The sequence below is a fragment of the Psittacula echo genome, assembly GCF_963264785.1.
Source record: "Psittacula echo genome assembly, chromosome: 1".
Lineage (NCBI taxonomy): Eukaryota > Metazoa > Chordata > Aves > Psittaciformes > Psittacidae > Psittacula > Psittacula echo.
In genome coordinates this window covers 75,605,618-75,676,957 of record NC_137735.1, presented here as the reverse complement: position 1 = coordinate 75,676,957, position 71,340 = coordinate 75,605,618, and the positions used below count along the sequence as shown (strand labels likewise).

The window sequence follows — 71,340 nt, the reverse complement described above, 5'->3', positions numbered from 1 at the left end:
CTGGAATTTTGGAGACCTCTTCTCATGAGGAGCAGGCCAAAAGCACAACTTGTTGAATTTGCATTAGAGGACCAGTCAAGAAGGACTTGTATGCGTATGTTTAAGTGACTTGGGGTTGTCATACATAAATAATTGATAGAGTCTCTCTGTTTCTCCCATGCATTTAGACCTCTGACAGAGGAAGAAATTGCCGACTTGAAAGACAGACATTATGACTTCATTGCTGAGAAGCAGAGAATTGTTGATATGAAGCTTCAGGCAGAGGTAAGCAGTTGCAGTGACTGGTATGGTGTGGAGATTTTCTCTTTAAAACTACTAAAATCAACCATGAACTCAAGGAGTGTCCATAGGCATGAATGAAAAGATGGGGTTTTGTTCTTAAGTTGGTATTTTGTAGTCTACAAGATGCAAAACTAAGTTTGCATCACAGATTGCTGCTTTTTAATAGCCTCTTGGCTGAAAAATTCAATGGTGCTACAACTGACATCTCTTAAATTTGAGCTTTTTTAGGAAAGAACAAATGGGGAGTATACTTGGTTTAACTTGTGCTCATTTTTTTCCAGAGCATTTCTTAAGGAAAAAACCCCATAATTTGTCATTTTGTTTTAGTGTTGCAGTAATTAATGGAATATAATGTGGAATACAATATAGAAATTTAGAATGACCTTTTAGTAAAGGACCAATGAAATATGCAACTGCAAAAATTTAAGTCTTGCACTACAGTTCCTAGTGAAATGCAGTGTGCATTTCCAACAGTCGCTAGTCATGATGTTTATTCAATAGGGTAATGTTTAGTTATCTGAATTTCTTGGGATGGTTGGTGGGGGGAAAGCTGTTAGATTCAGGTAATGAAGAAAAATGTTTTAGTTATAGTCTATTTTCCTTTATTTTTATTTTCTAGTAGGTCTTTTTTTTTATTGAACTTATGGCTTAATTGATAGGAAGATAGATAGGTTCTGCTTTTGTTAACCATTACTATTTTGTTCATATACAGTTAGCCTTAGAAGAGGAGAAGTTAAGACTAGAAGAGGAGGCTTTATATGCTGCACAACGTGAAGCAGCCAGGGCAGCAAAGCAGAAAAAGCTTTTGGAGGTGAGGGGAAACAGACCCCAATATATACCAGAACTTCTTTTTCTGTTTCTGCATATGCAAACTTTCCTAATACCCTTTACATCTCAGAAATGTAATGGGGAAATTGCTTTGGCTCGTATCTTCCAGTAGAGAAAGAAATGCACTCTTTGAAAGTACAGCTGAAAATTATCACAATTGTTTGAAATGGCTTATGTGGCTGAGTATAGATTTTGAATGAGCTACATGATTTTAATGTATAATTAGCTTAACAGACTTCTTGCATTGTGTAGAAGTTACTAACTTTAATATGATCTGTGATAGATTTCTAGTTAAACACCCTGAAATTAAGCATACATTGTGACATGATTTAGGCAAGTAAAATGTACTTTATATATTTGTGCACTTAATTGTTCCTTTTCTCTGTGCTTTGTGCTAACATGAAGATAAGTGCTTCCAAGGCATCTGTGAATTTACTGCTGGCCCTGCTTGGAGCTTACCTCCTGGGGCCCCTTCCAACCTCAATTCTATCATTTTGTGATTTGCATGCATAGTAGGCAAAGTCTGGTAGTGCCTTCTTAAATAGTCTTTATTTAATGTGTCTGTGCCTACTTTCACATGTCTGGTGTTCCCACTTTTGGAGCTTGGTCAAATAAAATGAAAGCCCGCATTATGTTTTCCTGCTTCTTTGAAAGCATGATGTTCAGATGGTTTTCATGTTGCAGTTCAGAGTTAGGTATTATCAGTGCATTTAATATTTTTGCTGTATTACTAACTTATCAAAGTATGTGTTCTGACACTAATTTCAGATTGCCAGTAATGTGTATGAGAGAGAACGTTTTCACTTTGTCGAGTGTGTTTGGCTGAGTTGTAAGAGACAGCCTGCTACACGTTATGTGTTGAATTAGAAGTGAATTTTCCAAAATTCAGGTTTAGACCAGTCGTAAAAGTCTGTGGTCTACAATAGGTATTGGGGAGATCTGTAACGCTCATGTATTGTCAATATTCAAAAGAGAGTGGATTGAAAATTGTTGTTCTCAGGCTGATAGTGATGACTCAGATTTCATATAATATTTATGTTGCTAAGTATAGGTCCCATTTCACATTTCTCTGTCCAGCCTCTTATTGTTTGGTAGGGGAGGGCTGACTCTTTCTGACCTTTTCCTTGTCTGCCTTTCTTTGTGGTTGTTTTGTGTGTTGGTTGTTTTTTTGTTTTGGTTTGGTTTTTTTGGGGAAGCGGGTGTTGGGTTTTTGGGGGGGTTTTTTTGCTTTGTTGTTTTGTTGGGGTTTGGGGGGAGGGGTTGTTTTTTGTGGGTTTTTTGTTTTGTTTTGTTTTAAAAGAAACCCACTTTTGATCTATATACACCTATTCTAGTCAGGACCTAAGATTAAATGCATTATAGAGATTTTAATTTCCTCCTCTTCTAAAATTAGTACCACTTATTTTCTTTGAAAACAACCCATACAGATTTCCAAGGAAGCATTTTTGTGGAGATTGGCATCAAGCATTTAAGCTTTCTAAATAAACTAGAAACTATTTTTTGAATGCATAACTCCTGCCTTTGCTGTTTGTAGGCAGCAGCCTTTTAAATGAGAGAATGGCTTTTTCATTAGAAATGTGGCAGCCCATTGAAACTAATTTGGCTTGTTGATGTTGCCCTACTAAATGTCAGGGTTTGAAGCAGTGGAGAATTCTAATATGCATGTATCCTGGACCTTACATTGGTAGATATTTATATGTGACCTGGCAGAACAGATAATTGAAATTGGTTATTATGTGGGTATATGAGTCTTAAAAGAAAACTGTTGTGTATGTCAGTAACTGACTTTTACAGCTTGTAACTATGTTGGTGCCAAATTCCTGTCCCTTTCTCCCTGCATACTTAAGTCTTCTCACCTCTAATTACCATTACATGATACTTCTGCTTCTTCTACACTTCCCATTGCTTTACTGGTTTCAATCTGCTTATTCTGATACTTTTTAAATACCCAAGATGGAAAAGTGTTCCGAGAAATGAAGCCATCAGCATTTGGGATTGAAAAGTACTCGATCTAGTGCAGTTATCTTTTAAGACAATTTACCCAATGAAGTTCAAATCAACATTAAACATTCTGGTTTATTTACCCCTGCTTTCCTTTTGCAGGGACAGATCCATTAAATTTGAGAATAGATTTTTCAGAAGGCATAGTAGCTAGATACATCAGACCTGGTGTAAAAGTAGCTTACTCGTTTTTTAGCTTAGTCTTTGACACGATCAATGAACAATTACTGCATCATGACTGATTTACCTTGAATCACAGAGTTGCTGTGCTGAGTTTTTATACTCCCACTTTTCTCAAGGCAAGGGAAAGAAACTTAAGACAACTTGAAATGTTTAAACCCTAAAACTCAAGCAGAACTCCACTTCCATGACATCTGTTGTTTCTCCTGTAACTGCGAAGTAAATGCATTTATGGCTTCTGTCTTGCATTTTTCACTCTGGTTTTGCCTACGGATACTGTGAAAGCTTTCTACCTTAAGAGTGCAGAAGTATTAAAACTTTTGGCTCAGCAAGGAAACAAAGCTTTTATTAATATAGATGAAGTACTTGGTGAGGATACAGGCAACTGGAGGAGCTGGTGGTATTGATTTGTACAGGGATAAAAGGACCTGTAGGAAATCTTTCTTTTAAAATGATAGGCTGACTGTTTGCGGGCACAGAGCAAAAGGAATCAAACATAACCCAGGTGCTGAAAAATACCCATTGGTTAAGAAGAGAAGGCTAGAGAACAGATACAGTCATAAATGAGGTGGTGTTTGCAAGTTGCTAGCCAAATTAACACAGATTTCGGGGGTTTTTTTTATAGTGCATGAAATAGGTAAAACGTTGAGAGCTCTGTTCAGAAAGCTATCTGCTTTTAAATCTGAGATTTAAAAACAATGCTACTTCAGTATCCTAAAATTTGATCTTCACTTGAAAGTCAGTCTTTTCCCGAGTCATACTGAAACTGCTCAAAGGACCAGAGCACTGCTCCCTCTAATGTCTCAGATAAGGCAACACTTAGCGTATTGAGTACATTACTCTGAGTGATTGCGTTCAGCTTTTTCAACTATTTTCTTGTTTTGATAGCAGCGTAGACAGCAAAGGATAACTCAGAGAGCACATGCTATTAATAATGGAGAATATCAGAGGTAAGTTGTAAAGTTTTATTCATGACAATCGAGAGCTGTGACTGTTTTTAGTCCTGTTCCTCATCTCCCCCAACCAAAAAAAGAAAAACTCACCACATTTTTCAAACCTTACACATTTCTAAGTCAGAATTGGTTTCGTTCTTTGCAGTTCTCTTCACACCAAGTAGTTGCCGAATTCAAACTAGTTACCATTAACCTACAAAATTAGAGGGTAGCTTGCATTCAATTCTGGTTTTCACTGTAGTTACTAGACTGATGCATACAAAGTTGAACCTACTCCCAGCTAGTTATACACACACACACACAAAATCAGTGGTTTACAGTAAAAATGTGTTTATATGTGTAATTTTTGGCTAATATAAAAATACCTTTATTATTCAGAACCCTGTTTGAAATGTCCAATAAAAATACACACTAATCAAATAAGGAATTGAATGGTTTATATAGTCTGCCTGGTATTTCATTAATACTATTAATTTAATGCTCTTCACTCCCACCTTCTGTGTTGGGGGAGGGAGGGGGAGGAAGAGAGAGGGGAGAGAAAAGCAAAAGTAATCTGAAGAAATTTACTGTTGCATGATATATGAGTTTAGAAAAGACCCTGAAATCAAACAACTATTTTTGGATGGAAGAGAAGGGGGTAGGAGGGATTTTTGGTTATGGAAGTATGTTTAGAAAATGAGCTGTAAAAACCAAGATTTTATGGTGTGGGAGGAACTATGCAGATTTTAGGAATGAAGGACTACAAGTAGCAGGATTTGAATTCATTAGCTGAAAAAGGGAACTGAAAATTAAGGAGGCATTCTCTAAAGTGACAAAGATTGAGAGGAAGAATAGTTTTGTGACAGAAGTGAATTAATTTTTAACTGAAAATGCTACTGAAAATTGAGCAAAAGCTCAGGAAGGGAGAGGATGTGATAAGTAGGAATGGGAAAAGCATAGAGATTTAGCTAAATGTGTATGTGCTTTGTAGCATAGAGCTGTGAGGGAGGGCGTGTTGATTAATGTATTTTATAGCCTCTCAGGAGGCTATAAAAAAATAAAATATGTGCATTGTTCTTGCAGCTCAGTGGCAGAGGAAGATCTTGATTCTTTCTTAAGAAATACAAAATTCCAGTATGAAGCTTTTCGCAGTAGTAGTAAGTCTTCCTTTTTTTTTTTTACGAGTGTCTTTAAGTGATTGAGGAGCACAGAATACTGTTTCTTTTCCTAGATAAATGTAATAACTTATTTTTATACCACATGTATATAAAATGTGTATACATGTATCTATTAAAAAAAAAAAAAAATAGAACCTTTTCCTCTAATCCCTGGTGCTTCAAGTGTTCGAAACTCGGCATTTATAACTTGTACTACAGCCACTGCCGCTCCCAAAGGCAAGTTAAGTAAGCAAACAAGTCCTGTGCATGGATTTTATTTTACTAAGGTTTTCCAACTGGCTCCATGGAGGCAACATCAATGCAGTGAACTTCTCTTGTAAAGCGCAGCTGTGTATTAAAGATGCCAATGTGTGTGTGTAGCTTTTTTAAAAATCTCTTGGCAAAATAAGTAGAATCATACTAATTGGATTTTTTTTTCCTAATGAAGTGAAAGAGAGGATTCAGCTGCCTATATTTAAAAATTCCACTAACTATTTAGAAGAAAATGACTTTATACACTTAGATCCGTGTCTTGATGACAGTACATGATAGTCACTAAGCAGTTGTAGGAGTGATGTTAATTCTTGGGAAACTGTGTGTGCAGTTTGAGGTTTTTTTTGGAGGGACAGGTTTATTTGTCTGTTTGGTTTTTTTGTTTTGTGGGGTTTTTTTTTGGTTGGTTTGGTTTTTTGGTTTTTTTGCAAGTCTTTACACAAGTCCAATTTACAGCTTACCCAATTTCTCTGTAGTTCTAGTTAGTCTTGCTTAATGTCCTATTGCAATATCTTAGTAATGTTGACTATTAAAAAGTTACTGTAGACACTTTGAAGTGATGAAGTGTTTTTTCAAGTGTTCCTGAGCTTTAAAGGCCGCAAGGCACAAAACCTTCTTTTGAAAGTTGTTTTACATATTGAACCTCAAATTCAAGTATGTATATGAATTAAAAATAGTTTATTTGGTTGTGGTTTTGTTTGGTTTTTTGGTGTTTTTTTTTTTTTTATCTAGGACTTTCATCTGATGCTACAGTGCTTACACCCAACACAGAGAGCAGTTGTGACTTAATGACCAAAACCAAATCAGTGAGTGGAAATGATGACAGCACTTCATTAGATTTAGAGTGGGAAGATGAAGAAGGTATTTCTTCTGCTCTTGAGTTTCATTCTGAACCTCCAAGTTAAAAATGCTAGTGGTGTTAAACTGTGTTGATTGTAAATGTGTTGTTTTTGAAAGGGAAGGTGATTTAAAACTTAATTGTGATGGAACTTGTCAAGTGTGTAATGATTAAACTGTAGATTATTTTTACATAGGAAATATATTATTTTGAAGAATTCCTAATAAATTAATCCCTTTCTTTGGATCCTTCAGTCAATGTCTTTTCCTGCATTTTGTGGAATGGACTTGTAAACTCACATCGGCTGTAATGGTAAAGAAATGGTGCCCTCTTGTGAGCCAGTAGTAGTAGGAACAGCTTGTTCCTTATCTTAAAATGTGTAAGTTGGTCAGAAGTGCCAAAACCTGCCTAAAAACAGAGAACAACATGACTGTATAGTTGCATTTCTGATTCCTAGTAGCTTGTGCTTTACAGAGGGGAGTAATTTTAATAGGTCATTGTGGCAGCAGTGCATCTCCTCACTCTAGTAGCCTCTGATCTTGAGCAGAACAGGGGTAAGAATGTAAGGAAGACTGCTTGAGAACATAACTGGTTTTCATGGTTGCAAAGGAAGGAATATTGTCATTTGAAAGAAGTACAAGCCATTTGAAAGAAATACAAGCCAATGTTGCAAGGGCTTTGTGTAGTTTTTAGGACATTCTTAGTAGATCTGGACCAATTTAAGTGTATTAAAACGATCTCCCTAAAAGGGCTGACTGCTTGCTCAGTTACTGTGTGTGCTGTCAAAATCTACTGTGGAGACTGAACAACTTAAAAAGTAGAGGTGTGTGTGGGGTTTAGTGTGAACTGGGGTATTAATTTATGGTATCATTTTTGCTGTTAGTAGATAAAAGTCATAGGAGGGCTGAATGCAAAGTAGAGAAGGACCAGTGCTTTTCCATAGTATTACCCTTGAAAAACCAAACCATGTCGTGGAAATGGACTCAGTCGGAGATCAATGTGATCAGACAAAGCCATTTATTCTAGAAAACTAACTCTTTATATACTATTTCTTAAAGTTGTTTTCACTAACTTGGCACATTGTGATTGGAGACATACCTGTGAGGCCCTTAACAACTAACATATAATTGTTTAAGCACAGGTGTGAGAACCTGACCTTCAAAGTTTTCCAACAGTCCTCAATTTATCAACTCAGTAAATTCCAGCTCCTTCTTACCTTGCTGGGATTCTCACTCCCAGTGCCTCGCTCCCATCCTCCTTCACCTTTTGTTGTTCCTTGGTTCATGTCGAACTCCACGTAGGCACTTGCTGATCTGGGCACATGGCCGTTCTTTGCCAGAAAATCATCCACAAAACCACTAAGAATAGTACAAAAAGATGACATTGCTTGACAGAAAAATTGCCAAGTTAGGAGCTTTTTAACAGGGAAACAATGTCCTTCATGAATTACACACTTCTGAGACAGGAGTTGTTTTCATTCTCTGGTGTCATGTACTGATACCAAACAACGAACTTGTAATACTGATGTTGTATTGGTATTTTTGGCAGAGTATCTTCAGATAGACAACAGCTTCAGTGAGCCATTGGTACCAGGGGAATAACTAAATTGAAAATAGCTATGTTTTAAGAGAACCATGAAACCGTAACATAAAATCTGTCATTTGGTGTCTGATGAAGGGAAAAATTTTCCTCATACTTTTTCCCTGTGGCTTACCCACTGCAGGAGTTCTGTGTTTCACTTGCAATATGAAGTTTTTAATTATAATTAATTAGTTAGCTAGTTACTCCACATTTAAAGGGGAGTTTACTTAGGAATGTATGAGAACAGCAAATAAGAGAATCATCATAAATCCTTCTCTTTTCCGTTTCCAGTGGTTTGGGTTTTGGTACACCATGACTAAAGTCAATAATTACTGACAAATAGCATCTCTGATGTGCTTGTGCAGTTTTCAGCCAATCTTTTGCGTTATTTTGTGTGAAATTGAATATACTTTTTCAGACAAACTGAAGAGCTTTCCTAGACAAATGTACCCAATATTCCTCTAGAATTTAGTTGCTGTTTAAAATGTTTCATGTGATAATGTTTTATCTGTTTGTCAGTTACAGCAGCATTACAGGTTTCTGCAGACATTAAGCTTTTCTGGAAATGGCATGGTACCAAATATTTACGTACCTATAATATAGGGCAGCAGGTGGTTCAAATAGGAGAGAGAAACACTGCCAATGAGATGTTTTGTTGTGTTGTCTGGGTTCATTAGAACTCTAAAGCAACATCAGTGGCTGTGTTCAATTGGACTGCAAACTCTGGATTTAATATGAACATCACCACCAGAAAAAATATGCTGATGCTCAGGAGTGAAATTATCAGGGGCTGGGTTTCTAAAGGGTTCTTGCTGTTTCTTCTAATGCTCTAAGGCAAACGTAAAGGTACTTCCCTCAAAATGATGTCTTTCTCATAAACACTTCTCAAATCACAGGCATGAACAGGATGATTCCAATGAGAGAACGCTCCAAAACAGAAGAAGATATACTCCGGGCAGCACTGAAATTCAATAACAAGAAGACAGGAAGTAATCCAGCTTCAGCCTCTGACGATTCTAATGGATTAGAGTGGGAGAATGACTTTGTTAGTGCTGAAATGGATGATAATGGCAATTCCGAATACGCCAGATTTGTAAATCCTGTGTTAGAGTTGTCTGTATCAGATGTACGGACATCTGTTTCTGATCGTCAAGACAGGTAGTGAAACTGCATGGCCCTTGTCTGTGACCAAATGCTGGGAAGTGGAATAGAATGTACAAACCCAATTCACTCTTTTGAATGTGGTTCCCTTTTTCTTCACAATTGAGTGGCAAGGAGTGGGAATGACTTGCTATCTGAATTAATTCAGAATTAAGTGCAATTTCATCATCTACCTTCTAAACTTTTATGAAAACTGGGATGATTCTCTTGTGTATATTTCTGGATACCTGGATTTAACATAAAATTGTCTGCACTAATTTAAGCTTCATAGCTTGGCATATCTATATTTTAACTAGCCTTCCCCCCCGCCCCGATGTCATTTCTGCTGATTTTGTTTTTAAAAGTCGTCAGTGGCCTAACATCTAAGGAATGGTCTTATATTAATTTAATGAATACTTGAATATAGAAAAGGAATTTTAAAATTTTATTTCCAACATGTGCTTTTTGACTTGTTGTTTAGCTATTGAGAGAGTGTGCTTAGCCAGCTGCAAAACAAATATCCCTTGGGATAAATGGCAGGTTTTCCCCATTTAGCTTACAGTCTTTCTAGCCTTGTATTGTCCTCCTTCCCATTTATTTCATTTTTATTATTACTTTCAGCACAGTTAACCTCCATAAACATAATATAAGTCATTGGGTTAGGTTAGGTAAGATACTGTCTTGTATAGTATGCCAGAATTAGTGAGTGTGTGCTAGATAGAAAAATTACTATAAAAAAATCTTTATGCATCAAACAGGAAACTTCAAACCATACATAGTGGAGAACTAGGAGGACCAAGTTCTTGATTTCCCCTCTCCCCCCCTGAACAGATCAACATCTGTTCCTACATTGTCCTTAAAATTCTTTAGTGGTGGAAAATTTACTATTCAACTCAACTGGAAGGATTAGTGAAAGACAACATTTTCTGAACAAACTGAGGGAGGGCTGGTTGCTCTGCTGCTGGGGTATGAAGAAGAAGAACCTAAAGGCTGAATTTCTCTATCTGGTTTTTAAAGCAGGGGAATAAAAAGTTCAAGTTACAAACCAGTGTGTTTAAGTGATCAAGCTTTCCTGTGCCTCTGAGCTGAATGAGTAATACTGCTATTACAGACTGAAATTCAAGGAAGTGTTTGGTTATTGCAAATCTGGTGTAATGTATCCCCTGATACTTTTTCAGGTTATACTTTTAAAAAAAAAGCCCACTGAAGAAGGTGCAAAACAGTTGTAGAAGTCAGGCTTTCCCCAGAGTTTCAGTAAAGCCGTTCTACTTTACTGTTGTTTTGTGTGGCTGTCTTCTTTTCCCCTGGAAAAGAGGGGGATGGGTTTAACTTCACCTCTGTTGAGTAAAAGCAGCACACTATAACTAACGTGTCTGCATCACCAGAGAACTGAATTTGTCAGTGACTTTTGTGTCACTGTTTTTGTTGTGTCACTGTTTTAGCCTGCATGTGATATTAGGGTCATTACAGGGTGGTCCTCTTCATAATAGCTTGAACAAAAATACTGTACAGTGGTATGAAATATGTACAAATATCACCGCTAATGAAGAGATGAATCTCACTGATAATATTCCATTTTTTTTTAAATTTAAATTGTAGCTATGTCACAGAAAAATATTTTAATGTCATTATCTACATTTGCAATGCCTGTAATAAGCTTTAAAAATTTGTATGCATCAACTGTATATTTTTGGTTTGGTGTAAGCTACTACTGTGTAACTTTTCCTGAACGTTGATTTGTATAAGAGATTCCTATGGAACTGAAGGCAACTTTCTCAACATGTAAATAACCTGGGTTTTTAACTACTCAAACTGTAACTTACCCTGCAGTGGTAACTACTTGTGACCAGAGAACATGAGCTTATCTTGTTCTGACTATGCTTTGAGGAAAGAAACTGGCCAATACTCCTGTGTGTAGAATGAATGAGTGCTTAGGAAAAAGGAAGCTGATTGCAGCTGAAGGCTTTCACTGTGATGCGTACGTTCTGCCATGGCAAACAGCATTCTGCTTTTCAGGGTTCAGGGCACCAACCACACTGAGTGAGTGTGGTTGATCAATCACTGATTGATATTCTAGTCAATATTTGTGGAAACTGAAGAACTTGAAAGATGATACAAACAGCTTGTGCGAAACAGTTTAATGGTACTGTAAAAGGCATATCTGTACAAATATAAGTCATTAAAATTTTCAGTCAGTCTTATGTTTGGCAATGTTTTATCTGTTGCTAGTTCTGTGCCTGTATGTCATATATAGTGAAAGCAATGTGTGAAGACGAATTGTTCAAATGTTACCTTCAGTTACCTATGCATCACCAAAGGAAGGTTTCAAGAAATCATTAGCTGTATTTTTAACTACTGAATTCTATAGAATCCCTTCTTGAGACCTGTTGCTTTGGAAGGAAAACTGTAAGAAGCTGCAGCAACAGAGGGCTTCAGGAACTTAGAGCCCTTCTTCTATCAGAAGCTGTATGCACAAAGGTAAGATGCCCTTCCTTGTCTAATGCCTTTCCTGTCTTCCTGCCTGTCCAACACCATTGGAGATGACTTAGTTGATTGTGCCTGTATGTAGGAAATAGTGTTTAATAATTAGTGTTTTACTTCAATTCCAATGAAATGTTTTACTAAGTTGTTCAGTGTTCCAGTTGTTCCTTGTCTTTAAATGGGGGAGACATCAATTTGATGGATAGACACCGGCTGGATAAGGAATTGGCTGAATGGCCACATGCAGAGAGTTGCATTCAACAGCCCAATACCCAGCTGGATATGGGTAACAAGTGGTGTCCCTCAGGAGTCGGTGTTGGGACCAATCCTGTTCAATATCTTTGTTGGTGACATGGACAGTGGGATCAAGCGCCTTTAGCAAGTTTGCTGATGACACTAAATTCTGTGGTTCAGTTGATACACTGGAGGGAAAGGAAGGGATCCAGAGGGACCTTAACATGTTTGAGATGTGGCCACTGCCAACCTCATGAAGTTCAAGGTGAAGTGCAAGATCCTGCACCTGGTTTGGGGCAATCCCTGGCACAGCTACAGGTTGGGTGGAGAAGAGATTCAGAGCAGGACTTGGGCGTGTTGATGAGAAACTTAACATGAGCTGGCTTCAGCGTGCACTCGCAGCCCAGCATACGAGTGGTTTCTGGGCTGTGTCAAAAGGAGCGTGACCAGCAGGTTGAAGGAGGTGATCCTGTCCCTCTACTCTGCTCTCATGAGACCCCACTTGGAGCACAGTGCGTAGTTCTGGTGTCCTCAACATAAGCACGTGGAGCTGTTGGAGCAAGTCCAGAGGAGGGTCACAAGGATGATCAGGGACTGGAGCACCTCTCATATGAAGACAGACTGAGCACTTTAGGGCTGTTTAGCCTGGAGAAGAGAAGCTGTGTGGAGACCTCATAGTAGCCTTCCATTATCTGAAGGGGGCCTATAAGGATGCTGGAGAGGGGCTCTTCATCAGGGACTGCAGTGATAGGAGGAGGGGTGATGGGTTCAAACTGAAACAGGAGCAGTTCAGGTTAGATATAAGGAAGAAGCTCTTTACTGTGAGGGTGGTGAGGCTCTGAAATGGGTTGCCTAAAGAAGTTGTGAATGCTCCATCCCCGGCAGTGTTCAAGGCCAGATTGGAAGGGGCGACATGGTCTAATGTGAGGTGTCCCTGCCTATGGCAGGGGGTTGGAATTAGATGATCTTAAGGTCCTTTCCAACACAAACCATTCTGTGATGTACCAGTTATATATATGTTTCTGTGCTAAATTTGAGCCATTGTTGACTATAAAATCATTTGATGTGACTGACTGGGCAATCTGTTCCGAGTTATTAAACATAAAATTGGTGTTTCAGCATTTCTTATAGTGTTCCGTGATACTGAATACTGAACTGAACCAAGCAAAAAAACTACCAAAAATGCTAGCTGCCTTTGTGTGCGTAGTATTTCTCACAATTAAGTTAGCAAGGTAGGACTAATGGCAGTCTTGGGGTGGGGGGAAGCAGAAGTCTTCTGGTGAACAAAGTATGTTCTGGCATTCTTTATGCTGAAACAACTCTTCTTCTCCAGCCAAACCAACTTTCTGTTCAAATCAGCACAGTGATAGGATCCTCCTAGGAGAGAGTTCATTTATTTCAATGTGCCTTTTGGGGTTGATTCTTACCCCAGGTAAATACAGTTGTAGAAAAGATTAGTGCTTTGAAATCATTAAATTACTGGTGTGGTGTTTTGGGTTTTTTTTCCATTCCAAGTTTTGTTCCTGGGTATGTGCCTAAGAAACGTTTCACTCTAGATCTCTAGTTATCCATGAGCCTCTCTGTACAGAGCTAATGCTGTACGTAACACTGAACTCTGTAGACCAGATGGAAGATCTTTCTTAAATAAGTACTGTGTGTAGATGTTTCTTTTGATACATGGAAGTTGAAAGTTTGAGATTGAGGTGTCACTTTTTCTTCAGATAATAGCTCAGAAAGCATAAGCATTTTGTATGACCAGTGCCACAGGTTAATTGCTGTCCTGGGTTCAGCAGTAGCAGTCATTTTTTCTACTTCTTAGTAGCTGATGCAGCGCTGTGTTTTTTACTTTTGGCCTGGGAACAGCGCTGATAACACCAATGTTTTTAGTTACTGCTCAAATGTTTAGTCTGACCAAGGACTTTCTGAGTCTCATGCTCTGCCACGGAGGAGGGGAAGCCGGGAGGAAGCAGAGACAGGACACCTGATCCAAACTAGCCAAAGAGGTATTCCATACCACAGCACTTCATGCCCACTATATAAACTGGGGGCAGTTACCAGAAGGGCTAGATCACTGCTCGGTTGGGCTGGGTATCAGTCGGCAGGTATTTTTGGCAAAGATAAGATGAATAGACAAATGAAATCCTACATAAGCCTGTGTTTGAGCTTCATTGCCTCTCCTCACTTTCTCTCGCTTGGGGTTCTTTGCCTTAATCTCAGGTTATATTGTGCAATTCAGCTGTTCTCCCTCAGTTACAGTTCTGGTTTGCTTGTCATGATTAACGCTGAAATGCAGCCCAATGTTTAGGGATGATCACATGAGTACATATGCTTTGTCCTGACATTTTCTGCCTATGAAAAGCTGAGCCCCTAGCAAAGGAAAACTGAATTGAAACAAACTAAGAAATACTGAAATGAAGATTGTTAAGAGAGCTTGGGGTGGGAGGCAGAGAGGTAGAAAACGTGTTGAAATGTATTTTAGGCAACAATTTAAACCTTAGAGCAATATCATTTGTAGAAAGCCTAGAATAGTGCAGTCAAAATGTCTCATTGGATTGTTCTGGAAATGAGTTTGTTTACGATAAGTGCTTTTAGGTTGGAGTTATAGAAGACAGCAAATCCTTACTAGACAACCAAATGGTTGTATTGCAAAATTTAACTGGATTTTTACATACCACTCACATTGCATTTTTATTGACATTCACAAGCAAAAGTAGTTAATTTGCAAAATGAAAAAAAATCATTTTAAAAACAGAACAAAAATCCTGCTGTAAAGATCATAAAAATATTAACTTAAAAGGACTATGCTGACAAAGTGTTTCTAAGTTGCAGAATCTGGGGAGTTACATCCTAGGCTTGAAAATACTGTTTGGAATTTTCTGTCAAGAGCAAAAGCACAAAGTATAACAAATGCAGTGAGACATTGTGTCCCTATTTAGCTAACCACTGAAACACTGTTCTGCGTGCTTTGTGTTAATGGCTGCTAAATATACCTTCAAGGCATGCCATCACAGTTCTCCAACTGAATCTGCTGTCATGGATTTGAGTGGCCTTCTATGTCTCCCCTACATTTGTGGCAGACAGTGGTGATCAGACAGCAGATACGTTTTGGGGAAGACGGTATGTTCTAGTATGCCTATGCTGAAAGCAGCACACAAGAAGACTGATATGTAGTGGTGAGAACTGTCCTGAACTGACTGAGATGACAGCCTTCAGTTTTGGAAGCTGTGCAGGCTTCAGAGGATGACAATCTGATCCAGCCTCTTTCTCCCCACTAGCATGACTCATTTTCATCAATCTCTATGGGTCTTTTGCTGTGGGAAGGAAACATAGAAGAAGAAATGCCATTCTCTGGTACAGGTTGCAGTGATGGCAGGCATCTTTCTTGTAAGATGGGCACCTGAGCCAAGTGTAAGTGAGTCTCAAAATAATCCACAGACTCCCCTTCCTGAGTCTCTGCTAAAATCTGGTAGTCCCCAAAACAAATGATGCACTTCCATGGCAGGTCGATTTTGTTTAAGTAACCCAGTTCTGTTTGGTCCACGATCAGTTTAGTTTTCTTGCTCATGTTCTTTATCTCAAAACAAAGTTCTGTGCTGTTCAGTTTCCTGTACAACTGCAAGGAGAACTGAATTCGAGAAACACGAGCATCCATGAAGTTATAATGGCAGACATTAGAATCCCGGCCAAACTTGGCCATTTCACCTGCCCTGACCTGTTCTCGCTTACAGAAATTCAAGCAACGAAACATCATTTTGTTCTCTTGACAAGGGTGGTAAAAGGTCATGTGGAGACATGTTACTGTTTCTTCAGTTTCAGCTTCTTCAAAAGAGGTCATGATGAAACAAGTCCTCAAAACAAGAAGAAAAGTAAAATCATAGCATGAAATCACTGCCATACCAAAAGAACTGGCTTCACAGTGGCATTAAAATACTACCGTATAGTGACTATATAAAATTTACTGCTGACACTAAATGTAATGAAACCACTGGAATGAAGAAGTGGGAACTGAGCCTACCCACTCCATGATAACCCTCACTTCCCACCACTTTGCCAGTGACTCCTTTGGTGACCCCAGCTCTGTGCTGAACTCCTCCCAGCAGTTGATTGCACACCTCCTGCAATGGCTGTGTAGCACTTCAGAAACACACTCTGTAAAACACCCACTACTGTCAATTGGTGATGACTACTTTGTCATGAGGCTCGCACAGGTAGGTTTATCTTTGAAAGAAATATGTCACTTGGCAGTGACAGTAGTGCTTACATTACGTACTTAAAATGGAGTACTAAGTAGTATTGTCTGAGCCTGCACCTCTGTTTTATGGTGTAGTCCTTTGACTAGAAGGTATCAGACAAGTGATTTCTACAGACCGAGTCTGGCTGTAGGTAGTAATATTTCAAATTTGTATAAAGCATTCTTTTGGCTCTTTAGTCAGAATTTGCCTCTTGTATGAAACAAAATACAGTGTTTAGAAGTGACTGACGTGATAATATGTAAACTGAAGGCAAAAGCTGGAATTGTCAAGACATAAAGGAGGAATTGTCACCAACTCCAGCTATTTCCCTGTTGCCTATTGTTACATCCCAGCTCTTTGCTACAGAAGTCCTTCGCTAGGCAGTGAAAATAAAAAGTAACTTTTGGGATTTGGTGGTGGTGTTTTTTGTTTTGGATTTGTTTTGTGTTTTTTTTTTCTTGTGTAAGCTTCTCCCATGCAGCACAGAGGTGCTTATGAACTGAATTCTTTTCCAAAGTCTGTGTATTTGCAGTGTATCCTAATAAAATCTGAGAGGACAGATCACAGCGTTTCCTATACAAGCAAGCATTTTTCTGCACTGAAACTTGATCTAAAGAAAAAGCTACGTACTTAAAGTAGGAACGAGGGAAGGAGTTCTCAGTTATCCACCAAAGCAGCATGTCAGCAGCCATTTAACTGGAATAATACAGTGGAAATGTTTGTGTTTCTCCTTCTAGTTTGCATGTTTCTGACATGTGTCACACAGATCCTGAGCTTTCTCACTAGCTCTATTGAGTGAATGATGCTGAACAGTAGCTCTCACTTTAATCTTTTATTTGTGGCTAGGTGAGTCATCACTGCAGTTAAGTCTTCTGACTTGTGGGTTTTTTCAAGGCTAAATTACACCACTGTCCATGAACTCAAAGCACAGCGAATGGTGATATATCAGTGCATCACTTTCTGTGTGAAATCTCAAAATCCTTCTTATACCTTTAGCACAGTAACAGCAACAGTTCTGATGCGGGAATGCAACAGCCTCATCTTGATGACTGAAGTAGGCTACAGCAGTGCTTCTACCCAGCTTAAATGATTAGAGAAATAGAAAACGTCAAGTAGCTCTGGGAGCTTACTTCAAAACAAACTAGGAAACTGTGCTTTTAACAGAAGTATAGAGAGGTTCTCTTATGGCAAGTTATTCCTTTGGCACCTGCCAGACAAGCTGTGGTGGCATCTGTGTCCATCCCGTCTCCTACTAGTATGCCTGCACTCCAGGGAGCTGGAAACAGCTCTGTGAGCAGGAGGATGGCCTAACTTTTTCTGTGCTTAGTTCTGCCCTTCACTGTTTTGTACCAGTGTGAGGATGTCAGATGTTACATGTGGTCAGCATTGGTTAAAGGGAAGAAAACAAGCCATTTCACTTAGTTTGTGGACTGACCTATGGAGACAGTTTTGTCTGGGGCCTTTGATATCAACTTAAAAGCATGTTCTGCTCCCATTAGTGTCTTCCTTAATTGGTTTCTGAAATGCATCAGGACAGAGCAAAACACAGGACTAGAAAGAAAGATATTTTGAGAAATCTGCAATGTGTATCAGCTCATAACAAAATGTTGGATTTATTCAAATGTTTATGGATTTTACAAATGGTTCCTTTATTAATCAGGGAAGTGGAAGAATGGCCACTGATTGCTTAAGCAGCACACAGATAGAATCACAAAACGGTTTGGATAAGAAAGGATCTTAAAGCTCATCCAGTTCCAATCCCCTGCCACCGGCAGGGGTACCTTCCACTAGACCAGGTTGCTCCAAGCCCCATTCAACCTGTCCTTAAACACTTCTAGGGGTGGGGCAGCCACAACGTCTCTGGGCGACCTGTTCCAATACCTCACCACCCTTGTAAGGAAGAATTTTATCTTAATATCTAATCTAAATCTACTTGTGTGCCACCTCAGGCATCCCAAACTCAGCTGCAGAGTTCTACATTAAAGGTTTGAGGTTGGACTGAGCATACTGTCATGTAAATACTTGTAGGAGATTCTATTTACCTAGATTGTATTGAACAAGAAAAAGATTTGAGAACTGCACCTGGAGAAGGCAGTTTTCTATAGTTAAATCCAGACTTCTGCAGCTATAAGGTAACCTGCTACACTGCTGTTGTCTGTACCATAATTTGAGTCAAGCAAATAACACCCAGCCTTTTTCCTGTCTATCAACATCATCTCCTCCAGTGTGCATCGTTATCCCCTCAGCAGCGCCCATTGCAGGGGAATGATCACTGCTTTGGCCTGCTGGCCCCACTGGTGCTGATACGGGCCAGGATGCTGCTGGGTGCCGCGGCTACCTGAACTCCCGAAAGCGCTCCCCGCCGAAGCCGCTGCCTCTGTCAGCACTTCCTGAGGAATTCCCGGTCTCCCCTGTGCCCTTACAGGAAGACCCAGCCCCTCCTCCCCCCCCGGCACGCCCCCTTCCCCCGTACCTCAGCGCAGCCTGGCCTCCTCCTCACCTGCGGACGGGAGCACTCCCAGCTTCCCTGTTTAAAAAGCTCTTTTAAAGCTGAGGGCCCGGCAGGGAATGATTCTCAGGTGGGTATCGGAGGGTCCCCTCGGGCCTGCAGCTGCTCCGTCACAGGCCAGTACCTCAGAGCTCGAAGGTGGAGAAGGTGAGAAGCAGCGTCCGGCAGCGCCCTCCCGGCAGCGGGGCGGGGGCCGGCTGCGAGGGAAGGTGGGAATGACAGGTGTCCAGAGACCGGGAGAGGGCTCGGGGTGGTTTTCCAAGAAGTATTCTGGGCTCGTCTGTGATTATGGTGAGTAAACTGGAAAAATAGTAGTAATTAAAAAAAAAAAAAAAATCCCTTCAGCTCTGCCTGGGGTTTAACACGGGTATCTAGAAACGTCACGCTCATGGGGAACTGAAGTCAAACCAGTGGTGAGAGCGATGTTAAAGATATGACGTCCAGTTTGTGGGCTCAGGTTCCAGGCCAAAACCGTTCAGTTTCACCCCCAAATGAACACTTTGAAGAGTAAAACTCTGTGGTGTTTTGAATACTAAAACATAAGGAGCACATTGTAAGTGTAGCAGTTGACTGGTGATGTTCTTAGATGTATTTTAAAATACTTGGTTATTTGCTCTAAGCATCAGTGGTTCATCTTCATTGCACTGCTTTTGGGAAAGAAAAACGTAAGTGTTCCGTGGCTGGTGATCTAAGCTCAGCTGAAAATTTCCCATTTTATTAGGAATCCTGAGGCAGCCCTTCCATCTTGTTTCCTGTCAGCACCAGTCTGGTAAGAAAACCAGAGTAATTCTCTCTCTTGTCCAGCTGCTTCTTTTTCCTGTTAAGCAAGATTACTCCCAAGCACAGAACAAAAATAGAATGCCAAAAAAACCCTGTTTCATCCTGGTCTGAATCCGAGATATTTGGCATATTCTGAGTCCTCCCTCCCTTGTGCAATGCTGTGACCAGTGAGGTGTTCTGCCTTGATAAAGACCAGAAGTTTGATCGCTTTGATACGGGCAGACACTGCATTAGTTCAGATAAACTATTCTTCATTTGTGGGTTCTTTTTTATTTGTTTAGTAAACAGGTGAATTACTCATGGGATTGTAGGTCTTGTAGAATAGCATTCATCTGCACACACACTAATGGATCTGCTGCCTGTGCTCATCTTCTCTTACACCTGAAAAAAAAAAAAAAAGCTAGACTGTGTTTTGCAAGAAGTCACATGGAAAAACAGAGAAGGGCACAGATTCTTCCAAGTTTCTTCCTTACAGAATGACTTTCCTGTAGCAGGCAGGGCTGGGCATGTGTGCTCACACAGAAGCCTTCTGGAAAAGCCAGTTGTGCAACCCTGCTGTTTATTACATCTCTTGATGACTGTCATTCCTGTCAGCATTTTGGGTCTGGAAACAGCCAGCTTCCCAGGCCACCAGAGTTTACTAGAGTTCATGGCTGTTACTTTTTGAATTGAAATCTCTCTGGTCAAAAGAGAAACTGCAAATGGATGTGTAAGGCTTTGCTGGGCTGAGCTGCCCTGCGTGGTAAGAAAGTTGCTGTGATTTGGGCCAGGGAAGCTGATGTCAACTTTAACCTTGTAACTTGTGCTGCCATCCTATTTTGTGTTGCCCACTTCTTGGGTTGTGATTTTCCCCACATATGAATCTTTCCACAGCATGGATCTATGCTCGTGTCCCTGGAATTATCCACTGGATAATGGACGTGATGGAAATTTGATCCTTTACATGCCTGTGGCACAGGGCATTGCCCTGGATTGCAAAAGACACCATGGAATATGACAATAAAGATGGAGCAGAACCACGGTCCCCTTTCAAGTTGCCTTCCAGCTGGCTGGTTTTCAGACACCTTTACTTGTTACATTGCCAATCCCTAGAGAAGAGGAAGGCCTAGGAAAAGTCATGCTTGTTACTTTAAATGGATGTTTCCATGGTGTGGCTTTTCTGTGTAGTTATCAGTGGCACATTCTTGATGCCATTTGGGCTAATGAAGTATTTGTAGCATGTAGGCTGAAAGACTGAGGTGGTTTTGGCTTGACTGAGGTGGTTTTGGCTTAACTGTGGCGGTGAAGTTTTCCTAACAGCTGATCTGGATAACTCCAGAACCTAAACAGACAAATCTGGAAAATGGAAAAATACTAAGAACTTTAATATTGCTTTTGGTCATGATTAGCTTTGAATATCTGACCGTCAGTGAGGGCAAATATGTTCCTTTCTCTTTCTGGGAAGTTCATGATAGGTTAGAAGAGTTATAGAAAATGTATTCTGCATTATTGAGTGGAAGAGCTGTTTATGGATATCTGTGTTTCAGCTAATTCTTTGCGAATGACCCAGTGTGAAACCTTCCTTCCTGAGGTTTCTCCCTATACTTTAACACACCATAAGAAACTTTACTGAAACATCCGTGGGTTGGCTTTTTTTGAGAGCTCTGAAACATGGTGTGGTTGGCATGGCTGCTAGTGGTCTGCCTGACTGGTCACAAGTTGGGAACCCTGTGACAACATTTCTCAGATGCTTGGGAACCATGTCCTTGATAGTTCTGTTTCTCCTATTCCATAAAAGCCATTCTGTAGATATTTGAGGCAAGATAGGCCAGAAGTAGCCTACACCAGTCTGAAAATTTTCTATTTCTCTCTGCTTTTAAATTAAAATGACAAAAGTGTCTTTATCCTGTTGGTCTTGCCTGATTTCAGTGGTGCTGAGGTTTCACCACTGCTCTATTCTTCCCTCCTAAGGCCAGATACTATTACAGCTGCTGATGTAGTGCTTACATTTGCCAGCTGGGTGATAGGATGCATGCAGATCTGAAGGGTGACTACACGTGTAAATGTGTAAATATGACTTCTGTGGTTTTCTGGCAGCCCTTTTTTTTTTTTTTTTTTCTTTCCCACTCACTGATCCAGCTTATCAGCGGTGTCATCATGTGAATAATGAAGCAGACGCCATGACCTAGGGAGACCTCTGATGCTAAACTTCGCATTAGAAATACGTGCAGTGGATTTGATGGCATTAGGGTTTGCTTTTAAGGTAAATATGTAGAGATGCTGTTTTACTGCAGAGCTGGCCTCTTGCAACAAGGAAACATAAGTGGCGCGCTAGTGTTTCTATTTGATGTCATGCATGTGGAAGATGTGAAGTGCAGCCTGCGAGTTGCCCCACTGAGTTCCTCTCCATATTGCCTTCGTTTGCACAGCCCTGTGGGTATGACTCCCAAGGGATGTTCCTCCATTTGCTGACTTTCCCCAGCATTAAATCGTAGAATCCCAGACTGGTTTGGGTTGGAAGGGATCTTAAAGTTCGTCCAGTTCCTACCCCCTGTCACTGGCAGGGACACCTTCCACTACAGCAGGTTGCTCCAAAGCCAGTCCAACCTGGCCTTGAACACTGCCAGGAATGGGGCAGGCACAGCTTCTCTGGCAACCTGTACCAGATCCTCACCACCCACATCTTCTTCCTAAGATCTCATCTCAATCTCCCTTCTAAATTCTTTCAAATGTTTTGCTCTTGTCCTGCAGTGGCGGGTGCCTGTCTTGTGGTCCTGGGCATGCTGGGTGGCAGGGGCCATGCTGTCATTGTACCTCCCTTGTCCCAGGGCTTGTTCTCCTGGGGTGGCGCAGAGGTGAACTGAAAACATCCTTCACTTGTTTCACTTTGTACACACAGAGAAGAAGGTTGGTAAGAGTTGGCTGCTGCTTTAGAGCCATAAAATCCAGGCTGGTGGATGTGTTTGTGTGTGAGTAGGTGATGCAAGGCTATAAAAATATTCACTGCCTACACTGTAACATGTGTTGAGTTCAAATACCAACCTGCAGACTCCTGTTGCTCTTTAGCTTTGCTTCATAGCCAATATCTTGATCCAAACCACCTTAGTGCTATTGAGGGTGCATGGGGAAGAGCCAGTAGGTGGCAATGTGTGACCAGACATGGGGAGCCACCATTTGATTTGGACTTTTGGGTCTGAGGGTGATTTTTGTGGGGGGGTTTTTTGTGTGTGTGTGTTTGTTTGGGGGTTTTTTTTATGTATGTCAGAAACTTTGTTTTGATATTGCAAGAGCTGTCATAATACTTGTAAGTTAATGGCAATAATGGCAGTGGTAACTTCCAAGAGTTCATTTGGGAAAGGTATAACAGTATGCAATGACCTGTAGCTAGGTTCTGCAATGAATTATTATTACTGTACAGCAATCAAGTGCCTTATGTTCAAACAGAAAAGAAATGGGCCCTTCTTAAAGACATATGTATTCCAAAGATAGCAAGATACTCATCTGGATCTCAGTGTGAAAGGGAGGAGGGGTGCATGGGAAGGAGGTACATTTGAACTTTGAGATCCTAGTGCCAAGAACAGCTCCGCTCCATGAAGCAGAGAGGAGGTCTTCTAAAGGAAGAAGGCAGAGTACAGTTCCTTCTATATTTATTTACTTCTTTGGTCCTTGTTTACTCAGGAAAAATAACATTTCCCATCTGATCTGAATGAACTCATGAGGAAGCTCACTTTGACTACTGAAGATAAATATTTCCAACAAGATGGACTTTCTTCATCCCGCTCTCCAGGTTCTTATTTTCTTTCTCTTTCTACATGGTCTGCCCTTGATCCTCTTTCTGAACTCTTCTGTCTTCTCCCCTTTGTTTCTTTCTTCCCTGTCTGCCATCTCAGTTTCTCTCCTATCTTCCTGCCCCTCTTGTTGTCTGTTGTTCTACCCTCTCACCATCCTCCTGATTGCTTTTCCTATCCCCCCTCTCACTCCCTCCATCCTTTATTTGTTTTTTCTCAGGGACCTTTCTCCCTCCATCTGGATTCTCTTCCTTTCATCCATCCATCCCACAGCCCTTATTTCCTCTTTCTTCCCAGTCTGCTTTTGCTGCTCAGGACTAGGCACCTGTGGAGTGACTTAAGGGGCAAGTGAAACCATGCAGTCACAGGGCAGCAAGGAAACAAAACACAGGGAAGAGAATGGGAGGTGGAACAGACTCATCTCTCTGTTGTCATTGCGCAGCAAGGTCCCATAGTGGGTCCTCAGCATTTCCCTCCTTATTCTGTTGAAAGAATGGCTGCCTTCTCTGTAAGTAACTGATAGAGATCCAGAAAAAGAAAAGCACAGAAAAAGACATTTAGAAAAAGAAAGCACATCGGGGCACTGTGGAAAAAGGTGGAAAAAAGTTGTTCCTTGTGACTTAGAGCCCCTTCCTCCTGACAGCTGTGTCTTTAGAGGAAGGTTCATGGAGCTTGGTGGGATAGAAGCTACTGTAATTCTGGCTTTTGTGGGACAAGAAGCAGAAGAGTGGGGAAAATTCAGTGTCATATAGCAGGTGCTTGCTTCTTGCTCAAAATGGAACATAAATCATCCTTAAGCCCTGATACAAAAGAAAAATTGTCAGCTCTTCCCAGTTGTCTTTTTTCTTTTTTTTTGAAGTTGGAACAAAGCCTAGAGGTTTAAGAGTGTTGAAGCATCATGTTTCTCAGAGAAGAGTGTCATAATCAATTTCAGTACAGCTGAAAATGAACAAATGATTTGTGCAGCTTAGAAACATGCCAGGGATGAGTAGTCTGTGCACAGCTGCTAATGGTAACCGTGCTTGCAGAATTCCCCTGTGTCTTCCTATAATAGTTAGAAAGCTGGAGGGGCGGGGGGGTGTTTGTTGGTGAGCCCTGCTGGAGTTCTCTTTGTTTCCCAATAACCCTGAGCACAGCTTTCAGTTGTTTATTTGGTGGTCATCTCCTGGCTCTGCATGTGGAGATGATTTACCTGATGAAGTTTTTCTCCCTTTTTGTATGTCCCTTTTTGTATGTCGCTACAGCCATAGCTGACGTATACAGCCTTCCATAACTGCTTTCAAAGAAGTATGCAGTTCATGTGTGAAATTTCAGCCCCTGTAGATACCCTCTGAGCTTCCTACGTATGATCTATGGTATCTTCATGATATCTCAGTTTTTGACCTTAGATTCACCAGCTGAGACAGGACCTTATCAAGGTCTTAAAAGAGGTCTGTGTTGCTGTGCGTAGCCCAGCATGCAGAGTGACACCTTCACTTGAGTTCTGTGTGATAGAGTGCATGCCAGGAAGTGGAAGCTCCATCTTTCATATCAAATCTCACACCGTACATCTGCAGAGAGAAGACAGAAGACCTGATCTGGTATATTAAAACCATTGAGTGAGTGTTTATCAATATTTATAATGTCACTGACAGACTGTGACCAGTAAGACACCAACTTAACCCAATTTGCAAGAACTGGAACAGCAGTCCAGGTTTTCTACAGATATTACAGAAGAGGGAAGTGTGTTCTTCCTAAGTCATAACCCTTGCATTTCAGTTTGATGTTCTCTGCTCTTAGCTATTTCCTCTTCTACAGAACCCAACTAAGGAAGTTGCACTTTGAGAAAGTGGCCAGATACTAGCAGTAATCAAAGGCATCACAATACAGTTGGGCTAGCAGCAAGTATTTAAAATGCTCTATTGGGAATTTATAAGGTTGTAACAATGATAAAATCTATTTGCTGCGTTAAAAAAGAAAAGTTTGTTTCTCCTTCCTCTGAGGCAGATCCATTGGAGTGTAAAAACTGTGACAACTGATATAGCCTCCCTGCAATAGTTTGGCTGAAAGCTCCCCGACTTCAGCATGCTGTGGAATAGCCTCCAACACATCATCCCTGTACTTCTTCACATTCGCCACACGAGGGACGATGTGCTCGTCTCCTTGGTATATAGCAGCAATTCTAAATATGTCGGATTAGCAACATTTTGGATGAGATATGGGTTTGATAGCGAGGAGCTTACACATTGCCTTCACCGAGACCAAGGTTTTACTGTAGAGACTGAATTTTCTCACTGTGTGTATTTAGATGGAGATAATTTCATGTGCGCAACACAGAATGTACAGAACCAACCTTTCCAGCTCCCTTCAAAAGCAGAGATTGAACAAAGAAAATTATTTTGAAAAGTTAAAGATAAGCACAAAATAAATGTCTTTTGCTTATACATAGCAGGAAAAGAGAACATAGCAGGTGGTTTTGTGTTGGTTTTTTATTTTCCCTTTGAATATGCATAGATGTTAAGGTGTTAAAGATTCCACATTCTGTGCTGTGTGGCAATAAAAACTCTGTTCCATTATCTGAGTTTATAGCGTTTAAGGGCACCCAGCTGTGAGAGATGCAACCTGCCTTGGAGGTATATGACCTTTTTCTTTTTGTTTTCTTTAAAGATATATGTGATCCTGTCCTGAACTACTCTACCTGCTATGTCTTTATGTCATGGAGCTTGCTGGCACAATACAACACTTTCTCGTTTTCCTCAGATGTAGGCTTTAATTGTAGTTTCTAGTGAATCAGTTAAGAATTTAAAAATTATGAATTCTTGCTTTCTAGCTGCATCCTAAAAACTAAGAGACCAAAAAATAGACCTGACATAGATGTGAACCTTGCTGAAATAAATGTGAGCCTTTCCACAGAAAGGAATCTAAGGTGGAATAGGGGTAGAAACAGAAGACAGAAGGGAGCCACATTTCAATAAGTATTCTCACTTTGGCATCTTCTGTCTCACTCTGGGTTATATTGGCTGTCACCCTTTCAGATTGAGACACTGTAACCTGCTGTATTTCAGAATTGCTGGGCTGTGAGGGAGAGGATCTCTCCAGAGAAGTAGGTGCCTGGTTCATCTTTTATTGTTCTGGTAACCCTCACTTGGAGCAGTTGCTGTCTGATGATGTTTAGAAACAAGGCATTTGTATTACTGTTGGCAAACAGGCTCTGGTTGTAAAGTAGCATTGAGAGGTGGTAAAGGCAGACATGAGTCTCTTCCGTCTTGTGCAGCCGCTTGCCTGGGACTAGGGAGGGTCTGTCCCCTACAGAAACTGTTGGAGATGAGAACAGTCAGATTTCACAGCACGGGAACATTGGTTTATGGCTCTGCGTAGAGTCTCACAAGGGAACACTGTTCAATAGGCTTCAAAGTGATTCAGCCGTGGCACAACTGTGACTGTGGCCACATGTAATATAGCCTGTAGCTCTTTAAGAGGATTAGCCTTAGATCAGGGACAGCATTCATTGCTGGATTTCACGTAAAGCAGGATATGCTAATGAAATGGTAATGTCTATAGCAAACATTGCATAATATTGTAAACCTCAAACTTGAGCATTGTGTCTTGATATTTGTTGGAAGTCAAACTTTCATATTCTGTTTGTTACTTGGAGAAAAGCTGAAGTTTGTAATACCACCGCAAGCCCTCTGTAGTAAATTAAGATTTAGTTCACAGTTTTGCAAGCAAAGTTAAAAAGATAGCAAACATTTGAAGGTAACTTTTCAAATGCTGAATGCTCTAATGAAGTCATAGCTCTCCAACAAAGACAAAATCCACCACATAGTACAGTATCTTTATTTGGGTTTTCTGCAACAGGAGTAGGCTTGGTTGGATTCTGCATTCCCTCCTTGTTGCTTTAAATACCACGTTAGGGCTTATAAGAGTTTCAGCATCAGTATTTCAGAGACAGAATATTTCTGATGTGGTTCTCAGCCACTTCATTTTTTTCTGTCTGTACATCAGCCTCAACTAGCAGTCCAGTAGGCTTGATTTGGCTCTCCTATTTCAATTTTATGCCAGTTTTTATGAATGCTTGATGTTTAATAGTCTATAAATGCAAAACAAACCCCCAAACAACCCATGCTTCAAGGGCATCTGCGGTTCAAACTGTCTGACTTGAGATCTTGTGAAGGATTTAATTTGCATAAGGCCATGAACTGTCAAGAAATTGTTTTAGTGGGAGCACTGTCCACTTCTGAAAGCCTCAGTTGTGTTATTGCACGTAAAGGAACCCATTCTTACTGTATGAATGTGCTGTATGCAGTTTGTAAAACCTAGAATTGTTTTTAATTTCCATGTTGTTAATTTTCATTTCTGAGCTTCACAGGAACTTTTTTACCCTAATGTGAAGCTGACTCAGTGCCTGGACTTGAAACCTTTACCCATGGAAGATCTGTCTTACCAGCCCAGCACTGTGAATTCCTAGCCTGGGGTTTGGTGCCCACACAGCACATTCAGACTGACGTTAGATATAAAATACAGTGATAGACATTATATATCCCCACGGGCCATTCTGCTTTTTTGTCCTCACAACTGGTGAATTGCAGTGCCTCATCACAGTCTGCTGGGGAATAAAAGTCCAAAGAAATCCTTTGGGAAGAAGATCCTTCTGGCTCTGTTTCCAAAACACATGCTTTCTTTACTTAATCATTTTTTCTCTCCACATAGCTCCCTATCTTTGGCTTTTGTTCCTCAGGAATTTATTTTTTGTGGTTGTAGATAGTTGGGTTTTTTTATTTTATTTTGCCTTTTGGAAGGGTTTTTTTTCTGTAGATGTGGAGGGTGGTGATACATATTCATGAAAGAGAAGTCTTTCTAGCCCAAGTCTTTCTAGCCCCTGCTCACATTGACAAAGACTTAGCTGTTTCACACAGCAAGCTGACTGGAATTGTGTGGGGCCTGCCTGACCAGATTAGAGCAAACAGCAAGCTTATTCCTCCAGTCATCAGGCCTCCCGTTCCTAACAATTTCCCCAATTGTCATTTTGACAAGGCTGTCATTAGGTGATGGCTTCTTTTGGCCATTTTCAGATAAAGATAATTTCCTTAACTTCCATTTTATTTGACAACAAGTAGTTTGGGAGAGAAAGGAAGTGCTTTAGTAGTTTATGGATTAAGAGTTTGTCACTTCAAAGGCATCTTTGATCTAAAAATATGTGCTGTACCAAATTAATTATGTCTTTTTCTTTCTTTTTTTTTAGATCTTTTTAGTGTTATTGATCTGCCCCTCAATTATTCCCTTTTTTACATCCCCTGGTAGTACATGAGATAGCAATGGTGAGGGGAAGGAACCCAAATGGCCTCTCTCAAAAGTCATGACCAGGGCAAAACACAGGTGCTTTTGTTCAGCACCCAGTGTTGGCTCTGACACAGATTTGGTTTTAGCCAGATGTCGTTCCGGCTCCTGCTGTTGGAGGGATGTGTGACTGGGTTAAAAACCGGGAGACAGGGAATATTCATAAGGAATGGCTTATTGCACATTTTGTATTTGTCTGGGTCACTCCTCTGGTATAATTGAAGGGCCTAAACCCACAGATCTCTCTTTGTAACTTAAATGCTCTTCCACAAAGCATTGAGCTCAGCTTTGGAGCAGGCAGGTGTCATGTCTGTTGAGTATGTTGCTTATCTGACCCCAATCACCCAAGGAGGTGCTCTCACTATGATCCTTATGGATCTCTTACAATCTGAGATATTCTATCATTCCAATGTGCAGGTATGCACAGGCGGTTTTTTTCAGTACTTAGTATGCACTGCTGAGAAATTGAATCCCATGGAATCCCAGACTGGTTTAGGTTGGAAGGGACCTTAAGTTCCAACCCCTGCCCCAGGCAAGGATACCTTCCATTAGACCAGATTGCTCCAAGCCCTGTCCAACCTGGGATGTGATGAAGGTTTGAAAATGAAAATGGATCATGAGCTGGGCTTTTGCAATGCCTGCCTTAGCTGTATCAGGCCCTGGGCTTCACTTTGACCCCTCCTCTGCTTTTTAGGACTGACAGAACTCTATTCTTTGCTCCAGCAGTGTAAATCCACCACAGTAGCCCATTACACAAAGCTTAGCTGTGACTGGGATTTGTTCCGTATTAATATTAACATCTTCTCTACCTAATTACTTCAGCTCTCTCTGTAATGTTACCTCCGCATTATGCCCAGCTGGCTAAGCACCTCCTTGCTGCTGGAAGCTGTTCTTGATCCCATTTTGAAACAGACGCACTTCTGCTTCAGCTCTGACTGAGGTAGCTCTGCAGAGGCTGGCTCTGGTTTTTTCCCCTCCTTTTGCCTGCTAATTGGCTGAGACCACCAGAATTTGGAGGACACAGATGTCACTGATAGTTTGCCTAGGGAGCACATTCATGCCCATCTGTTGCAGTCTAGGAGGCTGTTCATATATCCACAAGGCCTTCATTTAATTCTTGTCAGAAAGTAATGTAAATCCAGTTTACCTCAGAGGTCACAGCCAAGATTTATGCCAATGAGCCCCCTGCAATTTACACACACTGGTTGTATAGGATGAAAAGAAAGCCTTTCATGTTGGTGCATATTAACAAGAAAGCTTGCCTTAAGAGAGGCTTTTTGATTGAGGGTCTTCCTTATTTTAATACAGCCGATGCCAGTTGGTATCTCCAGCTTTACCGAAAGAAAACATCTAATCTTTCAGCCAGAGAAGTAAACTAGAGGAATAAATAAATAAATGAAGCTCCTAGCAAATCCATTTTATTTTGTTTTTGTAAACCATCTTTTCTCTTTCATGCAACAAAGAGAAAAGAAAGGTAAATGCTCCAGGGAAACACAGGCATGTGTGCACTGAAAAGATCAGGAAACTGAATTTGTTTTTTGTGGAAGATGATGTTAACTCCATCACTGAAACCTTTGCTAATTTATTGTAGCATGTTTTCTTTTTCTGTGTTGTGGTGTTCTTTATTTTCCAGCACTGCCTCTGTGTCATGGTTTCACCCTGTCCTCCTCATTTAGGAAAAAGACTGAACCAGCTTAAAAAGCTGCCCTAAAAATCAGTGTGACTTCATAGGCCTTAGTGAAGCTCTGTGTAGATAGGCCACAATACACCACAAGCTGCTGTGTGCATCTTCATGTTGGGCATTTCATTACTCAATTTGAACAAGGAAACTGGATTTCACAGAGTTGGAAGCAAGGTTTCCTACCCCAGCATGCACAGAAAATGCCCTCCTGCCCTATGTCAGTGTGACTAAAGTGTATGAGCAAGCCCTATAGAGTTAGACTGGAGAGAAAAGCTAGAAGTGCTCCCTTTTCCTCCTTCCTTTTCCCTTGTTTGTCTACCCGGTAGACACTTCCAATGTTACAGGCATGAAAATCATTTGCACAGTATCATAATGGTTAGGGATTAGGAGGGAGGAGAGCAAGGCGTCGAAATGAAAACAGGGCTGAGATCCCAAGTTCCAGTGTAGCACTTGAAATAATTAAAATGTTTATTTGAAAGTCAAAACAGCCTCAGTCATAAATAACTATCCATTCCTCGATTGATTGTGTTGAATCCCAACCAAGAGCTCTGGGAATAAGGTTTATTTGCTCCCTGTTGGGATTAATCCATAAATGTAGTCTCCACATGGAACTCATCAGGTCTTTGCTTCCTCTTCATTAGTCTCCCTGGAATGGGAGGGTAGCCTGAGTAAGATGAAAATTAGGATAATATATTTGCAGAGAAAAAAGGTCTGGTGATCTCTAATTTGTGTTTCAGGACCATAATGCTGTGGGAAATTCCCCAGATTATGTTGTCTAAGAAACCAATGCTTGTTATGCTCACTGCATATGAAATTTGAATGTGGCAATTACATCTTCTTCTTAAAACCTCCAAAAGCTAATTGCAGTCTGAAAGTAGATAGATTGACTCCCAGGCTCCCTTCTATCCACAGCAGAACTTAAAATTCCTTTCTTTTGACAGATCTTTTAGTCTTCTAGCCCAAAGATTCTGAAATGTCACAATATGGCCCATTTCTTATTAAAGAGATCATTTCTCTGTAGCCCACCCATTTCCTCCCTCCCTCTTGTTCTGAACCTCTGCACTGATTAGAGGGCCACCACAGAAATAAACTTTTTCACCCCCTGAGACCCTTAAAATTCATTTATTTTATCATATTTGATGCAAAAAGTTATTTCAATCCAGGCTCCAACCAGGAATGCCACAGATTTTTTTTTCATTGTTTCTGTTTTAAAGCATCTACCAATTGCATCAACCATTTAAAACCACTCTATGCTCAAAACCAGGAGTCAAGGAGCTTTCCTGTCACCAAAAAAAAAAAAGCTCCTGCCCTCAATCTGATGCAAAATACTTTTTATTATGTGTTCTGAAAGCTACAGCATTTGTTAGTGTGTCCTTAGAAAGCATTTTTATCTAGATAGTTTTGCAGGGTATCAAGCTGCAGTTTTTCTCACTTGACAACTGTAGTCTCCCTTAAAGTGCTGTTTGTTAGGCTCGAACAGGACTTTAAGGAAACTAATTAGCAAACATTGAACATTGAGGGGGTTCTAAAGGCCTCTAGAAGGTTTTGCTGGTTCTGCTGTTTTTAGTCTCTGGACCTGCATTTGCTCCAGGTCTGGGAGCTGTGTGCTTGGGTTTTTTACATCCCAGCTGTCATTCAATGCCACAGCTGTCACACAACACAACTTACAAAGTGCCATCTGTATAAAGGATACTGCTATAGCTTAAAACTCTTCAGTGCTTTTTAAGCTGATTTTATGATGCGAGGCCTTGCCCCTAGTGATGGGTCTCAAAAAGCTGTATCTTCCTTCTGAGCACTAATGTACAGTTTATTGCACTTTTTCTACATGGTTCCAGCACTTTGTTGTTCCTGCTGTTATAAATCAGCATTTATTACTTTAAGTGTCCTTGCTGCTTATTCAGCTCTGTGGAAAAATGGACTTGAAGAAAAATTTCTGGCTTGCTGACAGTCACATATCACTGTTAGAGATCTGGCAGTTTCCTGGTGACTGAAACCCTGACAATCCTAGGAAGCCAAGAGCTGTACTTCTACAGTAATTTAAGCTTCATCTCTAAGCCCCATCACTTCTTTGTGAGCCTGGCAGCCCGTGTGGTTCACAAAGCCCAGAGGCTCCTGCTTAAAGTAAAGACACAATGCTATCTTCCAGGCCGCAGCACTACAGACCTCCAGCCTTTCCATGACTTTAAAAGTCATGGGCTCTGGACTGCAACGTAGATAAGTTAAGCACATCTATAAGCTCCCTTGGATGCTCTTAATGCCACGTTTTATTTTGTAAAGGTGAATATGCCAGCGCTTGTTTGTTTTAGTGCATCTTCATAGCAAATTGTGTTTAGGAACATGTGTTTTCCAGGGCTGGGAGGTGGCACTTTAATGCAGGCTTTCTCTGGCATGCTCTTGAAGCAGTCCTCTCTGCCCAGTAGAACTGATGTTCACAGTGGATTTGAGGTAGGTGTACATACGTTACTAGAGATGACTTCCTAGAAAATGAGAATGTTTTGAGAAATCAATTACACAAAGGAATGGAGTCAGCGCCAGATGGCAGGGATGCCGCGTCTCAACCTGGGAAGGACTCCTGGGACAGTCTCACTCTTGTTCCCACAGGGCTGGGTAATCAGCTAAATCAATTAGCAGATGTCAGTGCAGTTTACAGAGCAAGCAACACTAGCATAGGTGTGTTACTATGATTCTAGCAGAGGGGCCTGCTCTTCTGCTCTTCTTTTCCCCACCAACTGGATCAGATTTCCTAGATCTGGCAGGAAAGGAGAGGGCTCTGCTTTTCCTGAGCCTGCTTTCCAGGCACCGTCACCAAGTTCAGCTGTCTGTCCTTGCCGACTTGGAGGTGCTTAGGGAGATGGGACCTTTGTGACCTAGGATGCGGACTGGGACCTTGTGCTGTGAGCAAATTCCATCAATGTGACCTTCTTTTAGACTAATCTTTGGCAGTGACTATCTGTGAACTATCTGTTCTATCATGAGCTATCTGTTCAGCTCCATTTCCTGGGTGGACATTGAACCAGGCTGTAGCTGTGTCTCTAGTCCTGTCTCTGGTCATGTCTCTTTTTGTTCCTGATGAGAGCCCCTAAATGGGCCCTGTACCTGGTCCATCCCTTTGCTATGTGTGGGGCAATCCCAAATCTTGCAGACCCTGACAGACTTGACTTCCCAACACCCAGGTTTCTAGCAGTCCATTCAACCAGCTTGATCTCAGGTGGCATCTCTGTGTCTCTCCTGTCTATGCGACAAGGCAAAATACGGCATGGATATGTGACTTGCCATCACCCAAATGTCAACAGCAGGCCTAAGAACTGGACCTGGCTCCTCCATATCTCAGTCCAACGCTGTACTTTTGAGATGCCTTACACAGGGAGTTGGACTTGATGATCCTTAGAACTCTCCTCCTGCTCAAGATATTCTATGAGTCTATTCTGTGACTCTAATTCTTACTAGAGGATGGTGTGTACCCTTCAGATCATGGAGGCTAGAGTCAGCTTTTGCAGCTGGTTGAAGACTGCATTTGTATGATTGAACATTTAACAGTGTTAGTCCTGCCTCAGTTTTTATGCACGTTTCTCCTTCTAGCTCACACAGTATCACAGTATCACAGTATGTTAGAGATTGGAAGGGACCTCAAAAGATCATCTAGTCCAATCCCCCTGCCAGAGCAGGAACACCTAAATAAGGTTACATAGGAATGTGTCCAGGCGGGTTTTGAATGTCTCCAGAGAAGGAGACTCCACAACCTCCCTGGGCAGCCTGTTCCAGTGTTCTGTCACCCTCACTGAGAAGAAGTTTCTTCTCAAGTTTAAGTGGAACCTCTTGTGTTCCAGTTTATACCCATTACCCCGTGTCCTATCATTGTTTGCCACTGAGAAGAGCCTGGCTCCATCCTCATGACACTCCCCCTTTATATATTTATATACACTAATAAGGTCCCCCCGCAGTCTCCTCTTCTCCAAACTATAGAGACCCAGCTCCCTCAGCCTTTCCTCATACGGGAGATGCTCCACTCCCTTAATCATCTTAGTCGCCCTGCGCTGGACTCTCTCCAGCAGGTCCCTATCCTTCTTGAACTGAGGGGCCCAGAACTGGACACAATATTCCAGATGCGGTCTCACCAGGGCAGAGTAGAGGGGAAGGAGGACCTCTCTTGACCTACTGACCACCCCCCTTCTAATACACCCTAGGATGCCATTGGCCTTCTTGGCCACAAGGGCACAGTGTTGGCTCATGGTCATCCTGCCATCCACTAGGACCCCCAGGTCCCTCTCCCCTACACTGCTCTCTAACAGGTCGTTCCCCAACCTATATTGGAACCTGGGGTTGTTCCTGCCCAGATGCAGGACTCTACACTTTCCCTTGTTATATTTCATCAAGTTTCTCCCTGCCCAACTCTCCAGCCTATCCAGGTCCCGCTGGATGGCAGCACAGCCTTCTGGCGTGTCAGCCACTCCTCCCAGCTTAGTGTCATCAGCAAACTTGCTGACAGTACACTCAATTCCCTCATCTAAATCATTGATGAATATATTAAATAATACTGGTCCCAATACTGACCCTTGAGGCACTCCACTAGATACAGGCCTCCAACTAGACTCCGCCCCATAGACTACAACTCTCTGGCTTCTGTCCTTCAGCCAGTTCGCAGTCCACCTCACTACCTGATTGTCCAGACCACACTTCCTCAATTTAGCTATGAGGATGCTGTGGGAGACTGTGTCAAATGCTTTGCTGAAGTCAAGGTAGACCACGTCCACCGCTCTGCCATCATCCATCCACCGTGTTATTTCCTCATAAAAGGCTATGAGGTTGGTCAAGCATGACTTCCCCTTGGTAAAGCCATGTTGACTGCCCCTCATAACCCTTTTATCCTTGATATGCCTTAAGATGGCATCAAGGATAAGGTGTTCCATCACTTTCCCAGGGATGGAGGTGAGGCTGACCGGTCTATAGTTACCTGGGTCCTCCTTCTTGCCCTTTTTGAAGACTGGAGTGACATTTGCTTTCCTCCAGTCCTCAGGCACCTCTCCCGTTTCCCAAGACTTGGTAAAGATGATGGAGAGTGGTCTAGCAATGACTTCCGCCAGTTCCCTCAGCACCCGCGGGTGCATCCCATCTGGACCCATGGATTTATGGATGTCCAGATTGCTCAACTGGTCTCTAACCCATTCCTCGTTGACTAAGGCAAACTGCTCCGTTGACCTGACTTCATCTGAGGTCTCAGGAGTACAGGGCTCTTCAGGACTGCCTCCGGCAGAGTAGACAGAGACAAAGAAGGCATTCAATAACTCTGCCATCTCTGTATCTTCTGTCACCACAGCACCCATCCCGTTCACCAGTGGGCCAACCTTGCCTCTGGTGTTAGTTTTATCAGCTATGTATTTGAAAAAGCTCTTTCTGTTGTCCTTGACCCCTCTGGCCAGATTTAATTCTAAGGAGGCCTTAGCCATCCTAGCTGCCTTCCTACATCCTCTAGCAGCAGCCTTATATTCCTCCCGAGTGGCCAGCCCCTCCTTCCATGACCTGTAAACTCTCCTCTTCCACTTGAGCATACCCAGCAGTTCCTTATTTAGCCATGCAGGTCTCTTGGCCCTCTTCCTTGACTTCCTACGTGTCGGGATGCTCTGCTCTTGAGCTCGGAATAAGCAATTCTTGAATGCTTTTTTTTTTTATTGAAAGCTGATCTTTTGCTGGTCCACACCACTCTCCAATTGCTCTTATGTGCCTGTGCTCCTGCCCTCAGGCTCCTTTTATGTCTATTTTTTAAATGTCTTTTTTCTCTGACATTTGTCTACAGAATCAGTCACAGCCCCACTGACTGGCTCCTGCCTCCAGGCTCTTTGCTGATGATTCCCATCTTTTGCCCTGCTCCACCTGCCCTTCCACAGCAGGCTCTCTGATCCTGTCTGCTTTTGCATGAGTGAATTTCTTTTTCTGGCTGCTTTTCTGCAGCTTGCTTTTACTTGGTGCCCTTGATAACACAGGCTATCTGCCACCACTTCCAGGAATCAGCCAACACAGAGCTGCACCAGAAAGTTAGGAAAAGAAACAGTCTGGAAATTTAGTTGCTAAAATATAAGTCATTTCAAGTCAGCAGAGCAAACTATGCCTGTATGTGTGTTCTTTTGCACGCTCCTTCCTCCTTCATAGCTGTACTGTTTCCCCAATTTTAGAAGTGTTCTCACAGAGGCTGTTTCTAACTACATTGCTTCAAACTGTGGAGCAGTTATTCTAAGTGAAACTGTCACCGAATTGATGAAAAAAAAAAAAAACAATCCCCAAAGTATTTATTCCATACTTAATTATTGAAAGCTGCTCGGCTGTTTTGGCAGATGCTCAGCCAGATAACTGGGATGGAAATTGTGGGGGTTTGGCACTGCTGTTGGCAATGTCATAGAATCATATAATGGTTTGGGTTGGAAAAGACCTTAAGATATCCAGTTCCAACCCCCTGCCATGGGCAGGGGCACCTCATACTAGACCATGTCACCCAAGGCTCTGTTAAACCTGGCCTTGAACACTGCCAGGAATGGAGCATTTACCACTTCTTTGGGCAATCTGTGCCAGTGCCTCACCACCCTCACAGTAAAGAACTTCTTCCTCGTATCTAACCTGAAGCATCTAAAACTTGATGTCCTAAGCACTTGAAGGACTTCCAGTGGAAAAGTTTTAGCAGGCCAGACAGCTTGGTGAATTTTGGAGAGCCAGTGTTGGGTAGGAGCAGTCCAAGTAGACAATGGCAGGTTTGGAAAGGCTCCTGAGAGCTGCGTGGACTGTGGGAGACCCAAACAAAAAGGTCAAAAGCCCTTTGTGTAGTAGAACACAGTGTCATGTGGCAGGAGTGGGGCTAGTGTGAGAGGAGGTGCAAAAGCAATGTGCTCCCATGTCCCAGAGTAAAAGAGACATCCCCTGGTCTGCTAAACACGCAGCATCCTCCCAGAGCTTAGAGCTCTGCCATTGAATCCTAACTGTGTGCAACAGGCTGAGCCTCCCAAGTACAAAGGGCTTTGGTGCAGCCTGATTGGTCACCTCCCTGCTTGGGGCTTCACAACTCCAAGACTGGAGAGCCTGTTCTTTCTCCCTGGCACCTCAGAGATGTTTGCCTCACACAGTTTGTCACCAAGACCCTGCTGTAATTTCACAAACTCTTTTAATAAAGTCCTCTGAGGCTGTCATGTATTTTCATGTATTTCCGCTATTCTTTCTCCTTGCTTGAGCCTTTCAGATAATTGATGATACTTTAGTTAATAATTTTTCCCTTCCTTTGTTTTCCAGGTACCTCAGCCTTGAAGGGATCCTTTTCATTTAGAATCTGTGTCTTCTCTTGAGTAGTTGATCACTGTGCACCTGCAGACACCCAATTCACATCCGAGTGTGATCAGCCTTCATGACTAATCAAAACACTGTGGCCGTGTTGCTGCGGGAGTGCAAGCAAGCTCTGGACATGCTGTTGTCAGCACAGGCTGACACGGGTGAGGAAGATGAGAAAGAATACCAGCGGTGCCAAGGTGAGGTCCCCAGGAGAGGCAGCAGCATCACGGCAGCAGCCACCCATCCTCAGCCCTGCCCTAGATTTCTTCTCCTGGCAGATGAGTGTCAAGAGATGCCTGGACTTCGAGGCTATGAATGGGACGTGGGCTACAGGCAGGCAGGGAAAGAAGTCCACTTTGTTGCAGTGAATTGCTGTCAGTTCTAATTTTAGGCTTCAGTAAACATGAGGCTGTAAGGAACAGTTTATTTTGGTTAGAACAATGCCCAAAAGTTTGTGGATGCACATAAATTTCAGTTATTAAAAAAAAAAACAAAAAAAAAAACAGGAAAAGAAAGGAAAAAAAAAAAAAGGATGCAACTTCTGAAAAAGGGCACATATTTCCTCTCCTTTCATATGGCCTTTTCTGTTTGTCAGCTTCTCCTAATATATTAAGAGCTTATTGCTTGAATCTTTATCTTGTAAAATCTGTGTGACCTCTATAAGTGGTGTCCAAGGAAAAAAGAAGCTTGCAATACTCTTCTTGAAAGGAAAATCCAAGCTGGCTAATGGCTGGGTAAAATAACCAGAAAAGGAAGCAAGTGCTGTAATGGAAGGGTTGTTCATTTGTTTTAATGCTGGCAATATCTGCTGGAGACCAGCATTTGTTTTTATATTGTCAGGGTGCTTTGAGAGTGGTTTATAAAAAGAAATTTATTATTTCTTAATCCAGTGGAAATCCTGACCATGAAAGGATGTAATACACTCAGTTCTGTATTCTCTAGGTTCAGACTTTGAGAGGGCTACGTAACTTCATTGCCACAGCTTCTTTACTCTTCATATAAAAGCCACATTTGAATTGCTGAACTTGTTTGAATTACACCTATCAGTATAGGGTAGGGAGGTTTCTGCCACACGGGGCAGGAGGAGGGGGGCACAAAGGCATTAGCAAAAAAACCCACCAAAAAAAAAATTGATGTTTAGGTTTTCCTTTGCATGACACATCTGCAGCACTGTCCGTTTTCCAGTTCAGTATTAATAATGTTTAGTTTTGCTGTGCATGAGTGACTCGGCCATAACATTAATTTGATCTTTAAAATCCTTTGTGTGTCTTGGAGCACAGAGCCGTTGGGAATATGTTTTTCTGTCTGGCCTTGTTCTTGCTGGGAGGTCAGCTGCCTTTTTCTGAAGCACCTAAGTCTGTTTTCAATGGAGGGTGGCAGGGTGGCATGTGGGTTTCTGTTATGGATACTGGAAGATTTTTCTCTTCTCTTTTTTGTTTTCAACAAAGGGTACTTTGTTTCCTCATCATGAATTCTTTAAGTTTTATTGTGGCTCCTTAGAATAGGCTCTTGAGCTCCTAATCACCTAGCACTTTTTTCCCCTCATCCTTCTCCCTCCTTTTCTCCTATTAAATACCACAAAGTATAAGAAATAATCAGTTTAGTTCCAGATAAGGTAAATCAGCACCCTTATAATCACTCAATTAGACATGGTCCTTCAGGTAAACTGCTTCAGGAAATGGGTGATCAGGGCCTGAAGTGTTGCTTGGGCTTTTCCAAGGACCATGTTCCCATCAGCTGAAAGAAAAATACCCAGCAGTGGGGTGATGACATCGACATCAATAACTGGCTGTCTGCCTGGGGAAGGCTTCAGAGGGACCCTCTCAGCACAGAAGTGAGGGGTTTCTTGGCCCCCCACTCCCCCTTTGTTTACTTTGGCTTTCTCCTTCTCTGGCAGGAGGAACTGAAAGCCAAATACATAAAAATGGGAGGCAGAAGGAAGAGGAGGAGCACATCCTTACCTTGCTTTGGCTGAGGGGGAGGAAGGGATTTTAGGTGGGTCTGGATATCTTTTCTCTTTCTTTTTAGGCTAGAAATCAGTCCAGTCTACTTCTGCACCAGCACAACCTTCATTAATAAATTTATTGCTAATGAATGAATTTATATTGCCTGCGATGAGAACAACTATCGGTTACAAGAGTGAACTCTTGTCTTGGGAGTTGGATTTTAGCTGTTCACACAAAGTCCCCACTGGTTGGTGTGGTTCTATTGGATGCTGTTGTGATACACCATCATTTTATTGTCATAGACACACTAATCGTGCTTGTTTCCATGGGGTGACAACTAGACCTCACAGCAAGGCTGGAAGCTGCTGGGCTTACACACGTGTCAAACCCCAAAGATGACTGAAGGCTCCTGGGTTGCCAAATCCTGGTGAAAATGTTACCCTGGTTTCCTTTTCTAACCAGCTTGGCTGTAGTGACTGGTGAGGATGCCCCTTTAAAGTTCAGTATTAAGGAATTTATCTGGATTCTTTGCTCTTTAGTGCATCAGGTAGGAGGGGGGTTAAGATTTGACTAACATGGAAAACAGGAACAAGAGGACAGCATTAATACCTTTATGCTTTTAGAAAGCACACCAACATCCACGTTATCTCACTGATTATTTTCATAGCTGCTGACACTATTATTTTTGCCTGATTTACTGTTATTCAAGTAAGTGTGAGTTCATGTGGAAAAGACAGAAGAAAGTAGAGAAGGCGGCTTGCAGGATAAGCATCTCTTTCTGTAGATTGATCCCTCCCCAGAATGTCAGTCCTATGGGATTATGTGCGTAAACGTGTTTGTTGTGACCACCTGAAGGACCCCCATCTTCCTTTGGGAAAGATTTTAGGATAAACCTCTCTGTCCATCATTTTGTGATTGTTGTGATGAGATGGGTACTCTGCTTCTGAGCTGATCTTGCAGTGAGAGGCGTGAGGGTGGGCACATGACCTCTCCCCTCTAGAGCTGCTACTTGGCCACCTTGACAGAATGTGGAGGGCTGAGCCCCTGCAGGCACTGCTTCAGAAGGGCAGGGAAATGTGATTACATGTGAAGCTGGGATCTGTAATGTGAAGTGTGTCCAGAGCTGCTGCAACAAGTGAGAAAATGTAGGTTGGAAAAAGTGGTATCTTTGTAAAGGTGACTTTCTGGAAAAAGGGCCCTAAATATGCAATTTTCCACTTTTTCTTAGGGAAAACATACCAATGAATGCGCTGTAATATGAGTGTGAAATAGAGTCTTCATGTAGTTCATTTTCTACAGTTCTCCACAAACAGTTGATTAAAAAATATGTAGGGATGTATTTATTTCATTGCCTCGTTAAAGCAATGATGGTCTCTGAGCAGGTTTTTTCCTGGGGATTAATAGCTAGAAGGGGCTAGATCTGCAGCTGATGATCACCATTAGCCCCATCTGGTCAATAATCCTTCTTAATCCACTTTTATTAGCCAGAGTGTGGCCAGCCAAGTGGTTAGCACAGCACCGCACACTCAGGCTGCAGCTTCACCCCTCTTTCAAGGGAAATTTAAATGTAGGCTGCAGCTGAAAGAAGGGGACAAGTCCAAGTCCAGATCTCTACGTGTGTGCTCCTACTAACATTTACATCCTTAGTTGGGTCAGATTGGAGATGCAGTCAGAGCTGATGGCTATGCAGGAGGCAAAGGGAGGGAGCAAGGCATATGAGTGAAACTGCACTTTGCCTTGTGAGCTCTAGCACATCACAGGACAGACATTCATGGGAGCTGGGAGCACTTTGCCTTTATCCAAAACCTCCCAAAATCTGTCTTTTGATTCCTTTGTGCTTGGCCTTTCCAGCTGGGAGGGAAGCTGTGCTTTGGGTAGGGTTTGGTTTTGACCAAGGGCGCTTTCTCAAATTCTTTTTAACTTCTGTGGCAAACTGCAAAAGAAAGGCAGAAGCTCAGGCCAGCTCCTCAGCTAGCAAACGAACTACTTGTCTAAGAAGATGCATTAGCTTCAAACAGGGAATCTCATAGCAAGGCTTCAGCTTTGGAATCACCATCCCTGAAAGCATTCACAAACAATGCACATGAGGCCCTCAGTGACATAGGTTAGTGACGGCCCTGGCATTGCTGGGGAACGGTTGGACTTGATGATCTTAAATGTCTTTTCCAACCTCATTGATTCAATGATTCTAAGGATTCAGACTGCTCTGTTATTAGAGTGGTCCCCAGGCACATGGCTTAAACCATTTCGTCTTAGCAGGGAGTTCTCTTGTGCTGAGGGAAAATGTGTCGGGTAGCCTACAGCTGTGGCTTTGAAAGGAGGTTGAGTAACTCTGGCCAACAACTTTTTCTTTGACTGATAGTCAAAAAATTAGCAGGTAAATAATTATTCTCAGGGACATCTGCTTGTTTTTCATTACATCCCTTTAGATCTTTGATTTACTGCTTTATACAGTCCAATTTTATCTCCCAGTTCTGACTCTGCCACTGTCACCAGCAAGCCTTGAGCAAGGGTATTCCGTGCTGTTGTCCCCATTTGCTCTGCCAGGAGTCGTGTCACAGATGGAACACACGTGGGAACAGGTTGCTTTCTGTCCCTCTGGGAGTAGCTCTTCATGCTCAGCCAGCTACCAAAGGAGGCTTGACTTCCTCCTAAAAGCCTTTTTAATGGCTGATGGCTCCCATTTACCTCGAGGGCAGAGCAGCCAAGGGAAACTAATAGGCAGCTCCCCTTCCCTCCTCCTAAGGCTGGTGACAAGAGCTAAAAGAGAAGGTACAAGAGGGGAGGGGAGGAATGCTTTCCGCAGGATTGGTGCTCTGTCTTAAGATAGCTGCAGTGTCTTTACCTGCTCTTTGACCTTTTCAGCTTTGCTTCCCGAGGACCTGAGGACCCTTCTGGAGGAGGCAAAGGAAATGAAGTGGCCCTTTGTACCAGAGAAATGGCAATACAAACAAGACCTCTGCCCAGAAGACAAAACAAACCTGCAAGATCTGATCGGTGTGAGGCTCCCTGATCTGCTGGTATGAAGATGAGCACATCTGTTGTGTAAAACGGCCTGCTGAGGTTCTTGAGGGTACATAGCCCTCGTAAGTAATATCACCTCTGGGTTCAAGGGCTTGGTTTTATGCACAGTGGCAGCAGCAGGTGAGGAACTGCTTGGCAAGCAGAGGTGAATGAGGCTGTGTTGAGATGGGCTGTTCACAAAGGCCAAAGAGCCAAAATAGAAGTGTGACTTCTATTTAGTTTTGTCCTCAGACAAGAGAGGTACCCAGAAGCTACATATAGTTTCCTTTTTTTTTTTTTTTTTTATTTTTTATTAAAGTTGCTAATCATAGAATCAACTGGGTTGGAAAAGACCTTTAAGATCATCAAGTCCAACCATTACCCCAGCACTGCCAAGACCACCACTAGACCTTGTCACTGAGGGCCTCACCTACATAGTTTGCGAACACTAGAACACTATGAAGCAACATGTGTGAATCAGGGTGTCCTCCTCCTTGTGAGTCAGCTCATCTCCTTGTCACCACTGCATCTTCCAAGGGAAGGAAGATCCTGTCCTTTCTGCCACTGCAACCAAGCTGTGGTTGTGAGATCAGTGGGTTCTCTGCCCCAGGGTTAGGCATCTGGTCTGTTGGCTGCATGGATGGCTGTGCAACGCCAAATGAGGCTGTTGGTTTGAGGTCTTGCTGGTACCTCTGCTGGTTCCCACTGCAGGGAAGATAAAATGGATTTGAGTGATTAAAGTTTTGAGTGTGTCCAGGTGTTTGGCTAAAGCTGTGCAAGAAGAAGTGCCTAGATAATAATGCCAAAGACACAGCAGAGCAGAGGCCACTGGCTCTGCTTTGTGTAGAAGCGAACCCAGGGGCATATAGGGATTGTCCATGCATTGAGCACCTTGCAGAACAACAACCTCATTCACTGAAACATGCAGTGGTGACTTTATGCTCTATTTCTGCTCACTTTCATGCTTATCCCATGCTAGTTTGGCACTTGCTTTGTCTGTTCCTCTGATTTCACAGGGCAGTTCTATTTCTGTTTCCACTAAGGTCCTGTTTACCTCTTCCCTGAAGAACTGTCATTATTATAAAACTAAAATGCCAAGCGTTCATATACAGTTTTTACAAAACCTTAGAGTTTGAAAAGAATGCTGTGCCTTGTTTAATTCAGGACTGCTAGGAGGCAATGAGGATTTACTCCCTTTAGTAGGACTTGCACAATTCATCACATTCTTTTTTTTTTTTTTTCCAAGAAAATTACTTGACAGGACTTCTTTGAGAACCAAAGCTGCCCAAAATGTAGGAAAGGAAAGGGAAGAATTTAATGTGGCTTGTCCTGTGAGTAAAAGGATACGTGACTGGGTAAGGAGCTGCAGGTACTTGGGGATCCCATCCTGCAAGGTGATGAGTTTGAGCTTAAAGATTAGAAAGCAGCAAGAAATGTGGATTGTTTCTTGCTTTTTTGATTTTCACAGAATCACAGACTGGTTTGGGTTGGAAGGAACCTTAAAGCTCATCCAGTTCTAACCCCCTGCCATAGGCAGGGACACCTTCCACTAGAGCAGGTTGCTCCAAGCCCTGTCGAACCTGGTCTTGAACACTGCCAGGGATGGGGCAGCCACAACTTCTCTGGGCAACCTGTGCCGGGGCCTCACCACCCTCACAGGGAAGAACTTCTTCCTAAGGTCTCATCTCAATCTCCCTTCTTTCAGTTTAAAACCATTCCCCCTTGTCCTGCCACTACCTGCCCTTCTTAAAAGTTGCTCTCCAGCTTTCTTATCATCCCCTTTAAGACTCCCTTTTCAATGGTAAATGTAGTATCTAGGCTAATTGGTATCCCTTTGACAGGACAGATGTAAAGTAAATATGAAGTTTGTGAGGTTTTGGGGTTTTTTTTAACTTCTTGTAGTGCATGACTGAAGCCATGTCGCATTCCTTGTGGAAAGGAGCAGTGCAGCCTGAAAATCTGGTGTTTAGGGCAAAGAACCCTTGCTGCAAAACTGCTGTTAACTCCAAGGCGGCCAGGAGATTTCACCTGCTTGAGACAGCACCCTTGCAAATATAAGGCCAGCAAATTTGAGGATGACAGTGACTTTGAGTAGTGCTGAGCAAGTTGAAGCTCAGAAAATCCAAGCAGAGGATTGGGAAGTGTCAGCCCCAGCACTGCCTTGCCAGCATCCCATGTTGCAGGGATCCTGGGTTTGCTTGGGTAGGGTGGAGAGTGGCTGCTTCTTGGGTATTTGTTTTCTTTTTCTCTTTGGTGTGTGTGGCCTTAGACAGAAATTTATGGCGGAGGTTGACCTCCTTTACAATCCCTGTGTGGCTTTCTAACTTAGGAGCATTTTTCTGCTCTCTCCCAGGAAAACACCTGCAGTAAACTCCCTGAGAGACCTGGCTAGATGGGAGATTAACGTGGCTGGTAATAGTGGAGCAGCATTTGCAGCATTATGCCGTCTCCCCAGGTAGATGGATCCAGTTATTTATGATGATGATACCAATTATCATGGGAAGTTTAGATTGGATATAAGGAAGAAGCTTTTTACTGTAAGGGTGGTGAGGCACTGGAATGGGTTGCCCAGGGAAGTTGTGAATGCTCTGTCCCTGGTGGTGTTCAAGGCCAGGTTGGACAGAGCCTTGGGTGACATGGTTTAGTGTGAAGTGTTCCTTGCCCATGGCAGGGGGGTTGGAACTAGATGATCTTAAGGTCCTTTTCAACCCTAACTATTCTATGATTCTATTATTTATTGCTGAAACATCTGTTGATAACTGCAGCTGCCCTTGTTAAACAGTGTATCATGGGGTCATAGACTATAGGGACCTAAAATCCTACTGCCTGCTAGTTTTAGACTATTCACTGACACCTCCTGAAGTCCATGGGTGACTGTTGTCTCCAGTGTTTCATCCTGAGGTTGAAAATACTTTGTAAATGTTGTGCTACCTTTTCCCATGTGCTTTGAAGTATTATTTCATCTTCATCGGTAATTTATACTCCAGTGCCATTGTACCATGGGAGAAAGGGAAAACCTTTTTTGTTTTTCATTTAATTGTAGATAGACTGACATTTTGACCTGTATTATTAGTATTTGTCAGGAAAAGGTTTTTTTTTCTTTTCCCTTCATCCATTCGTTCCCCCTCCCCTTTTTTTATTTTAATAAAATTTCAAGGCAGAGCAAAGGCTGCTTCAGTTCTCTGAATAAAAGCTGGGGGGGGGGGGAGGGAAATGAGGCTGAAGAGAAGTAATTACAGTGTGATGAGGAAAGATAAAAGTGTGAGCAACTTTTTTCTTCTTTGGCATGAGCCACAGAAGGACAATTTAATTCCCTGGAGGAAAAAAAAAAAAGTCTTTGTGGATTTATTGTTCAGAAAAAACCCTTTAAGAAATTTCCACCTCTGTTTATTTTAATTTGCCATGCTTCGAATAAGCTCTTAAACCGTAATTCATTACATTTAAAAAGTGCTTTGAGATCCATGAATGAAAGGCATTTCATTACCATAACACACTGGTGGTGTTCCACGGAGGCAGAGCTGGCTGCCCACCTTCACCATGAGGATGTTTCACTCTGGGAGTAGGCTGAAAAGCTCCATGAGACCAGCACAGTGGGTAAGTGAATTAGGCTTTGCCTTCAAGGGTTTGCCTTAGTGTTGTGCTTTAAAAAGTGGGATACCCATTGGACACATCACCTGCACCTACAGATTTTTCCAGTGCTCTTCTTCCCTTTTGCTGTGGGATGCGCTTTGCTTCTGCACACTGGAGCGATAGGAAAACATGGCAAAACCAGCTGGAGGAGGAGGGTAGTGGCAAGCCAGGCTTTCTTGAGCACTGACTCAGTGCAGCCTGAGTTCACTGCTGCCAGAGCAGGGCTCAGAGCACATTTTGGCAATGTAGGCACACTTTCCTGAGGGTTTTGCCCCTCCCTCTCCATTATATGAAATGAGTGAACCTCCTAGGGATTTTAAGGCAACAGATTTACTGTAATCCTTGAGGTAAACTAGCATTTCTGGTTTTACAAAATGTTTGCATCTTATAGAAGGTGTTTTGGAGGGGTGTGTTATGTGTTGGTTTTTTTCCCCTTCTTTTTCCTGTCAGAGATTCACCAACCAATACAAAGCCCACACACACACTTCAACAAACTCAGCATACTGTTTTCCATGTTTTCCTAGCAGGTTTTAAGAGATTCACTCTGTCAGCAAACCAAGCCTATCCTGCAGCTTCCAGCTCCACCTGAACACCCTTTGGTGGGAATCTGCACTTGAAGGGTGACACCAACATCTGTATACAAAGCAAAAACTGAAGAGCGCTGGGATTTTTGTTTTCAGCAAATCAAAGCAAAATCAGAATTGTAACAGCAGCCTTGCTGACAAGTAGAAATAAGGAGGGATTACTTTTTGTCTCTAAATACCACGTGCACTGTGGGGTTCTGACTGGGGCTGCAGATTCAAAAGGGAGGCTGCCAGCGGTTACCCTTCCTGCAGATCTTCACTATCCCAAGGATTAGAAGGAGCTTTAACACTCAGTGACCAGCCAATAGAGGGCAACATGCCCATGTACACATGCTTTGATCCCACAAACCCTGTGGTGGGTTTCATTGAGGGACAACTCTATGCACACAAGTAGTTCTCTTGTGGGATGATTCATACTACATTAATATTTTAACTTTTTCTTTTTTTTTTTTTTGTGAGATCAGAGCTTGTTTGCAAACCCATTATAATGATGTGAGATTTTACTTCTTTTTTATCATAAGTATCAATAGTTCCTGCATCCAGGCATTCAGCCTTGGAGCAGTATCTGCTGCGATAGGTACTGATGAATTGCCATTAGGGAAACCATTCTGAGGGACATGCCCTAAGTACCCTTAGGGATGTATGTGGCCCTTAAGATCTGTGAGCTTTTGGAAAGAACTAAAGTGGGGGCTGAGAATTTAGTTTTCTCCTCCTTCTAACTGTTGGTGTGGTAACAGTAGAATTAAAGCCAAGATCCCCTAGCCATGGGATCTTGGTGTTCAGGCTGGCCTTTTGCTACCTGCCTCATAAGAGCTCTTCTTGGGTGATCCCAGTGAAACCAGAAAGTGATGTAAGGGAGAGCCATGGTTGTGGGTTGAATTCAGCCTGAGAGGAATCCATGGCATCTCAGGCTGCCCTACACTGCATAATCCCTGATGCTTTGTAAATGAGATGTGTCAGAAATCAGGTGCAGGGTGACTGCCCTGATGGTGCCAGTATGCAATGCTGCAAAGCACTCAGTCTTCCCCTGTCTATGTGGGAAAACCGCTGCAGAATTCCTGTGGAGCACCAAATAAAAGTGAGAAGTCAGATCCTGGGTACCTGGCAGTTCACTTTGCTCGTGGGTAGGCTTGCCTCTTCTCAGATGCAGCTACTCGTGGAGTATTCCCTCCCTGGAAAAGACTGTGAATGTTGTATTACTGAGATTGCTATGTTGTCTTTTCCTTCCAAATTAAACTATGGATTGATGGTTTGAGGACACAGATTTAGGAAAGAGACTCTTGGATTTTTAGCTGCTCATAATGGTCTTGACAACACCTTCCTGTGGGGGTTCTGTCACTGGCACTCAGCTATTATTAAGTATTAAATTTCCCCTTCAACATAGTATTTTAATGTACCACAGGGAATTACCACAATAGTTTTAAAATAGTCTGGAGCTAGAGCAGAGCAGGACAAATCAGGGCCACAAAATGATTGTTGCTGCAATTTTAGGCGAAGACAGCAGCAGAACCCTGCACTGCCTGCTGCTCTTCTCCCTCCAGAGACCGCTCCAGTTCATCACCCAGATGGTTCTCCCACTTGTCCCCATGAGTACTTGCACTCCCTTCATTATCCAGCACTGAAAGTTACATGCCAACAGCAGCTTGATCAGGGATCGTGCCATCTCAGCTTCATGCTGATGGGCTGTGGGAAGCTCTGTTTATCGTGCAAGGGACAGAGCTGGTGGGATGGGACTGTCCAGGCACTGCTCTGCTGGAGCTCTGCTTCCTGCAAACAGCAATGGCTCTCAACTAGGAAGCTGAGAGCAGTGTGTGGAATGTCCCATAGCAGTTAAATGCAACTAGTGGCAAGGTAAACTGCAAAAAAAATCAGGGGGCTCTTGAGAAAAGTGGGAATTATTCTTGCTCTGGTACTTTCTCAGTTGGCAAGGCAAGATGTGGTTGGTTGTAAAAAAATTCTGTGGTGTTTTGAACTGCTAATAATGGACCTAATGCTGCTCCCATTGAATAAACACCCAAGTCTCCATTGCCTTCAGGATGAATAACGAGCTAATTAACAGCTTCAGCAGCTCAAGCTGTTAAATGGTTAATGTTAAATTTTAAAATGTTAAATGTTAATGCTCTGCAGAGAGCAAAGTGTTCAGGAGCTTCTTGTTCCTCACGCTGCAGCTATTTTACTTTACTGTCTCTTGTGTTTCAAGCGTATCTGTCTGCACCTCGTGGACATGCTTTCTTCTGCCCATCACAGAGGTGGTGGGAGGCTTAACTCCTTGTTATTTGTCGAGCGGGCTCTGATTGCCAGCTGAAAGGCAGAGATTGATAGAGCAGTTCCGTGCGGTGACAGCAGCTTTGGTCTCTTGGAAAGACAGGCTTTGCTAACAGTGCGTGGGGTAGAAAGGGGTGAAAACCTTCAGCCAAATCCGTTGGTGTTGTGGCTCTGTGTTTAATCTGACAGGGGACGAATGCAGGGAGAAAGAAAACGGGGCAATTTGTTAGGGTTCAGTGAAGTGCTAACTAGGAGCTGCTCTTGGGAGAGAACTAAAACACCTGGATGTGCATGCCACTGCCATTTCTGTTTTGTGCACAGAATTAGGAATTCTTTGAGGACTGCTCATGGTTTTGTTTGTTGTGTTTTTTAAGGTTTTAAACCTCCACTGCAGTTAACAAATGAAACAAAGACTGCAGCAGTCTGAGACAAATGGATATAAGCAAAGACTGAAATCCAGAGTGTCTGCAAAACTGTGGGCACACTCTGAAAATGAAATGATTCCTGCCCCTGCTTTCTAACCTCACCCTTATAGAAGTGTTTTTCCAAAGGGAACCCTCCAAAGCCCACAGGCTGAGGGGGGTGTATGGTGTGTTCCTCCGGGATCTTTGCTTTATAAAGAGGGCAGAGAGAGTGGATTAAATCAATATTTCATTTATTTGGGCTTGTAATTCCTCTTACATCAGCTGCCACATAAAGATTTCCCCCTATTTTCTTCCCCTCCTCCTCATCCTCATTTACTATGCACCAATAATTTCCCTTTGACGCTTCCTGCCAGTCCTAATGCCAGATGGCCCTGGTTCTGAGCTTCTCCCCTCTCTTGGGAGCAGCCCCTATTGTCAATGAAAAGGAGGCATCGTGGCTTTGAACCCAAAGCTGGGACCCAAACTTCAATCCTGGCGTGAGGAGGAGCTAACCCACTAATGCAGGAAACCATGCAAACAGCACACCCTCCCACTCATCGCCATTAAGGAAAGAAATAAAACCCCCTTCACTTAAGGCTGTTTTGCATTTTCCCCAATGGTCCATGTATAGAAATCTGGTGCAAATTTAATTCTCTCACCACCTGATTCCACTTCCCAGCCGTGAGGTTCCCTTTGTGTCATAAACTCAATTAGACATATGCATTTCACATCATGGACACAGATGTGAAAACAAAGTGCACACGGACCTTGCTCTTTCTCTCTCTGTAGATACGCCACCACCCTTTGGCTTTAAAGTGATAAAGAAAGTGAGTAAATCTATTTAGGGAACTAGCCTGCCACGCAGAACAAAGTGCCCAGATGTGGTGAGTGTCTGACTGTCTTGGGGTATGCTGTGACATCTTGGAAGTCCCCTTGGTTTTCCCACCCAGGGCTGGGTGATGGGGAGCCGCTCCCCCTGTTCGATTTGAGAGTCTTTACCTATGGGTGCATGGGTGGTAGATGCTAAGGAATTTTCCAGCCACAGGAGTTGACAGGAAATGAAAGGAGTGGATATTAATTTCTTGGTGTGCTGCTCGGGATAGGGGGAATGTCACTGCAAAACTCAACACCAAACCGTATTTCTGTGTGCCACACAGGATGCAGCCCTGCCTTGTAAAAAAAAAATAGCCAAATTTCTCTCCCTAGTTTGACTTTTCTACATTTTGTGTCCATTTGGGTTTGGAGAGGGACACAAGAGGTTTCAGCATTGTGCAGAGAGTTAAATTATGCAGCTGCAAGACTGCCAAGCCCTTCAGAATAGGATGCTTCGTTTAGATTTTCCACAATGCTATTGAAGTGCTTATTTTCCTCCTGAAGAGACACAAACAGATGCAAACTTCTGTAAACACTTTAGAAATGAATTCAGTGAGTTTGGCCTCTCAGCAGTGCTCAATAGCTGACCGAAAAATGTCTAATTAGTGCAAGTGGAAATAATAGGGCCACTTGGATTCCTTCCATCTTCCTCCAAGTCTACTTTTCCTAGGAACTCAAAGGCTCTTTTGTTTGGTAGGTCACCCTCTCTCAGGCTTTTGTGTTTCAATCTATTAAAGGAAGAAGGGGAGGAAAAAAAATAGATTAGGCGATGATCTGTGCTTAAATATATGGCCTGTTGATGAGCATTTCAAATGGCTGGTTTGCAGTGTCAGTTTACAGGTGCTTGGAGAGGGGGATTCCTCCATTGTTGGCCGGCACAAGTAGAGTTGTGTGTGCCAGCCTCCAGGAATCTTTTTCAAGTGCCATGCTCTTCGAAAATCCAACTCAGGCTCAGTGGGAGGCAGGGGAAGGAAATTTGTACAAATCCACCTCACAGAAGTGCAAACAAGCTAATGCTTGCAACAGATCTGTGCTTTCCTGCCATGTACTGCAGGCTATTCAGATAGTTTGAGGTGGGATTTCTCCTGCACACCTCAGATGGTAGTTGTGCTGCTCAAAATCAAGAATGAGTCTTGCTGCCAGATTGTGGGGCTTTGAGCTAAAAGCAAAGAGGACAGAAATGAGGCTGGGAAGGAGTCCAAGAAGCCTGAGCGGTGCCTAAAGCAGTTCTTGGATGTTGCTGGCTCTGCCATGTGTTTACTCTAGGAAGGCAAGAGAAGGAGGCTGATGCTGAAACAAAAATGGGATATAGCTGCCAATCTTTATGTTTCAGTGGGGATTTGAACAAAGTTTTCTTGCATTCTGTCACCTTCTAATGGTACTGTGGGCCTGATTCTCCCTCCCCTGTGTTGCCTTTACTCTGTCTTGTGTTGAGTAGCTCACTGAGATGAATGATATGAGAAACACATCCTTCTTCTGAGGAGGCTTTGTATGGTTGAAGGTGTTTTCTGTTTGTGGTTTTCTCTGGTGGTTAACCATACTGCAAAGCAGTAAGCAGCCACTGCCAGCTCTGAGACGTTTGAGCCAGGCCAGGCTCTCCATAGGCAGTGTGAGGCTGCTGAATAGTTGGTGGCCATGAAGACCAAACTGGTCAGGGCACCTGCGAGGCTCTACAGCTGAAAAGATGGGTCTTTCTTTACAACCGATGGCTGTATTTTGGGCAGATGTTCCAGTGAAAAAATGACTGGATGCCATTCTGCCCATCCTGTGACAAACCTGTAATCATAGAATGATAGTATCATAAAATGGTTTGGGTTGGAAAGGACCTTAAAGCTCATCCAGTTCCAACTCCATGCCATAGCAAGGACAACTCCCACTAGACCGAGTTGCTCCAAGTGCCGTCAAACCTGGCCTTGAACACTGCCAGGGATGGGGCAGCCATGGCTTCTCAGGGCAAAAAGGGCATTGCCTGGATGTCAGCATGTGGAGCACCTCCTTTCTTCATGGGGCAGGAGAACCAACTCCCGCCCACCATGAGAAAGGCTCATTTTTTGATTGATGTCCCCAGGTTCATGTAGATTTCTGCAACCATGATGAGGCTCTGTGCCTCCTCATTGCTGTCTTTGCTGGCCTCCTGTCCTCTTAATAACATGCTGTCTCAGGAGCTGTGACTGATTCCTCATATCAGTGTGATTGATCAACAGCTATATGAATCCAAGCCAGTTCATACAGACTCGATAGTCATTAAAGATGACCTGCAAGGGAAAAACATCAGGCTCCTGGCCTGTTTGCTTGTTTGTGGTGTACAAAGGAGTGCATGACTTGAACTTCATCTAGGATAATGGCCATAGGGACTATTTTCCAGTCTTTCCAGACTCATGTCCCTCTTTTAAACTAATTGCTATTACTTCTAGTGATCTATTGGGCATAATTTAAATTCATTAACAGAGTACCAAATGATGTGATTCCAAACACTAAACAACAATTAGAAAGAGAAAAATAATCAGGAATGATACCACAGCTCAAATAAAATAAACAGCTGCAACCTTCCTGTCTTAAAAATGGAAATATTAAACAAGGGAAGTTCAGGCTAGATAAAGGAAGAAGTTCTTCCCTGTGAGGGTGGTGAGGCCCTGGCACAGGTTGCCCAGAGAAGCTGTGGTTGCCCCATCCCTGGCAGTGTTTAAGGCCAGGTTGGATGGGGCTTGGAGCAACCTGCTGTAGTGGAAGGTGCCTCTGCCTGTGTCAGGGGCTTGGAACTGGATGAGCTTTGAGGTCCCTTCCAACCCAAACCAGTCTGGGATTCTGTTTCTTTTTTCTGTAGACAGTTCACTGAGCCTCTGCAAGGTAAGGTTCTTCAAGGCTGCCCCCTGGCACTGGTGTTCTTTTCAGGTTTATTTGAAGGCCTCCATCATGGTCAAGGACTGCGTGACAGCCACTGCTATTGTGTTCCTGATTGACCGGTTTCTGTACTGGATTGATGCCTCCAGCCAACTTCTTCAAATTGCCAAGGGTCTTCACAGGCTGCAGCCCACCGCACCAATCAGTCCTCAGGTGCTCATTCGCCAGGCTCGCCTCTCTGTCAACACAGGTACCGCTCCCTTCTTTCAGCTCAAGCCCAATTAGGAACTATTTGATTTTGAAGACACTTTGTCCTGTGCTGGGGGTGACATACTTACAGCCCCAGTGCCATCTTTTCAAACGCACAGCCCACTCCCAACCCCCTTGAGCTCTCCCAGCTCCTCTCACTAGCACAAAAGGGCTAGTATAAAGGGTTTCAGAGCCAAAAGCAGCAGAGAAAATTGTGAAAGGGTGTGGAAAATACTAATTGGAGCTTTTGTTCCTTAACAAATCTTCCCTGCTGATTTCAAACAGGGATATCTGAATTGCTCTACTTCTGACCAAGGGCCTTTAAAAAGTAAATTAGAATCCTGGCATTCTCTCTGCACTGTCCCAGCTGCTTTTTTTTCCTTCAGTGGGACCACTTGACTATGCAAACAATGCAGCTTACAACCCCGCAAGGATAAACTGATTTAAGAAAAAATTAAATTCCATAATTCCTATAATGTTGGCAACACCTGAAGGGTTTTTAATACATCTTTCCACAGTCCCACTGGAAAGAAAAAACAAAGCCAGGCAATCCTGCTCTGAAAAACTCAGTGGAGGAGTATTTTATTTGCAGAAAACAGAACTGTAAGTTCTCTGCGTAGCCATTTTTATTTGTGCCTGTGGACTTCTTATGCTCGTGTTGCCATGGGGTCTGGATACTGGCACACACCAGTTGATGGGCTGGATCAGCCAACATTTTCACTGCTTCACTGGCTGGAGTAGTGTTATTGACTTCAGCCAGACCCAGCAAAACCCAAGGTTCTACATGATTCAAGCTGATCAAATTAGACCTTAAGGCATGTTAAGGCTATATATTCGGTGCTTAAGATGGTTCTTCAAAGCTAGGTAGAGAGTGACAGGGAGGCAACATAGCCTGTGTGCTTTGTGTGATGGGATGTCATGTCAGCTGGCTTTGAAGTGCATCTGAAGAGCTTCCTGTCCTGGCAAACTCCATATATCATAGAATTATAGAATGGTTTGGGTTGGAAGGAATCTTAAAGCTCATCCAGTTCCACCTCCTGGAAATTGGGTGTCTCTGGGGACACCTTCCACTAGACTAGGTTGCTCCAAGTACTGTCCCACTCGGCCTTGAACACTGCCAGAGATGGGGCAGCCACAGCTTCTCTGGGCAACCTGTGCCAGGGGCTCACCACCCTCACAGGGAAGAATTTTTTCCTAATTTTTCTTAAACTCTGTTAGTTTAAAGCCCTTTCCCTTTGTCCTGTCCCTACATGCCCTTGTCAAAAGCCCCTCTCCAGATTTCTTGTTGGCCTCTTTAGGTATTGGAAAACTGCTGTGAGTTCTCCTCTGAGCCTTGTTTTCTCTAGGCTGTGCAATCACATATTTAGAATGTAGTGCATGTACATTTAAGATTGTGAACGGCAAGAAATCTATTTGCAGATGATATTGGAATCTATCAGGTTAATTATCACACAGCTTCTCCATGAGCTTTTCTGAAGCAAGTGTCTGGCTAGAAGCAGTTGCCTCAACCGTCTTTTCTGCTTTATGTGTGTATGTGAAATTGGCCATGTCAGCTATTCCTGAGCATCGGGTAGCACGTGCAGTGCATAATTAATCAAAAAAATTAAGTCTGAGTGTGGAAATCGTACTGAAGAAGAGTACAATTTGCAGAGGCTTTCACTGATGAATATTTTTGTTCACTTCATGCCACACGATCCATTTTAATATTAATTTTCTATCTTCTCTTTCTATCTTCTATCAGGCAAACTTTTAAAAGCTGAATATATCCTAAGCAGCCTTATTAATGACAATGGAGCAACAGGTACGTATGCAATTCTTTTCCGATTTTATAGTTGCTGTTTTGATGAGGTTTTGATACTAATTTCAACAGTCACATGAGCTTCAAATACAGCCAGTCTGGCCTCAGTAACAACTCTTTACATCTCATCCCCCTGTTCTTCACCCTTCTTTGCTAAAATGTGGAAACTGCAACTTTGTTTTGAAATTTCCGTAATTCATCCTTGAATATCTTCACTTAGGTGGAAAAATATTCTGGATTGACCGCTTTCCTACTAACTTCTCTGCCCAGAGAAATTTAAAATGTGAACCAATTTCAAGGAATTGACTGATCTAGAAAACTAAGACAACTCCCTCAGCTCAAAAAAATCCAGATTGTTGGAGTAATTCATATCCTCCAAATTCACACTGATCCTGTGAACTAAACAAATACTTCATTCTAGACCTGTAGCAAACTGTGGTGCAATTATTTACTATCTTTGGGGGTTAAGAACAAAGAGAGTGAGTTCTGGTTCTTACAGCACTTCTATTGCTGAGTAGACATGCAAAACTGTAAAAATGGGACCATGCATGATAATGCTTGTAGAAATGACTCTCTTTCCCCCCCTTTATATCAAATTACTGCACTGCTGGTCGTGTGTTTTGTCTCAGATCTGGAGGGATGTGTAGTATGTCTAAAGGGAAGAATTTATTCTGACAGATATAGAAACATATCCGTAATTATGATTTAGTTCTGGTTTTGAGACAATATATTTTAGGGTTTGATATCTGTTCTCCATTTTTTTTTCCAGCAGGGCTTATTTAGTCAATAAATTCAGGTTCCTCTACAGCCATTAAACTTGGAAAATTTAAGAAGCCTGTTCTGGGCTTTGTTGTTTTGTTTTTCATGTGGAACTGAGATTCTCATACAAGAAGGGCCTTCATGCAAGAGTGTTTTAAGCAAAATGCCAGCTATCATTATTGCAATAGAACTGGCTATACAAAATACTTTTGCAGTATTTCTTAGGACTGTGGGTTTTTTTAAGACTATTTCCATAATATTCAATTGTAATACTTCTTGTTTAACTCTGAAGATGTGTTGTTGAGACTCAGCACAACTTTGTCCTGAGAGTTGCAGTGCAGTGTTCACAATACTTAGGAAAACTTAGTGATTTTAGTTCATATTCTATTCCAAAATCCAGTATAGATTTGATAACAAAAGACTTTGTGTAACTAACCACACTTTGTTAACATGAAAACATTTGCTTTAATATTAATGAGGTACTGATATCTGAAAAAAACCCCATGTTTTGCCAATGATTAGAAGTGTTTTGCTGAGCTATGTATATTGGTGACCACAAAGATATCCCATATTAATCCTTTTGACTGTTTTTTAGTGGAACTCTGCTTGTTTTACATAGAAGGACTTTTTGTTACTTTACAGAAGAGAGGTACCTTTCCCTTTTTAGGTTGTTTTTATTCTCTATATAGCTGTCACTCAAGCTACATACCCATAGAGCTCTCAACTTATATTCCTGAATGTACTGACGCTTTTTGATCTATCTGAATGTAAGTCCTGGCTCAAACCAGCTCAATTCATTGGGCAAAATCCTGGCGATTTACTGGGATTTAGGTTAGCCTCAGAGGCTTTAAATTACAGCAACATTTTTAATTCTCTGCTGAGTTTTCCCACTCTTTCTGCAGGTACCTGGCGATATGCTAAGGAAAGTGATAGGATTCATGTGCAGTCAGTCTGCTTACAAATCAGAGGCCAGATTTTGCAAAAGCTTGGTAAGGCTTTTTTCTATAAACATCTGCATAAGGTTTTCCTCTTTTCTTTTTTTTTTTGTTTTAATTTGCAGTCCCAAAGTCACTCTTCCTTCCCAAAGGCATGCAATAGTTTATCACAGGTACATCACAGCAATTTCTTCTCTCAAGACAAGAAAATGCCTAGTTTTCAGCTTATCTGGCTTGGTAGTTGACCTCTCATCTGCCATGACTGTTGAGCTGAAGTCTTTTATCAGCATAAAATGTGTGTTTATGTACAGCCAAAAGCTAAAGGCCACTCATAAATGTTCAGTGTCACCAAAGCAAAAAATGTTGTGTTATGCTTTTGCACTGCTTTGAGGGCTCCTGGCTCCAGGAGATGTAAAAAATAAATATTGAAAGGCATCTGTAGTGGTAATCTCCTTAGTGACTATTTTTCTGATTGATTTCAGGGATGTGGTACGAGGCAGCAGAGTTGATTTGGGCTTCAGTTGCAGGATATTTCAAACTTCCTCAACCAGATAAAAAGGTAGTATTTCCTTTTCACTCTGGATATCCTTGCCAGTCTAATAATCATTCCAGATTAGCTTTTGTTCACTTCAGAAAAGTCCTTTAGCAATAATGTTTCAATTAGGCACCTCAGACGAGGTTAATATGCAGGACAAATACTCTGGCAGAAGTCTTGTATTACACATTGCTTCCGCATGCATACACAGATTCACAGACACCTTTTTTCCTGCAGGGGAGTAAAAGTAATAGTTTTTGTTAAGCAGAATCATCTGAAGTGAACCATCACTGAGGGTGTCACAGGTGCCTCTGGCAAGGAGACAGACTAAACCCAAAATGCAGCCATAGATTTTATTCATTTATTTATTTATTAGGACTAAGGTTAATATTTTTTTTTCCTGGTAACCAAGCATGTCTGCTTGTTGAGCTGCACTACACTATCTCTTGTGAGTGATGGCTGTTTCCCAACACTGCAGTATCTAAACACCTTGCAACAGTTACCATACCTGTCTTGAGCACCTTTTTGAGGCTTGGCCATGCTAATCTTCCCACTGTAGATGAACCAACAGTCACACCTTGTGTCTGTAGCTAAGCAGGAATGTGAACCTAAGCCTAACAAGTCTTAGGGTGATGCTTAAAGAAGTTTTGTAATTGTACCCCAGCATAAGATATTCCACAAAACCAGACCTCATCACTTCTACTCTGCCATACCTTAAAGCTTAGCTTTTTAGCTAGGCAGACCCTTAGCTACCATGTACAGATCAAATCTTCCAGAGAGAGAGAGAGAGAATCAGCAAGTTCATAAATCTATATGTTACATGTTCATACCTTATTTTTTAATGGGTCCTGTAGAACCCATTACAAATTACCAACAAAAACCCCCTGATTATATCAACACCAAGAACTTTGCCTTTCCTCCAACTCTGTTTATTTGGGTTTTCTTAAACAGTACAATAAGCTAGGGAAGTGTGTTAAAAAAGATGCTTTGTTTCTTAGGCTATGTGTGATGAGCATTTATTACTTCTACCATCTCTGTAGACATCTTCACCCCGGATTTTTTAGAAAGACTAAGGTCAACTGGCAAGTTCTTAAACATAATTTTTGATTTCTGTGGTCTTTTCTGAAAAACAGTGGTAAAACAGTCTTTTTTTTTTTTTTCAGACGTGATTGACCAAGGGCTTAATGCAGCTTTTGGTGACATCACAGGATTAAGCACCTTAGGCAAATGCAATGCTAAGGAAAACACAATGCTATTTAAGGTGAAACCTAGAGCTAGTGGTAATAGGGATACCTGCCACTCATGGATCTGAAAGATCTGCTGACTGTGACCAGATGGAGAACAAAGACCAAATCAAAAGTTCACCAAGCTCATTAAAAATGTTTCCAAGAGTTTCCAATATCCACCAGGCTACACTTTCTGCAAGCTGAAATTAAGAAAACTCTATCAAGTGTCATCTCTGAATTTCTTAGCAGTGCTTCTCTTTTGATCTTGTTTGTTAAGTTTGTTTTTGGTTTGGTTTTTTTTTTCCTGGGATGTTCTACCCAGAACCTACTTTGTTGTGAGCAGTAAAATTCAAAATACATGGGGAGAAACACTATAACTTTCCATTTCTTTTTCAGGGAGTTGCTACTTCCTTGGGTATTATTGCAGACATCTTTGCTTCTATGAATGAGAAGGATTATGTACGTTTTAAAACCAAAGCCAACATGGACCTGGTAAGACTTGGTTTGGTATTCATGTTTTCTTTTCTTTGAAAGGAAAGCCTTTAAGATGAGGTTTTCCCTCTTGGGTTGTTTTTTTATTTTCCATTTCACCAGAGCCTTCTCCAGAAGTTCAGTCATCGCTTACTATCAGCTGCCGAGGCCTGCAAACTAGCAGCAGCCTACAGCCAGTACACCCCACTGTTTGTCCTCTCCGCCATGGTAAGTATTAGTCTTCATTCTTGAAAGTGTTCTTTGTAACAAAAAAGAGTCCAGGCTGTTCAGTTTGGCTCAAATTCAGCTTTCAAACATCACATCATACAGGGTATTCTGTCCTTATTGTGGGTATGATGCTGTGTTGTGGGTATGATTCATTTGCTCCGAACTCCAATCAGAAGCTAAGCAGATGGGTGGAAAGCAGTATCTGGCCGCAAGGCCAGGACGGGCTTTCAAGCCTGTCTGGAAATGCTGATTCTCCTATAACTACAGCTGTATTACAGAGGAAAAAGAGCAAGATTATTTCCTCCAGGAAACGCAGCAGCAGACAGGCAGAGCTGATGTTTGCTTCAAATCATATACAAGTATTTTTTCCTCCCTTTATTTATATGTGGCAGAGGTCCAGGTTTTTAATTCCTTCATTCCTCTTTCATTCTCTCCCAGAACATCCGTGGAGTGTGTTTGCTGTCCTATAGTCACTCCAAGGACTGTCCCCCAGAAAAGAGAAAGTTCTACTTGTCTGAAGCCAAAGAATCTTTCGAGATTGGCCTCCTCACCAAGAATGACAAGAGCCTTGTCACCAGCAAGCAGGAGCTCCATAGTTTTATTAAAGCTGCTTTCTGCCTCACAACTGTGCATCGATGGCTCTATGGGGAGAGTGAGAAACTCCATGAAGTGAGTCAACTGTGCAGAGAAGCCATAGGAAAACTGCATTCATACAGCACTTCATTTACAGAAGAGGAAGAAAAAGGGATTCTTGCCAAAGAGATCATGTCTATGATCACATCTGTGAAGCAGCACCTGCAAGTGGAAAGCTTCCCTAATTCTGATGCTAGGTCTTACATTCCAGACAGTTACAAAGGCACAGTGGAAAAACCTATCCTGCAAGGGGAAGCCAATTTCAAGAAAATCCTCACCACGCATTCTCAACATCATCTGTCAGTGTGTCAAGTGTTTAAGAATACCTGCAGGATTCATAAAACCACCCCAGGAGAAACCCAAGCAGGAGCTTGTATCACAGCCTTAAGAACAGAGACTGAAACCATTGACACCATGTGTACTACTGAAGAAACAGTGTACCGGAGGAAAGGCTCTGCAGAAATGCTGAATTCACCAGCAGTAGGAAGTAGCTCAGAAAGACTCTGTGGCCAGAAAAATGAACACATTGGTTCTGATGTGATGAACATTTCCTTTGATGAAGAAACTAAGCCATTAGAAATAGAAATAAATGATGAAAACAGTGTTTTCAGGAGACAGCAAAACAGGAGTCAGACCACTACTTCAGAGAGCTCTTGGTGCAAGCTGTCAAAATCAAGTTGCTCTTCTGGCTGGGAGGAACTAAACTGCAACAGCAGCAAAGAGTCTCCCAAGGAAGGGCAGCAGCAGGAAAAGGGCTCAGCAGAGGAGCAGTGCTGCAGAACAGAATCGGATGAGCATAGTCAAGCTGCCTGCTTGAACTTGATGCCTCCCAGAGCCTGGCATTCTTCCCCTCCAGAGGATCTACATAGCCATGGAGGATCTCCTCAGCCTTCCCTGGAGGTAGATACAACTCTAGCTGGGAGGCTGGTAGAGAAGGTGTCTCTTTGCAGAGAAGAGCTGCGGGAGGGAAGACACCATGGAAAGAATTCTTCAGAAGAGAAAGGTGGGGAGGTGAACAACGTGGTTCCTTCCCTTTCCGCCCCTAACTCTGCTCCTACCAAGCGGCAGGAGGTCTTTCACGTGGGTGGAGCTGGGCTGCAAGACCAAGGACAGCAGCACCCCCATGTCCCAGCCCAGGAAACATTTTGTGCGGGTCCACCCAGGAGAAGAAGCTGCAGATAGCACAGAGGATCCCTCATTTGAGGCACATCGCCCCACAAACGAGGGTGCATCTGTACTACCAACAAGCATTGAGACGAAAAGGGCCAGTGACTCCTCTGTGTGTGACTGGCTGAAGAAATCATCACTGGTCGGAAATGGACCTCTCAAAGTGCCTGAAGTTGACACCCAAGCAGAAACAATAGATGATACTGACTTTGATTTCATCAGTATTGGAGATTCAGTGAACAATTCTCCTACGGCATTTGTTCCAAAGCATCAGTCAACTCCCTGTGTGCTGACAGCTTTGCCCTCAAGGAAAAAGATATCCATAACTGAGCACTTTTACTGTGCCACTACTGAAAAAGATGAAGGAAAGTCTCAGGACATGGTGAGCAGCAAAAGGCAATCCAGTTCATTCCTGAGTTCACAGTACAAACCAGCACAAATGCCCAAGAGTTCCCCTAGAAGTCCACTTCTGATCCCAAGAAGAAGTGGTTTTGTCTTCATGCCTGGGAGAACTAAGGAAGAAATCCATAATGCTCGATTTCTGACAGATGATGATTACATGCAGCTTCTGGCAGGGGTAGAACATAATTGGCTTGTCCAGAGATTGATGCCTACTGGAATTTTTAAGTCTAAACAGCTTCGTAAAGCATACAGTAAGTTTCTGCACAGTGATGGGCATTTGCTTGCAGCAACAGGTACTCCCATAGAGAACAGTCTCAACTTGGGCTTTTCAACACAATGTTTTAGTCAGCATTATTAAGACATTTTTGTTGGTTTTGTAAGGTTTTGTATAAGAATTTTAGCAATGGCAAAACACTCCCTTGAACCGTTTTCCTCCTATTCCTTCTTACCCATTTGCACATCAGTCACAGCTTCATGGAAATGGGCTCTCCATCCCCACACAGTCCCTCCTGCTTCAATCTCTTCATGCAAGACCCTGCTTGAACTCACTGTGCCAGTTAATCAAGCCCTTTCCACCCCATCACTTGAGTCTCTGGTTTTGTCGCCCATTTAAATTCCACATTTTATTCCTGCAAACTGTGTATTGAAGACAATGATTGTTAAATTAACCAAAAATAACAGCCATACCTTAATATGCAGGCCCTTGCTCAATATACTAAGAAATGCAGAAGCTAGGAGCAAGGCTAGGCTGCCTCATTGAGCTCATTAAGTAAAACCCACTCAGGGCTTGTCCCATCTTGCATGTCTCAAACCTGTTGAGCACATTTTTTTTTTGTTCTTACTGTAAAATATCCAACTCTGCACCTAGATACCTCTTAGCATATATTTTATAGCCCTGTACTTTGCTTTCAGAGAAGCCTGGATATCTTATGTCCTGGGTGCTGGTTATTTCACCCCTCAGCACAAGCTTATAGCAGTCCTGTGGAATTGTCCATTCTACTTGTGGTGTTTTCCTTTTGTAGCTGCTCTTCTTTTAAAATATTCAAAGAAATCAGGCCTCTGGACAGGCCAAGAAATGGCTGTATTCATTGGGGACTACCTGAAGGTGGCAAAGGAAGGCAAACAGAGAAGTGCATTTTGGATACACTTTCTGCACCAGGAAGAAAGCCTGGGAAGGTACTGAAAAAGCCAATTTCTGAAACAAAATGTTTATCAATGCTACTTCGGTGTAAACATGCAGGAAAACTATCTGGTAAGATGAGTCTTATACCTGGCGAGTCCCCTGCCTTGTTAGACATTAGCTTTTATCACATATTTTAAGAAGACAGTACAAGTTTTTAGTTAGACAACTACAGAAATCATAGCCACAGGGGGAGAAGATTGTTTCTTCAGTCTGTTTCAACCTAGTTTACATTTGGTTAGATTTTAACTGATCTTCTGTAGCAAGAACGTTTTATGGCTTTCCCAAATCTCCTGGTCCTTTTGGCAATCTTTCTCATCACTCCATGTATCTCCCTACTTTTTAAATTCTGGGAAGACAAAGCTACTTTACTGTCATCTTCTAACAGCCATGTTAGTGTTCATTTGCTCATGACAAAGGCCTGACTTTTAGCTTTGCCTGTACTGCGATAATCTTATAGGAGCTTATATCTTGCTTCCTTTTTTATTTGACTTCTAGCTTTGCATTAGATAATTAACACTATATATAGCTTTCTATCTCTATATATATTTTTTTATATATATATATCTATCTCACAATACCTAAGGGCAGAAAGGTGTTCTGGTTGCTTTTCTTTAGCAGCAGGTTTATGCAGTGGGTGCGTCTGCTCTAAAAGCAAGATTAGAATCACTTAATTCATAAAAGCCTCTGCATGAGGAGACCTCTGCTAATTGTAGATTTTTGATTGGTTTTATAAGTAGCTTATGAATTATTATGGATTAAGAACAGTATTTTAAGTACTTCTGAGTCAGGCCACCCTTCAAAGTCAAGCAGAGTTGACTTTAGACTGTCGGGTTGGATTGACCAGCACAGCATTTTATGCCTGTAAAAACTATAACAGAAAAAACCCACAGCTTAAATTACTGACATTTTAAATGTGTTACCAACTTTGGCTTTGCTTCTGAAGAGCCAAGCTCTGCTTTGGAGTGGTGTTTCATTACCATAATGCTTTCCCAAGTGCAATCTGCTGCAAATCTGGCTACAACAACCACTTCTCTTGTTCTTTAGGTATGTTGGTAAAGAATATAAGGAAGAAAAGGGGCTTTTTCATCACTTCAGTGATGTGGAATGGCAAATGACTGCCCAATACTATGTGACGGAATTCAACAAAAGACTGTATGAGCAAAAAGTCCCTACCCAAATCTTTTACATCCCATCTGCAGTACTCTTGGTAAGAGCTATCTTCTAAGCAATAGAAAGGAATCAATGTGAAGAGTGTCTTCAGTCAATTTTGATTTTAAAATAGTAGCAGTTAGGCAACCTCTAGATAGCATGCTATTTTAGCCAGTAGCTGCATTTGCTCATTTCAGGGCAGAAGACACCTACCTGAAGAGCTACAAGTTCATGGGTGCACTGGCAGAAAAGATGCCGTGTACAAGCCAGAAACTCACTTGTAAATGAAGCTCCAGAGTTACTGAGCCTTTTATATCATCTAACACTATATGAACATCTATTTTCAGGGGTAATTAGGAAATCTGAGCAGCAAAGTGACCCATTTTGAGCACCACAAAAAATGTCTAAACCTCACTAGAACCCAATATGTGAGGTTCTTGCAGACAAGTTGATTTGCTGAATTTCAGGAACACAGGACTGGAAAGTTTCTCTTTGTGATTCATCACGTCCAGTGCCCTGATATCACAGGCAACAACACTGCACAATCCCTTTTTATACTCATTAAGTCCTACCTTAAAAGCAGCCATAGGATGTTGTGTTTTGTGTTTTAGCCTTTATCACTTCCACTAAGAAATCGTTCCAGAGCTGCTCTCTTGATGTCTGGAAACTTTCTGCTATTTTCTAATCTCAAATTAGTCAATTTATATTTATTCTTTCTCACAACTTCTTTGAGGCCTAGATTTAAAGAAGAAGCAGCTACAGCATCCCCTCATCACCTCTGTTCTCTTGAAGACAAGACTTCAGTTGGAGGGGCTTTAGCATCCTTGTTTCCTCCTCTCTGCTCACATGATGGTCATTATCCCTCTCTTTTCAGATACTGGAAGACAGAACTATAAAAGGATGTGTGAGTGTCGAGCCCTATATCCTTGGGGAGTTTGTGAAGCTGTCCAACAACACAAAGGTAGTAAAGAATGAGTACAAAGCCACAGAGTATGGTCTGGCCTATGGGCATTTCACCTATGAGTTCTCCAATGGAACAGACATTGTTGTGGATCTGCAAGGTTTGTGTTACAGTGAACTTCATTTCTTGTGAAGACTTAATTTCTCATTTTGCAAAGTGTGCTATATAAAGGTGGATGTGTATATATATGCTATATATACTGTTGCTAAATGATGTAAAGTGAGGGAGGTATTTGCGGGTATGTTTTTGCCTTGCTCTTGCTCTCCACTGCATCGCAGCAAGAGCAGGTAAGCTGCATGAAGTCTCCTTGAGCTCTTTGCTTGAGAGCCAAGGATAAAACCTTTCAGGCTCAACCTTTAGTACACAGGTATCTTTGGGACATTCATTTTATTAAATATTCATAGGGATCTGCTTTTGCTGACGTGTGCCAAACTGGGAATCACTGAAATGACGTTAACAGATGTGTGGGCTGTGCCAAAGCAGACAGATCTGAGTACGGTAATACAAACGCTGTGGTGTTCAATACCAAAATGTAACCTTTCTTCCACAGGCTGGATTACAGGTGATGGGAAAGGCCTCATCTACCTCACAGATCCCCAGATTCATTCTCTCAATAGCAAAGATGTTTCACGCTCCAACTTTGGGAAGAAAGGGATATATTACTTCTTTAATAATCAACACGTGGAGTGCAATGAGATCTGTCGCTGCCTTTCTTTAACAAGACCCTCAGTAGAGCTGCCAATGTAGAGTCACACAAGACAGTCACACAAAGGATGACCCCTAAGCTGGGCAGTATTTTATCCTACATGGCTTTGGGAGCATATTGTCTTTGAAAATGGAGTCACTGAGACATTACTTGCATGAGTTTGGCAAGTTCTGGTCTTTGCATCCAGGCTGGCAACACCATGTTACCATCCTGTGCACCATCTGAACCTCATGTTGTTGTAGCCTGTAAGAATTAACAAAAGAACATACAAATAAGAAGAAAACAGCTTTCCAAATTCAGCTATAGGTGTACTACAAGACTATAAGCTTCTGATCCACTCAGACCTAATAAGGGCAGCAGGCATCATCTGCTTTTTGGAAATAGAATATGAAACAGAGAGAGACAGAAGCAGCAAGCTGTCTTTCAACCTTCTGTAAAGGTTGTATAAATGCTTTGGGGAACAAATGGCAATGTATTGGTTTGCTTAAAAAAATAAAGTTTCTTTCAGAGGTGTGTATGCCTGCGTACATATGTGAACACAGAACACCTAAGCATTTGGAAGTATGGTTTTAGCTGGAACAGCCAAGAAAGCTCTGCTACCCCTGATTTTTAACACCAGGACTGAACAGCCCGTGGCATGCATGCTGGCCACATGCTTCAGCAGTGCCTGCCTAAGTTAGAGGCAGCCGCAGCCTTTTACTTTTTATGAAACAATCTTTTGTGGTTTGCTTTTTAATTGTTTTGTTGTTTGGTGTGTTTTAGATTTTTTTAACTAAAGCTTGCAATTGATTCATCTGACTTCCTTGGACACCTATAGCATTTCATATACTGATAAGGCCTCACCCATCTCCAAGAGACCCAACTGCCAGAGTCACTCTGTCACAGTGAATTTCAGAAGCACGTAGAAGGAAGCAATGCCCTTCCAACTTGGTGAATTTCAGCTGAACAGCTGAAACCTTTTATGGCTTTTTTCCCCACATAGGCTGGTTAGCTGAAAAGTCAAACCTGCTGGCATGGTCAGATCATGTATACATCTGCTGTAGAGAAAACAGCCATAAAAAGAGAGGGGATAGGAGCTACTCACACAAAATGCTGCTTCCTTTCAATGCTGAATTCAGCCAGCTGGAGTGTCTGGTTGAAAAAAACCAAAACAAACCAATTCCCAATATTACCCAAATTCAGGCTGTGATGAAAGAACCATTTTCAAATCAATTAGGATGCCTTTTTTGTAAGTCCTAAAAAGTTCCACTACTCATTTTGCATCTACAGCTGACAGACTTTTAATGTGTTACCATGCCAGGATGAGTGGCCTTCAACCTTTATTTCCAAGGCTTCCAGGGGGACACTTGTTTCAGCCTGTCAAGGACACATTGCAGATTTTGATTAAAAGGAGGGAGAATATATTTGCATCTACAGGTTGCAGCTGATTTTCTGTTCCACAAGAGAAGGAAAGTGTACTGGGTTCAGCAGTAGCAGTCATTTTTCTCCTTCTTAGTAGCTGGTGCAGTGCTGTGTTTCTGACTTTCAGCCTGGGAACAGCGCTGATAACACTGATGTTTTTGGTTGCTGCTTAGTAATGTTTAGTCTGACCAAGGACTTTCTGAGTCTCATGCTGTGCCAGGGAGGAGGAGAAGCTGGGAGGAAGCAGAGACAGGACACCTGACCCAAACTAACCAAAGAGGTATTCCATACCACAGCATGTCATGCCCACTATATAAACTGGGGGCAGTTACCCGGAAGGGCTAGATCACTGCTCGGTCGGGCTGGGTATCGATCAGCGGGTGGTGAGTGGTTGTATTCTCTTCCCTTCTTATTTTCCTTATCATTATTATTATTGGCGGCAGCGGTAGTTGTTTGTGTTATACTTTAGTTACTGGACTGTTCTTATCTCAGCCCATGGGAGTTACATTCTTTTGATTCTCCTCCCCATCCCTCTGGGAGTGGGGGGAGGAAAGAGGGGGGAGTGAGCGAACAGCTGCATGGTTTCTGAGTGACAGGCTGGGCTTTAACCACGACAGTACTTTTTGGCACCCAACGTGGGGCACGAAGGGTTGAGATAACGACAGATCTGACCGGAGTGTGTATAATCGTATTTGTGATAAGCATTTATTGTTTTGGATTAATAGTCATTCACAGTATCACAGTATGCTAGAGATTGGGAGGGACCTCAAAAGATCATCTAGTCCAATCCCCCTGCCAGAGCAGGAACACCTAGATGAGGTTACACAGGATTGTGTCCAGGCGGGTTTTGAATGTCTCCAGAGAAGGAGACTCCACAACCTCCCTGGGCAGCCTGTTCCAGTGTTCCGTCACCCTCACTGAGAAGTTTCTTCTCAAGTTTAAGTGGAACCTCTTGTGTTCCAGTTTGTACCCATTACCCCTTGTCCTATCATTGTTTGCCACTGAGAAGAGCCTAGCTCCATCCTCATGACACTCCCCCTGTATATATTTATATACACTAATAAGGTCACCCCTCAGTTTCCTCTTCTCCAAACTATAGAGACCCAGCTCCCTCATTTCTCATTTCCTCATAAGGGAGATGCTCCACTCCCTTAATCATCTTAGTTGCCCTGCGCTGGACTCTCTCCAGCAGGTCCCTGTCCTTCTTGAACTGAGGGGCCCAGAACTGGACACAATATTCCAGATGCGGTCTCACCAGGGCAGAGTAGAGGGGAAGGAGGACCTCTCTCGACCTACTGACCACCCCCTTTCTAATACACCCCAGGATGCCATTGGCCTTCTTGGCCACAAGGGCACAGTGTTGGCTCATGGTCATCCTGCCGTCCACTAGGACCCCCAGGTCCCTCTCCCCTACACTACTCTCTAACAGGTCGTTCCCCAACCTATATTGGAACCTGGGGTTGTTCCTGCCCAGATGCAGGACTCTACACTTTCCCTTGTTATATTTCATCAAGTTATTCCCTGCCCAACTCTCCAGCCTGTCCAGGTCCCGCTGGATGGCAGCACAGCCTTCTGGTGTGTCAACCACTCCTCCCAGCTTAGTGTCATCAGCAAACTTGCTGACAGTACACTCAATTCCCTCATCTAAATCATTGATGAATATATTAAATAATACTGGTCCCAGTACTGACCCTTGAGGCACTCCACTAGATACAGGCCTCCAACTGGACTCCGCCCCATAGACTACAACTCTCTGGCTTCTGTCCTTCAGCCAGTTCGCAGTCCACCTCACTACCTGATCATCCAGACCACACTTCCTCAGTTTAGCTATGAGGATGCTGTGGGAGACTGTGTCAAATGCTTTGCTGAAGTCAAGGTAGACCACGTCCACCGCTCTGCCATCATCCATCCACCGTGTTATTTCCTCATAAAAGGCTATGAGGTTGGTCAAGCATGACTTCCCCTTGGTAAAGCCATGTTGACTGCCCCTCATAACCCTTTTATCCTTGATATGCCTTAAGATGGCATCAAGGATAAGGTGTTCCATCACTTTCCCAGGGATGGAGGTGAGGCTGACCGGTCTATAGTTACCTGGGTCCTCCTTCTTGCCCTTTTTGAAGACTGGAGTGACATTTGCTTTCCTCCAGTCCTCAGGCACCTCTCCCATTTCCCAAGACTTGGTAAAGATGATGGAGAGTGGTCTAGCAACGACTTCCGCCAGTTCCCTCAGCACCCGCAGGTGCATCCCATCTGGACCCATGGATTTATGGATGTCCAGATTGCTCAACTGGTCTCTAACCCATTCCTCATTGACTAAGGCAAACTGCTCCGTTGACCTGACTTCATCTGAGATCTCAGGAGTACAGGGCTCTTCAGGACTGCCTCCGGCAGAGTAGACAGAGATAAAGAAGGCATTCAGTAACTCTGCCATCTCTGTATCTTCTGTCACCACGGCACCAGTCCCGTTCATCAGTGGGCTTACATTGCCTCTGGTGTTAGTTTTATCTGCCATGTATTTGAAAAAGCTCTTTCTGCTGTCCTTGACCCCTCTGGCCAGATTTAATTCTAAGGAGGCCTTAGCCATCCTAGCTGCCTTCCTACATCCTCTAGCAGCAGCCTTATATTCCTCTCGAGTGGCCAGCCCCTCCTTCCATGACCTGTAAACTCTCCTCTTCCACTTGAGCATACCCAGCAGTTCCCTATTTAGCCACGCAGGTCTCCTGGCCCTCTTCCTTGACTTCCTACATGTCAGGATGCTCTGATCTTGAGCTCGGAATAAGCAATCCTTGAATGCCAACCAACTATCTTGGGCCCCTTTACCTTCAAGCAGCCTTGCCCATGGGATTTCTCCTAGCAATTGCTTGAAAAGGCCAAAGTTTGCCCTGCTAAAGTCCAGAGTTGCAATTCTACTTGCTATTCTACTGGTCCTACCACACAAGATCATGAATTCCACCGTCTCGTGGTCGCTGCAACCAAGGCCGCCCTCAACCTTTACTGCTTCGACCAGGCCCTCCTTGTTAGTGAGGATGAGATCCAGCAGCGCTCCTGTCCTGGTTGGCTCATCCACCATTTGCATGAGGAAGTTATCATCCATACACTGGAGGAACCTCCTGGACTGTGGCTGGATTGCTGAGTAGTCCTTCCAGCAAACATCAGGGTAGTTAAAATCCCCCACGACAACCACGGCCTGTGACTGTGAGGCCGCTCTCAGCTGCCTGTAGAAGGCCTCGTCAACTTCCTCACCCTGATCTGGTGGCCTGTAACAGACACCCACAACAGTATCGCCCCTGCCCCTTAATTCTCACCCACAGACTCTCAACTCGCTCGTCATCTGTCCCTGGACAGAACTCAGTACATTGTAGCTACTCTCACACATAAAGAGAAACCCCACCACCCTGCCTGGCTGGCCTGTCATTCGTCACAATGCTGATTTATTGGCTCTCAAAGTTGTTGCTCTTGATCTCACAGTTCCAGCATGTTGTACCTTACTTACAGCCAGTATTTGCTGTGTTACTGTTTATCGGCTGGGGGCCTTGGGCTAAGGTTCTTGTTTCATTGTACTTTATGGTAATGACTTGTAATACAATAGAATCATTGACCATGACACTGATCTGGCTTATGTTCCCAGTGTGGTCACCACCTCTATACCTTGAAAAGCATATAATAGAAGTGTTTAACAATTATACATCTTTTTTTTCCTCCTCGGGTGGTCAACCTGTGCGGGAGACATTCCCTTACACTCCCAGCCCCCCCACCAGACCGTTTGCAGCATCATTTGAGAGTTCTGAAAGTTTTGAATAGCCTTTAGGTACCCTTGAGACCTGCCTGCTGATTGTGATGGGGATCACCATGTTGGCATGCATACAGAGTGTGTTTCACCCACAACCATTTCATCTGATCTCAAGAGTTAAGCAGAGTCAGGTTTGGACCTTGTCTAGGGTTAGAGGACCAGGAAATTTTCCCCAAGGCTGGACAGTCATGAGTGGCAGGGTGTGTGGGATAGTATGGGCAAGTATCTAGGCCAATGGGCCCTTCCAGTGCTTTGGAATTTCACCACCGAACAAGTGCAAAATCCAGAAAAATTAGTAAAACACTTAAATGAGGTGTGTTGTCATCCTGGTCATACCAGAGAGGGACAAATCATGTCAACGTGCTGGGGCTTGGCCTATGCTTACAGAGCCCTGTTCAACATTATCCAGCACCTTCAAAAGGAAAAAGATGTCCCTGGATCTGATGGCAAAGCAACAGACAGCACAGCTACTCCAGCTCCAAGCACAGCAGCTACAGCAGCCCCAGCAACAAGTACAGTAGCTACCCAAACTTTAACTGCAACAGACAGCGCAGCTAACCCAAATCCAAGTACAGCAGCTACACCAGAAGACCAGTTTGCGCCAATATCAGTTGCCCCTGTATGCAAGGGGAAAAGCAAAAAAGAGGCAAGAAAGATGAAGCAAGATGAAGAAACAATGTACTC

The 71,340-nt window shown here is 42.6% G+C and overlaps 3 protein-coding genes across 3 annotated transcripts in view; 2 read left to right on the top strand and 1 right to left on the bottom strand.

The window, feature by feature from the left end:
- The window catches only part of AP1AR (adaptor related protein complex 1 associated regulatory protein), a gene marked incomplete at its 3' end in the record, with an annotated part of 16,812 nt that extends 7,578 nt beyond the window's left edge, over nt 1-9,234 (top strand). The window contains exons 5-10 of the mRNA XM_080624254.1: nt 168-264; nt 995-1,093; nt 4,180-4,241; nt 5,307-5,380; nt 6,386-6,514; nt 8,969-9,234. Coding sequence (XP_080480380.1) covers nt 168-264; nt 995-1,093; nt 4,180-4,241; nt 5,307-5,380; nt 6,386-6,514; nt 8,969-9,234 — 727 coding nt within the window. The remainder of the gene's footprint in view (nt 1-167; nt 265-994; nt 1,094-4,179; nt 4,242-5,306; nt 5,381-6,385; nt 6,515-8,968) is intronic.
- Nucleotides 9,235-15,198: 5,964 nt separating this feature from the next.
- TIFA (TRAF interacting protein with forkhead associated domain) lies at nt 15,199-15,771 on the bottom strand (the record flags this gene model as incomplete). Its single annotated transcript, XM_080623753.1, has 1 exon — nt 15,199-15,771. Exon 1 carries the CDS (start codon nt 15,760-15,762, stop codon nt 15,199-15,201), a length of 564 nt encoding a protein of 187 aa, XP_080479879.1. The 5' UTR covers nt 15,763-15,771.
- Nucleotides 15,772-37,593: 21,822 nt separating this feature from the next.
- Nucleotides 37,594-65,506, top strand: ALPK1 (alpha kinase 1; the record flags this gene model as incomplete). The annotated part of the gene is given in 14 exon segments (XM_080632084.1): nt 37,594-37,714; nt 42,329-42,483; nt 53,115-53,313; nt 55,054-55,113; nt 56,772-56,858; nt 57,287-57,363; nt 58,962-59,057; nt 59,160-59,264; nt 59,703-60,967; nt 60,969-61,717; nt 62,489-62,642; nt 63,694-63,856; nt 64,673-64,859; nt 65,310-65,506. Coding segments are annotated over 14 exon segments (3,615 nt in total).
- Between the last annotated feature and the right edge of the window lie 5,834 nt (nt 65,507-71,340).